At 39.5% G+C, this 72,089-nt stretch overlaps 2 long non-coding RNA genes and 2 pseudogenes across 2 annotated transcripts; 2 read left to right on the top strand and 2 right to left on the bottom strand.

Moving 5' to 3' along the window:
- The first annotated feature begins 25,405 nt into the window (after positions 1 to 25,405).
- Positions 25,406 to 26,565, top strand: LOC148156648 (uncharacterized; annotated as a pseudogene).
- A 1,064-nt stretch (positions 26,566 to 27,629) lies between these two features.
- Positions 27,630 to 29,356, bottom strand: LOC148156647 (uncharacterized; annotated as a pseudogene).
- A 9,700-nt stretch (positions 29,357 to 39,056) lies between these two features.
- On the bottom strand, positions 39,057 to 43,047 carry LOC148156646 (uncharacterized). Its single transcript, XR_015764409.1, has 3 exons — positions 41,620 to 43,047; positions 41,298 to 41,388; positions 39,057 to 40,966 (listed from the first exon to the last, which is right to left on the bottom strand). It is a non-coding gene; the product is annotated as an uncharacterized LOC148156646 (long non-coding RNA).
- A 4,854-nt stretch (positions 43,048 to 47,901) lies between these two features.
- On the top strand, positions 47,902 to 48,989 carry LOC106906407 (uncharacterized). Its single transcript, XR_001415353.2, has 2 exons — positions 47,902 to 48,084; positions 48,286 to 48,989. It is a non-coding gene; the product is annotated as an uncharacterized LOC106906407 (long non-coding RNA).
- The last annotated feature ends 23,100 nt before the right edge of the window (positions 48,990 to 72,089 follow it).

Here is a 72,089-nt window from a genome sequence, read left to right as displayed (position 1 = left end):
AACTTCTGAACGTTCCAGTCCTGAAACCCAGATGTCAACCATGAACCAGAACCAGACAGGTGATTCAGAGAAGCGTCCTGACAAAATGACTAAGAGAGTTGCCAAAGAGCCAAGGGACACTTACAGAGAGCTTCAGAGATACCTGGAAATAACAGGCAAGGCATTTGTATGGCACAAAACTCCACAGATGAAGAAAAAACTGCTGAAACTTGTCTGAGGTTTGCTGAGAAGATTTTGAAAAAAAAAAAAATCAGTCTGGTCATTGCACATGTCATATTTAGAGGTAAAATGGTTCTGTATGTCACCCCAAATGGCCATGCCAAAAGGGAAGCCTGCAGGCGGAACATTAAAGAGAGCCACCGGCAGATTTGATAAATACTTAAGAAAAGAATGAATAAAGAAATTTAACACTACATTCTTGACTAGAATCTGAAGGTGAAAGTAGATGAGGATTACTTGCGTTTTTGCCAACATCTTGTGTAAACTTCATTAAACTTTTTAAATGTATTTCCAGAAAAAAATGCTAAATTGAATCAATTCTTAACTTGGCTGCAGCGTGTTGCATTGTCCTCATTGTTTCCATGTCCACAAAGTTTATTTTCCCAGATATTTTCCTTGTTTCATCTCACACTGAATTGTTAATTTAAGCATTCACTAATGGTCCTTCAGTCTCAACTTATCCTATGAACTCTCCTGCCTTTCTACCCCATGGTGACACTCATCTTCAGGATACCTTCACTAACCTGCCTATCCACCTTCCTGACAAGCTGCCTTCTCCCACTTCAGTTCAAATTCCTCTCAAATAAGCCAAAAGCTGTCAGTCATGAAAACGATGTTAGTCAATCAGGTTGAAGTTTCTTACGATTACACTGTCAGGAAATATAAAACCTTGAACCCTTCTGTACACATTATGTCTCTTTAATACTTCTGGATAAATTCTCAGTGCCCACCTGCTGCCTTCATGTCTACTGTCAGTTTTTATGGCTTCCCTTTTACTCTTTCCATTTCCAACATGCTGTCTACCAGAGCTCTTATCAGCATTTCATACTCTCTCTAAATTCAACTTTTCCACTTCACTCCATCATTCCATCCCCTCATCCTCCCAGCTGCTGGGATGTGGTAACCATGACAACACAGGGCCACTCTGCTGGAGTGGTACTCAGGCTAAATGGAATGAATTGAAAGTATGTGCATGACCATTTTGGTGTGTGTGTGTGTGTGTGTGTGTGTGTGTGCGTGTGTATGTAAGGACATCAAAAAGTGCATAAATGCTTGTCTTACTGCAGGCGGTCTGGTGCTGTATAACAGAGTGTGCATTATGCAGCACTGGACTGTTTGCCAGGTTACGCAATGAAATGAATGACCTGGAAAGCTGCCTATTTCTTTAGATCCACACTCTGCACACTTCTTTACTTCCTTAACCCTCCTCCAGTCCTCCATTCTTTTGTCTGTGGTAAGCTAACATTTGCTGATGCTCTGTATAGAGTGAATGTGCCCTGCTCTCTGCTGAGGGACCTATAGAAATGGATTTTTTTCTCTACCTAAGTGACACGATGATGATGATGATGATGATGATGATGATGGTGATGATGATGATGGTAATGATGAGGCATTTTAGATTTTATAGAAATTTACTGTATTCCACCTCTACTTTCATTAATGTGATTTTTCTCTCCTACTGCCCTTATTTCAGCTTGAACTCAAATTGAACTTGAAGTACAACCAGCACAACATTTTTAGGCACTTGTAGGTGTATATAAAAAAAATACATTTTCTTAAATTCAGCAAATACTATGTAAGGAAATGGAGTGGAATGTCTGTCTGTCTGTCACTCTGTTTTCCAGCAGCATTACTTGGCATTTGGGTTGTTTAGATGCATCAGGAAAATGAATGATCTTGCTCAGGTGTTTAATCTGTATTGTTCCAGACTGAATATTGAGCCAGTTAGCAGCTCTGTGACCCGTGGAGCCCTGCAGACCAGAGTTTCAACAGCTGACACGGAGTGAGCAGAGACGGTGCAGGAGAATGTGAGTATTGACTTACCAGCATTACATTTACTGCAGACTGAACAGATATATCAATCACTTTTCTAAGTCTGTTTTTCTCATCAGCAATTAAAATAATAAAAATAAGACTTAGGAGTGGAACTAAAATCTATTTTAAAAATAGACAAAAAATAAATCAAGTGAGAATGCAGACATACCATGCCTTGTAAAAGTATTTTTCTACTGTCATATTATAGCTATAATATTTAATGTATTTTGGAAATAAGATTCAATGCAACTGATTGCTTTTAGAAGTGGCTAAATTAGGGTTAGAGTGTGGGTTTTGATGTCTTCAATGTTTTTACTGTTTTTATCTATTTATTAATTTCTTTTTATTTCTCTTTCTCACTATCTACGTTTTAATGATGTAAAGCCCCCCGGAAAATGTCCCAGTTAAAGGGCGTTTAACTAAAACCTAGAGGTTGGAGTCCTTGTCAAACTGTGTTTTTGACTAAAGTCCCAGAGGGTTAGAGCCCCAGTTAAACAACCGTTAAACGATATTTAACTGAAGACCTAAAAGGGGTGTGGGTTTTAATGTTTTTATCTTTTTTTTTCAAAATGTCTTTCTCTTTCTCACTGTTTTTTTTTCAATGTCACATGCTGTTTTTATTTTAATAATGTGAAGCACTTTGAAATGCCTTGCTGCTGAAATGTGCTATACAAATAACATTTGATTGATTGATTGATTGATTGATTGAGAAGTCACCTAATTACTAAACAGAAACCATCTGTTTGTCATTTAATCTTTAGTACCAGTCCAGCTATTCTGTTTCTACCCTCATTAGATTGTTATGCCTCATTTCCTCTGACCTGGTACATCACAGGTTGTGTGGTTTGATATGCTATTTTAAGGTCCGGCCTATTCAGTGTTTCTATCACCATTTGCACTCTCACTGGGCAGGTGAAACCCAAATGCCTAATGCCTTACTAGTCTGACAGCAGAGGTGACGTGCTTGTCGTGAGCAGTGACCATTTTCTGTTCCCCAATGGGCTGCAGTGTGTGACACCACAGGGAAAACAGAGCGTCTGCAGTCAGAGGCTTCTTCAGATTTGCTGTAATACAGAAATCATTCCTGTCCACATCCATCACTATCTGTGATAACTCTTTAAATAACTTTGAATTAGTATGAGTTACAACAACATTTAATTTCCTTTTGGGATCAATAAAGTATTTTTCAATTTAATAAAAAAAAAAAAATTGAAAAATTGAATTGTTCAATTTAATTGAAAATTAAATTAATTAATTAAAAATTAAATTCAATTACATTTTATTTGAATAATTACATTTTTATTGAAATTTAATTAAAGGAGTGGTGGGATAGCAATTCCCACCACTCTCTCAGCTTGGATTGCGTTGGTCAGCTTTGGTTATTTTTAGATGTTCTCCATAAATAAGCTTGACTTTGGACAAGAGAACTTGTCTTGTTACAACATGTCTTGGAGAAACATGAGTAGAACTTTCAGATCTTTGGTGCATCAGGATGGTTTGGCTGCCAAGTAATGGTCTAGATCAGGGGTCCCCAAACTTTTTCCTTCGAGGGCCACATAGCTGTTCCTTTCTCTGGTCGGGGGCCGGTCTTAGTTTTTGGAGAAAGAAACCTTAGAAAACTTGCGCTTTTAGATAGATTTTTACCCAGAATGCAAATGGAAAAAACCGTGAGTGAAACGGTGACTGGGACTGACTAGTATATATTCCATTGAGAGAAAGTAAGTTTCACATCTGCTCAAGAACCCCCCTGGTGGTTGAAGAAAATCCACATATAAACCAGAAAATACAATATATGAAAAAAAACACTGAATGCTCTCTGGCATGAGGAGGCGGGCCAGATCCGGCATTGTTCAGGGGGCCGGACCAAACGACGTGGCGGGCCATAGCTTGGGGACCCCTGGTCTAGAGTCTAAACCAGGAAGGTGTAGGTGACTCATAGGTAAAACACAAATTGTTTTTGACATATTTCGGTGCTGTGAGGAAATGGAGCAGCCTGAGGCGTACCTGTGTGCCCTGGCTGCAACTTCTGCCCAGACAGAGTGGCTCTGTTTTTGAAGAGGAGTAGGTCTTTGAAATCTCCCAAATGTCCTCCCTAGGGTTACATGTGTTCTCATTTACCTCTGAGCAGGTTGCACTCATTCACCCATCATACTGAAGGTATGCACTGTTTGGTTGTCTGACATTCAACTTGAGAAAATTCCAATCCCACCATACAGTACAAAAATATCTCACAGCATATAAATGAAGAGTAAAAAGCAGATCTTTGCATTAAGCTTAAACACTGTCATAAAAAAATATTTAGTTGGCAAAAGAAAGCAAACCAACATTGGTGCCATGTCATAGAGTAACAGGAAGGTTTGTTGGCAGACTTTTCATACTGTACTGTTTGATGTAATTTAGATCAGAAAAGTTTGTGTGCCTAACATTAAATTTGTTGTTTTTAAAGAGGATGAGCAGTTTTACCCCTAGTTTGAACAAAACACCAAAATAACAAATAAAAAGGAAACACACAGAGGCCAAAACATATTACTTAAATGTTGTACTATATCCTTTCTAAATTAAGTTTAAACTACTACACACACATATCGGTAACACTTTATTTGAAAGGGGGGGGTAAATAAGACTGTCATGACACTGTCATAAACATGACATAACACCTGTCATGAACATCAATAAGCCTTCATGAATATTTATGACTGTTGTCATAAAGTGTCATTCGGTAAATTATGACACTTTTAATACAAAGTTGACATTATTCAAAATGTCTTTGTTATGACAACTTGACATTAACCAAGAAATCATTACTGATATAAATTTGTTATAAAAGTATTACTGATTTCACTTTAAAAATTAGGTAACTTTATGTTATTAAAGGTAAAGTTTAAACAGTAATGATTTCTTGGTTAATGTCAATAACCAATATATATATATATATATATATATATATATATATATATATATATATATATATATATATATATATATATATATATTACACACAGGTTGCTATTTCCATTCTACACAAAAAATATATCTGACTTTAGGTTAGGATACATATGAGTGACATATGCATCTCTGATTTTTCTCAGATGTGCAAGTTGCATCAAGACTAGAAGACATTTGGGAGGACTAGTCTAAAACTGGTCAAAAAGACACTTGGATGTGTAACAGCATCCTCAGTTAAAAATAAAGTTTAATTCTCACTACAGATGGATTTTCCCCCAAATGTGTTCCAGGGAAATTTAAAAGAAGTAGATATTTTTTTCAATAACTATAATGATTCCAGCCCCCTACATGGTTCTGTTGCACACACTTTTTTTCCACATCATGCCAGTTTGATGTGAAACATGTGCTCATTTGCAGGCACTGTCCATGTTTGGACGATGTGCTCCACCTGAGCTCTCACAGCATCTCACAGTTCATCAGAGTTGAGTTTGTCTTTCCAAAGTGTTGAATCCAGAGCTTTTCTGTAACTACAAATTCCCCAAAGTGCTGCGTAGATTCCCCTTCCCAAGAATGAGCCAGTTGCTCCAGTGCCTTAAGAAGATGGCAACACCCCCTTTTATGGATGATTATGAAAACTAGTGTTGTGGCTGAAATATGAATATATCTCATACAAGTGTTTACATCAGTCACCGCTATAATATTTTGTGAAATATCACGTGAACAAGCTTGTGATTTTAATGCAATTTCTTATGTAATGGAAACACCACAATTGCTAATATCCAACATTAGCAGAATATTGAAAAAGTTTTGGGCACATTTGTAATGGAAATGCAGCTGATGGATCTGCTGGTTTGGGTCCTTCCAGGTAAATCTGCAGTTTTAAGCAGTGCTACTCTAGTCAAAACATAACTCTTGGATTTTAATCAGTGATGATAATCTTTACTTTTTACTTTAACCTTCCCCCAAGACAGCATGTCAACAACAATTACCTATTCTTCAACTTTGTTTTTCTAAAACCAAGCCATGCATGCAAACACACACTCTCTAACACCCACACACACATGCATCTGTGCTTCTGTTTTGTCTTTGGCCAGCAGGTGGGAGTAGTATTCTGCAGCAGAGCCCGGCTCCAGCTTCATTCAAGCGAACACAGAGCTCCGTTTTCAGGCTGAGTGACCCTCCAACCATCCAGCAGCTGAGCTGTTCACAGACACCGACTCACGGCTAATTTTCTTTCCTTATACTCCGGCATTTTCCTCTTCAAATCTGACTCACCAAACTGTGACGGACAACAGCAATGGGAATATTCTGCCCTTATTTCCTGTTTATTATCATTTTCAGAGGCAATATCCATTGTGTGCTGTAGCGCCTTGTCTTTTCGAGGCATAGGTCTCCATGGTAATAATCACAGTGTGTGCTTGTTGTGGTTGACGGTAAACATAACTCTCCACGGGAAGCTGACTGTTTCAGCCTAATGAACAGAACGTACCGGCTGTCAGACTCAATCCAATCCTCATCAACTAACAGTAACATTTAGAGAAAGGGTAGCTGACCACTGGGGAGCTGAAACTAATGTACATGATACGTATAATATCACACAAACTCCCACAGGAAACTAGGAAAAACACAGGTCTTTCAGTGCATTTCATATTTGAAAATAAACAGTTCATTTCATTCTCTAACAAAGAAACAAAAAACAAAAAGAACAAATAGTCCTTTTCTTCCTTCCTTTGTGAGTCCCTAAAAGTCTTCCTGCCACACACACACACACACACACACACACACACACACACACACACACACACACCACTTGTGTTTTTGTCCCACATAATCCCAAATCCTTTGAGGGACTGTCCGATTCCCAATTAAACCTCTGGAATGCCTCAACTGTCATCGAAAACCCCCTGCCATCCATCTGAGAGACAGATGAGGGGAAGTGGTATGAGAGGGGCGAACATGAAAGAGAAAGCAGAGGTACACATTTGCCTTTGATTCCCACCTATAAGTAGCTGATGTAATAAGATAGAAAACCCTGCTGCTAATAAGGCTGGGAGACAAATGTGACAGACAGACACACAGACTGACAGAAAGAAATGTGGCAAATGAGTTCAAGGTCTCGGTTCTTTCAGGATTAGTGCCGTTTCTGAATCTTCATCCTGCTGTGAAAATGATTAGGCTGTCTTCGTTTAAACAGTTTTACCTTCCACCCACAGCTGCTGCATCCACCCATATTCTATACATTTTAACCATTTTTCTTCAACACTGGTTTCTTCCCAGCATTAATATCTATAAATATGTTTTCAAATAAAAACATGGCAACTACAGAATGAAGGGCTGCTCAACAGCCTCATGACAGCTGCAGGCAGAGGATTCAAATATGGACACGACTGAAATTAATTTCAATGTCCTGTGCAGTGAATATTAAGCTCTCAAACATTTTCTGGTTTTCTCACACTTAAATTATTCACATTAGGGACATTTAAAAATAAGACAATAATAACCTGAATAAATACCAAAAGCACTTCTTAAATTATGATTTTATTTACTGAGGTAAAAAAGTCATCTTAATTTGATTTTGCATGAAAAAGTTATTTCATATCCAATCAGTCAGAACATGAGTCCTACTGAATCTCATTTGAAAATAAAATCTCTTTAGCAGGTGTGAGATACATTTCATGTTTTTATTGGCCTCATGTGATATTTCAATTTTAAATGTCATGGTTTCATTAACTGTGAGTGGAAAATAATCATGATTAACAAAAATAAAGGCTTTCAAACATCTGTGTGTAATTAATACACATAATATGTCACTGAGTAATAAAGTGTATAAAGTAAATAACGTTCTAATGTATTGAAGGAATCTGTAATTGCCCCCTAATTGTTTGTGCCTCTCTTGGTGGCAGCGATAAGAGTTACTCAGAGACTGACTTGCAGGCGTGTTTGCATTGTGCACTTGAGTTAAGGTCACAAAATGATGGCTGAAAATTTTCCTGCATAACTTTTTATTAGAGAGCAGAAAGCATGGTTTGTCAATAACAGCCAGAGTTCCAGGACTTTTGTCTTTAAATGCTTTGCTTTTTTATTTGTCTGTTAGATGTAAAGGAGGTTTTTTTCAGGCTTCTTTTTGATCAGCAGTGGTTTTTTTCTATTCTTTTTCATTTTGCCTTCTGATAGCTGAACCATGTACACTCACCGTAACTGAGGCAGGAGATGGCTGCAGTGCTTTACAAGTTTTCTATGTGACCCTCTGTAGGAGTCCTTGATACATTCTTGAACTAATGTTGGTTGGCCTGCCATGTCTGGGAACATTCATCATTATTCTGTGTTTTATCCATTTTTACTCATTTGTGCCATTAAGTGTTCTCCATGATTTGATGTAGTTCCAAAGCCTTAACAATGGCTTTGGAAACCTTTCCAGGCTAATAGATGATGTGTTTTTTCTCCTTTGATGTTGAATTTCCTTCGATCAGGTTGTGAAGTGTTGCCTTTTAGAGACTGTTGAACCTATTTGTTTGACAAACGTTAATTAAGGAATTTCTTGTTTCTACAAGTCTAACAGTAATTAAACCTGAGTGTGACTACTGAAATAGAACTCAGCTTTCTAAAAACTATGGTTGATCTTAGTTAATTAATTGTTTATCAAGAGAAGCAGCTATTTTTCACATAGTGACAAATTGATAACAAGGAAATACAGAATTATAGAACAAAACATTGAGGATTTTACTAGATCTTCCATGTTCTTCACAGACCAAATAAAATTATAAAAGAAAAAAAAAATCAGTTGCCTTCTAGTCAATCAAATACTAATAATAACAGGGCTTTATTGGCAAAGATCTGCATTGCTTAGTTATATTCTGTTTGATGTGATATTTTATTGTAGAGCCCAGTTGTTTTCTAAGTTACACCAGGCTGCTAAATCTAATGCATGTTTTCACATTGTAAAGTGGCCACCAACAAGTAAGGTGATTTCAGTCATATGAAATCCAAATGCATTCCTTCCTCTGAACCCACATTTCATGGCTGCTGAACAGAAACCTACAACATGAGCCCATAGCAGTGAAGAGTAAAACCTTCACTGACAGACTGATCAAGAACTTTCCAGAGACTGTGTGGATCGGGTTCTTTGGGTTATTTGAAGCAGAACATCCCAGTCATGTTTAATTTATCCCATTTACTTGGTGCTATTTGATATTTTACACAGAACATTCCTTGTTGTTTTTGTGCAGCCAACAAAAGTTACAATGAGGAAACTTTGAAGACATGGAACATTTTTCTCAACCCTGTGACAAAGATGGAAAACATTGACAACCCAACAGCCACTCTAACACTCCCAAACTGAGCGATCTTTTCTCTTCATGGCCCCAGCCGTATTTATAGTCAGCATGAACCGCATTCAATTAGTGCCTCTGCAAGCATCCCTCCTCTTGTGAATTAAATGACACAAATCCATATTCAATGTTTTGTAATGATTTAATGATGAGGGCTTTGCGTGCTGCATGCCGTCTTGCGTTGCTATTGACCCACTCAATTAGCCTCCCATTCAGTCCTCTGAATCCACACATCAAAACCTGAAGGGTTGCTGGCTGTGGGAAAACAAGCATCCATTCTCAGATGTCTTTCTTTTGTAAGTCGTCTGTGCAAAATGCAAACTTAGATTAACTGATTTGTAATTAAGAGTAGAACTGGTGTAAAGTCTTATGACAACTGTCCCTGACTTATATCCCTATTTTCTCTTGTGGACTTTGTCCATTTGCTATTTTTTTACATTTTTCTTCATTTGAATGTAGTTCTGATTTTCCTTCCTCTCACCTCTATCATCTGCCAGCCTTACAAATGATGGGCGGCCTCCCACTGTGGTGGAGAAGAGCAAATAATCCATAATTTACAATAACACTTGTTAATAATTAAGGGAATTGGAGCATTTGGAGAACTCCAGTGCAATTACCCTGAAGCAGACGTTGAGGCTGTGAGGTTGCACATAGCAGTTTATCAGCTTTGGTTGAAAACAGCAGCATCAGGTGGTGGAGAGGCAGAGAGAGACAGGGAGGCCAGCCTGTAATTGACCTGCAGGATGTGTGGCAGAATGAATGACGGACTTAAATGAGCAGTGGCACCGGCGCCTGATGTAGGTCTGTGGTTTAGTGTGGTTGATCATAGCACAACCGCAGCTATCTGTTTGCATTTCAGACTGAAGAGGAGATGAGAAGAAACAATAAGTGGGTTGTGGCTTCATGTGACAAGCCGATTGTTGGCATCCCAGATTTGACAAAGCGTTTAACCCAAGGCACCGGGAGTGACAATCAAAATAAAATGTTGACAGGAACAGTTATAAGATGGAATCTGACAACCAGAGAGGGAAGGGAGGCCTTTTCACTTGAACTTGACATTGTAACACGGAGGGCATGGGGAAAATCTTACGTTTCAACAACCTTGTTCTGCTTTCAGTCAGAATACTGAGACTGGAACTCTATCCTGCGCTGCAATGAGTGCATCCATATTGAATTAAGTCTGTTAAGCTTCAGTAACAAGGATCCTGTGGCAGAACTTTCTTAATCAGAATTGTTCCCTTTTTATTCTCCTCCACCCAGTCTACATTTGCGAGAAAGATACTTGAGTGTTCCTCTGGCTAGCATAGGTTAGGGGTCAAGCATGCCACGTCCTTATCCTCCCCCCATTCTTCAACTAATCAAACCCTGCTGACCTCTTCCTGTTCAGTGACTCGAAACAGAACTGAGGCCAATTTGGCAAATTAGTAGAAGGTTTCACTGACATTTCAATTCAAAGTTCCTTCCTCTCACCCTCATTTCTGTTGAGATGACTGTTTAATAGGGATGTGCTGAAATCACCTGGTAATTAGAAATAAAAGAATTACAGCCTAATCAGTTTTGCTGGAAAACTGAGTAGGCTGTTTTCCAACATATGTAGGCATATGTGATTATGTCATATATGCTAGACAATGACACAATCACATGCTGACACAACACAGTCTGCAGTTCATTCGGGTTCCTAGAGAAAAGAGAACCATGCTCTCAACAGACAACAGGAACTATGAACGGAGCAGAGCAACGTTTCTCTGGGTCATCCTTTGGAGCTTTCTGCTGGTCAGGGAACATCTTGGTTTGGCAAATGTCATAAATATCAGTAAAGGTAAGGATCTCGGTCGGGACTGGTGAACCTGTTCGAGAGCCGCATGTTCTCCAGTCTTGACCTAGATCCTTGGCGGCTCTTTAATATTGAAGTTTCCTGCAGTCCCTGAAGGCAGCACTGGCAAAAACAAACCGGTCCTGACCACATTAACAGAGTCGAGGCTGTACAGACAGCAGTGACACGCAGGGAAGCAGGTTCACGGATATGAGATACAGAGCGATTTTTCAATCGAAGGACAAACAAAAAAAGTGAAAAAAAAAATCCTAAAGAAACAGAGACTTCTCTAAGAGTTGAAATTAATAATATTTATTACGGTGTCTCAGACCAGCCGTGTTTAACTTTTGAGTTTTAATTTAATGTGTCATATTGAAAATATTTAAAGGCATTATTGCTTGAATATTAAAGTCTAAACCAGTGTTTCTCAACCCTGGTCCTCACAGCCCCTCCTCCCTGTCCTGCATGTTTTAGGTATTTCCCTTCTGCCACACCTGAATTGTATCTCTGGGTGATTAACAGGCTTCTGCAGTACCTGATGGTCATGCAATCATTTGAATCAGCTGTTCTGGAATAGAGGCTCATCTACAACATGCAGAGCAGGGGGGCAGTGAGGACCAGGGTGGAGAAACACTGGTCTAAATGCTTCCTTAACACTGGTGAGCAGGGGTGAATCCAGGAAGTTTTTGAAGAGGGCTAAAAGGGGGCCAGTGATAATCTCAGTGTGTTCCACCAAAGTAATGTTTAAAGTACAGTGTAAACTATGCAAATGTTACAATACACTCAGAAATAACTTTCTGAGTAAATTGTCCTATACGTTTCAAAAATGTCCTACGTGAGACATTTCCACATCCATCAGTTTAGCCAAAGAGCTGAAAAGTTTTCTGTCTGTGAATGACTTTATGACTCTTAAACAGACACACACAGAAACTTAAGTCTTTACACTTGTGCTAACGGTGCTAAACAAAGGAGCCTAAGGACTGTTTTAAATATCCTTCCAGTAATTATTTTCTCTTTATTGTAAAATAGTAAAGCCCTGTTTTACTGCAAATGCTGTTACACAAGGGATCTGATTCTTCTTCTATTCCTAAATAATTAATGATTGCTCATGACAGGAAAGCTTTGAAAACACCAACTTGTGTTTTCAATGCTATTTTCATTTTTTCTTGCATTATGGTTCTTAAAGAGAAACAGAAGCTTTACAAAAAAACAATTAGCCACACAACTAGGGTTGGTAGTTCTTTCTCCATACTAAGTTATTTATCAGTTTAAACCTCCTTTGGATATTTGAACTCATAGTTACATAGAACTATGTAGTTCTAACTCAAACATTTCTTGATTTCCCAATGAGAATGGTATATCATGAATCGTACTTTGAGGACAACATTCAGCTTAGATTTGATATAAAAGCAAAAAAGAAACAAACGCCACACTCCAGGTTTATTTCTATTTTTTCTAAGACAAAGTAACCCTAAATCTAGACAGACAAACTATATGCAGAGAGGTTGACTCTCTGCATATAGTCTCCTTAAGTAAAGCGGTGCCCCGCTTTACTTAAGGAGACTCAAGTCTCCTTAAGTAAAGCGGGGGAGATTTTTTTTCTCCTGGTTGCTCCATTGTATCAAAAACATTTAAATCTTTTCTATTCAAATTTACTTTAAATGTGGCCTTCTTTTGCTGTATATATATATATATATATATATATATATATATATATATATATATATATATATATATAAATCCCTTCTCACCCTCCGCGGGTGGTCTCTCTCTCTCTCTCTCTCTCTCTCTCTCTTTCATCCTCTGAGCTCTGGTCCTCTACCAGAGGCCTGGGAGCTTGAGGGTTCTCCTCCAGTATCTTGGCTGTGCCTAGAACTGCACATTTCTGTACTGAGATGTCTGATGTTGTTCCTGGGATCTGTTTTAGCCACTGCTCCAGTTTGGGGGTGACTGCCCCGAGGGCCCCGATGACCACAGGCACCACTGTGGTCTTCACCTTCCAGGCCTTCTCCAGTTCCTCTCTGAGGCCCTGGTATTTCTCCAGTTTCTCCTTTTTCCTGATGTTGTGGTCACTTGGTATTGCTACATCCACCACAACGGCTTTCCTCTGTTCTTTATCCACCACCACAATGTCCAGTTGGTTCTCCATTACCATCTTGTCTGTCTGGATCTGGAAGTCCCACAGGATCTTAGCTCGGTCATTCTCCACCACCTTTGGGGGTGTTCCCCACTTTGACCTTGGGGCTTCCAGTCCATATTCTGAACAGATGTTCCTGTACACCAGAGGTTCCCAAACTGTGGGGCGCGCCCCCTAGGGGGGGCGCCGTGTCATTGCAGGGGGGGCGCGGGAAGCCGTCTGGATGAAAAAAAAAAAAAAAACATGAACACTGTATGCGCTGGGTTTTTACCTTAGAATGGCCAACTCTCTGTTATTCCTGTCAATTTGATACAGTAGAGGCTTCCACACTTCCCATATTTGTGTCCTCTGTCACTTTTATCAGCAGTTAAAACTGTTTAATCCGTTGTTAACATGTTGTAACCTGTTTTTCCGAGCCGCCTTTAAACGCAACATGAGCGCTATGACACTCACGCTGGGTTTACACCTGTGAAGGAGACCTGCTGCTGCTCAGGTGTGTTAGAATCACGGCAGCAAACCAGCAAAATGCAAAGAACTTTTACTCAACTCAGTTGAGTAAAGCTGTTGGATGCAGGTAATGTTAGCTAAAAGATGACTAGCTAATATCAATACAGAACCTTAAGCTTAACAAGTAAGTAGCTTGTAGGCTACCGATGTTGGTGTCTATTTTCAGCTACGTACATTCATTTTGCCCTCAAAAAAGTCGATGCCCCCCCTAACCCTACCCTAGCCTATCAGTGAATCTATTCTAGTCTAAAATAGCATCTCTATGCTAAACATCTTGCTAACAGTAATGTCAGTGTCCTGTCCACATTTCTAAATAAGTTTCATGAATAATGAGGAGTTCCTGAAGCCTTGAAAAGATGAATGGATAGAATAATACTTGAACCTGAACAACAGATTATAAATAATTCATATCTTTGGTGTTGAGCTCATACGTCTATTTGTTTAATAATTTAATAATTTGGCAAAAAGGGTTTTTGAGTAGAAATTAATTTAGTTGAATCCCGGTTGTTGAATGTAATTATTTTTGATTAATTACAGACCTTGCAATTAACTCAAAAAATTGAATCAAATTTAATCACTTATCTAAACATGAAATTTGGAACAACGAAGCCATTGGATGACTGAGCCTATATTGAGGGGAAATGCATTCTAAATAATCAATTCTATTGACTGGTACATAATGTAAGTAAGACAGGGAACCATGAAGATGCATCATTCCCTACAGGCCTGTGTTTGGCAAAATTTAGGTAACATTTAAGTAAATCTTTTACAGATGACAATATTTAATGCATATTACTCAAAAGTGCATTGCTTAGAAAGCTTTGTACTGCATTTGTGTGTGTGTGTGGGGGTGTGTATGTGTGTGTGCGTGTGTGCGTGCGTGCGTGTGTGTGTGTGTGAACTGCATCCCATTCTCAGCCATATCAGCATTGCAGAATAAATTGCTTACATAAGGCTGGAGGGTTTTGCTCATACTTAAAAAGGACAAGTTCAAAACGAACAATGTTTCCGTGCCTGGGTCGCATCCGGATGGCTCAGGATGCAGTATTATTTGAATGAAACCCTGGAGAGAGAAAGAAGGGAAAAGAGGTGGGGGAGGGAGCTGTGTGAGAGCATGTGTCTGTGAGTGTGTGTACAGGAAGCATTAGAGGAAAGAAAAAAGCAGTGAAGAGGGAAGGAAGGGAAACAAATGTGAAAGCTGTCGTGCATGAAATTAAAAGATACCTCGGAAATACTCCTGTCTGTGATGCTTTATGGCGAGCGCTCCTGGAAGTCTCTCCATCTCACTTTCTTTTTGTCTGCAGGGAAGGCAGATGTGAGATGGTGTAACCTTTAAGGAACGTCCAAATCGATAAAGCTCTCCAGTTCCCCAGATCTCAACACTGTTGTTGCCTGAAGGTAAAGGCTTGTGTTGGAGAACCTGGGATATGGGATGTTTGCTCTGCCACTTGTTTTCCTTTGAACTCCCTGGTATTGTTGGTGAAAACCTTTGGAGAGACAACTCTTTCCAAATCCCTTTGTCCTTGCTTTTGGTATTTACTCCCAAACCACACTGACTGTAGTCAGAGAAAAAACACAAAAAACAAACAAAACAAGTTAAATAAAAGGCTCTAATGTAACTACTGGGAACATAGAAATGCTCCTGGAGAGAAAAATTAGCCTCTCAGAGCCTGAAACTGATATTGATTTGTACGTGTTTAAAACCTCGTGAAATTTGACAGATTTTGACACTTCCTTTTTCTAAAGCTTTTAGTAGAGTCACGGTATATCTAAAAATGGTGAAGCTATGCATTTTAGTTTTATCTGAGTTGAGGCAGAGCATGGGGTGAGAACGGGAGGCAGTGATGTGAAAAGGAAATTTTTTACGCCTTTCATGAGAGTCTTGAATCTCTAAGCCAACTGCAAACACAGTTTGTTAAATTTGATCTGCGCTGGATTAAATAAACTTAAAGATCACCTAATTTTCTATTAAGACTGTACACTGACTACCACATATGTTTATTATTATATTATTGTTTAAACTTTCTTCAATATTTTACTATTTTAAAACAAGAAAATGCTAAATAAATTCTAAATGCTGTCGTACATATTTATGTGTTCATGTTTCTCATGACTCAATCATTTAAATTGATCATCTTAATTGATCACAGAATCAATTTCTTCCCCTCCATCCTCTCCATCATTGGCAGAGCAAAGAGCTGTCAGGGATACTATATTAGATCTACAAAAGACTGGAATAACAAGAACTTGAGGGTTGAAGAGTAGTGGAGCTATTATTGGGGAACAGAAGAAATCTGAAAAGATGATCAGCTGCATTCAGTCTGCATCCTGCAGGTTGGAGTCCCCCCATTGTTGAAAAGAGGTGCAAGTTGAAGTCCCCCCACCCCCGTTGTTTTAAAAGGGGTGTGGGTTGGAGTCCCCCCCGTTGTTGCAAAGGGGTGCAGGTTGGAGTCCCCCGGCCCCTGTTGTTTTAAAAGGGGTGCAGGTTGGAGTCCCCCCGTTGTTTTAAAAGGGGTGTGGGTCCCGTTGTTGCAAAGGGGTGCAGGTTGGAGTCCCCCGGCCCCTGTTGTTTCAAAAGGGGTGCAGGTTGGAGTCCCCCATTGTTTTAAAAGGGGTGTGGGTTGGAGTCCCCCCCGTTGTTGCAAAGGGGTGCAGGTTGGAGTCCCCCGGCCCCTGTTGTTTCAAAAGGGGTGCAGGTTGGAGTCCCCCCATTGTTTTAAAAGGGGTGTGGGTTGGAGTCCCCCCATTGTTTTAAAAGGGGTGTGGGTTGGAGTCCCCCCCCCATTGTTGAAAAGGGGTGCAGGTTGGAGTCTCCCTCATTGTTGAAAAGAGGTGCAAGTTGAAGTCCCCCCACCCCCGTTGTTTCAAAAGGGGTGCAGGTTGGAGTCCCCCCATTGTTTTAAAAGGGGTGTGGGTTGGAGTCCCCCCCGTTGTTGCAAAGGGGTGCAGGTTGGAGTCCCCAGGCCCCTGTTGTTTCAAAAGGGGTGCAGGTTGGAGTCCCCCCATTGTTTTAAAAGGGGTGTGGGTTGGAGTCCCCCCATTGTTTTAAAAGGGGTGTGGGTTGGAGTCCCCCCCCCATTGTTGAAAAGGGGTGCAGGTTGGAGTCCCCCCCCATTGTTGAAAAGGGGTGCAGGTTGGAGTCTCCCTCATTGTTGAAAAGAGGTGCAAGTTGAAGTCCCCCCACCCCCGTTGTTTTAAAAGGGGTGCAAGTTGGACTCCCCCCATTGTTTTAAAAGGGGTGTGGGTTGGAGTCCCCCCCGTTGTTGCAAAGGGGTGCAGGTTGGAGTCCCCTGGCTCCTGTTGTTTTAAAAGGGGTGCAGGTTGGAGTCCCCCCATTGTTTTAAAAGGGGTGTGTGTTGGAGTCCCCCCCCATTATTGAAAAGGGGTGCAGGTTGGAGTCCCCCCATTGTTTTAAAAGGGGTGCGGGTTGGAGCCCCTTCCCTTTTTTCTGCCGATTTGAAGGGCAGAACTTTGACTCAGCAGGAAAGTTTATGTTGCATGAATCTGTGTTTTTGTGTTTAATGATGTAAAGCACTTTGAAATGCCTTGCTGCTGAAATGTGCTATACAAATAAAATTTGATTTGATGTTAGTTTTATTTGATCTTTATGGAAGGTCTCATCTGGCTGTGAGTGACAATGGAAGAATGATCCAGAGGAGGCTGGATGGTCATCCGCATGGGAGGAACTTTTCAACAAACTATAGGCATACAGGACCACTGCAACCAAGACCACCACTGGTGACATCCTGTTGTTAGTTTGAACTATTGAAAGGAAATCAAAAGAGATTAGTTTTCCCAGTAAACATCAAAATATTTCACCATTCTGATGAACAACATGAAGCATTTTTGCATCAGCTCAAGGTGCTACTAGTACTGAGTACAACCTGAAGAACACTGTCAGAAACATGCTGCATGGTTCTTTTTATCAAGGCGTACAGGGCAACTTCACTGCTTTTACAGGTCAATGAAAGAGGTCATTTACTGTAAAATGCAAGATGTGAATACATAAAAAGGTCCTGCATAAGTTTTCCAGCATGTCAATAACTTACAATGTTCACAAACAATAGACCAAAGAAGCAGCATTGGGGTCATGTGTCAGTCTCCAAACAACTTTCCTTCAGAAAATACAGAAAACTGAAGTTGATTTAGCTTTGCTTGTCAATAAAGGTTTTCCCACAAAGTCATAATCTCAGAGATCAAACTTCTTTTTTTTTTACTTTTATGCAAGATGCAATCAGTCTTTGATATTCTTTCTGTCCACAATTATATCAAATCGTCATACAATTTAGAGACAGAGGTTTTCTTGAGATAATTTTGAAAATCAGCAATCCCTAACACTTATCCCCAATGTAGTGATTTCCATAGGCATATGCACTGACTGACGGAGGGAGGCATATTAAATGCTCTGAAACTCAAACAACTCAAACATGCCCATGACCTCCATCCTCCAAATAAAAGGTAACTCTGAGATTTCTAAATACATGTTGAATAGCTTCTAAAACATTTTAGATCAGATTGCTTTAGAAATAAAAAGCTTCTCACTTATAAATTGAAAGGTGTATTTAACATCCTAATACTGATAAAGTTATCTGTTTCATCATTAGCATTTACAAGTGTGCTTTTCCTATTTAATGAAGGATGCCCTATCCATTGTCTTCAAAGCAGGCCAAAAGTATGAATATTTTACTCTCCATTCATGACTGCTCCGGTGCTGAACTTCCTTCTATTGAACTTCTTTTTAATATTCATCAGGAATATTTAGACGTTTATTTTCAAACACCTGTGCACGATTATTTCTGCTTAATTATACTGTAGGTGTTTAAACAGAGAGGTCTTTATTTGCATGTTAAGCAATCCCATCAAAAGTGCTTTCTGATCATTTTGTCTTTTTTGCCTCTCCTGTCCTTTCAGATCTCAACTGTCCACCTACCTCCCCTTTCTCAGCAAACTGAGAAAATTACTGCTTGCAATGCTCATGCTTACAAGCCTAAAGTTAGCAAAGTATTTTGGATTTTCACTTGCACCATGTTTGTTTTGTTTTACACTATAATTAAGATTATTTGGCTAATAAAAAAACTGATGGTGGCGTCAACGGTAGGAGTTCATCCTGCAACTGGTGGGTCACTGGTTCGAGCTCCCACTCTGCCCATGTCTGTTGGTGTGTCCTTGGACAAGATACTTCACCAACCTTGGCTGCTGGTGGGGGTCAGAGGGTTGATAGTGTGGCAGCCTCAGCAAATCACTTCCATCCTACTTTGCAGTTTGGGAGACCTGGTTGACAGAAATATTATTTTATATATTTTGCGAGCAGCACTCATTTTTAAATATACACAGTACTTTGTGGGATTATTTGTTTCTCTAAAATTCCACTAAAGCAAGCTCAAAGTAATGCTGCTGCCTTCCTCTATTTATGGCCCTGAACACACAAAACAGCTACAAACCAGGCATAATGTCCCAGACTCTGAAGGGGAGGTCGGCTTTGTCAACACAGACCTGTGAATATTGTCAGGGGAGGCACTGCTGAGTGAAACATTGTGAATAGAAGGGACAGTCAAACTGAAGGTGCACATGGCTAACAAACGCTCCACAGTACCACCTCTTACAAAGTCCTAGTGTTTCCTATCTTTAACCACTAAGGACAGAAAAATCACTGTTTTATAGAAAACTGAATCAGTTCTTTGGGGTTCATTTTTGCTGAGCTCCCAGTCCTTAAAAATCTAATGCATTTCAGCTCTGATATGATATGACCCTTAGTTGAAGTTTTGGTTGTAAGAAATAAATGAATGTTCTGTTGAAGTTGGTATCAGACCTCACCACAAAAGCCAAAGCGTGAGTGACAACAGAAAGTGTTGCGCTGGTTTGCACTATGCAGATAGATCAGATTGCAGAAAGTTACATGGGTCTTACACGCCCTCACATCCACACAGGCATTCTCTGAGCAATATACGTTTGCAAAGGACTAGAGTGTGAATGCATCGTTTGTTGAGTTCCAGTGAGCTTATGCATTGCTGTTTTAACATTGAAATTATGGGAGCTATATTTAATTTCATGCCACTGTCAGGTTAATTACTTCTCATGAATCAATTTTCTCTCACTTCAAAGCAGACTCTTTATTTCAATCTTTTGTTTTTTTATACTTTGCAGTATTTTATTTATCCCCTCAAGTCATATTTGGTAACAAAATAGCATCTCTATTTGTGTAGTATGTTTTAGTAGTGTGTAAGAAAGTTATGATTGCAATACTAACAATAAAGGGCTGGTCCAAGACCAGATTTCAGCCCCAATCTGATTGTCTGACTATAAAACCCCCAAAACCACAGTGCTAATCCCAAATCAGCTCCCCTACAGTCACTGACTGTTTTATGAAAGATCTCTGCAGAGGGAGAAAACCCCCAACACTACCTGCAAAATGCTACATTCCTCATTTATTTACAGAATTTACAGAATAGATATAGTGGCTACTTTATCTAGGGTAACTTTATATAATGTCCTGGCAACAAACAGTTGTGTCTCTGAAGATTCCACACAGTGCAACATGGGAGAGTCACATTTTATTGACTTTCTAATGTCATAGAGATTGGGCTGACCACCTGTGAATTACAAGACAATGTGCATCTGCAGCAGCAAAACAACATTCTCTAATACTCCAATAATTAGCGACTCTCTACCAATGATAGGTCTTCTCTTCCACCAACTCGAGCCTGAAAATGAAGCAACAGCTCTGTCTGCTGCTGCAACAACAGCAGATTGCTGGACTTTCATGCAGTCTATTGTAACTTATTTCCTTGGTTCAGTTTTTGTTTTTTGTTGTTGTTTTGTAAGGTTTTGTAACAATATTAAAGAGGGAGTATTATGTGAAACCAACTTTGTTGATCATTACAGCATGCTTAAAATGTTATTTCTGTCATCAAAACGTGTTATTTTGATTCTTTCATGCATCTTTGAGAGATCCTTTAATCGCCCATGGCAACCATTCAAATGTGCAAAACTTAAACCCTTCAGACTAGCAGCAGCAATTATCAAACACCTGGTCTAACTTTGCATCAACTGAGCTAATTATATGAACTATTTCTCAGTCCAGTGCTTAACATGCTTAATAGAGGAATGTTGATGTCATGACTTCCTAAAGGTGGCGTGTTGGAAAGAGCAAGAATTTCTCAAAGAGACAAAGGCCTTCATGAGCCCACTTGAAAACCAGTGGACAGATGTTGGCACTGTGAGGTAAGCAAACCCTCACATCTTTCGGGGCTGTGTGGGGGCCCATTTTGGATTCACATGTCAAGCTCCACTAGGGCCTGGAAACGCCGACTAACGGCTTGAGATGAAAAACATTAATGCCATGACTAGTTCCATCTGCTGCACCAGCTCTTTCACTCTGAAAAATGTATATTCTCATCGCTAGTCTGCATGTATACCAAGTTATATTAAAATGTGACAGTTCCTTTGCAGGGAACAACGGTAATAGCAATGATCATTTATATGGTCACAGATCACTGTTCTCCCATTTCCAATTCACTCTGCCATTTTGTTCACATGAATTGCCATTTCCTCCCCTGTCACTGTTGTTTCAAACACACAAACAAAGCAACAGATCACTGTAGTGTTGGTTGCATGTGGTGAGCTTTAAACCATCATATTAAGTCCACTATATGGTGAACTTTGAAGCCTGTTTTCTGAAAGTCTGACTGAACAAGCTGTGAATCAGTCTTTTTTTGTGAGAAAGTTCACATAAGTTTAACAAAAATTCAAACTGGCTCCTCCGAGAACTGGATCTAAATCTATATTGAACTAAAACATAGAACCACAATGAAAAGAAAAGTACTCAATTGTATTTTTTTCATACCTAGACTTTGAAAAGTTTAATATTATTTTTCAGTTATCAGTGCTCTGACCCTGGACAGGACATGGGTAGCATGGATAAAAAAAATCAAAAAGGGAAAGAAAAGTTCAAGTTGTCAAAAATCAATGTGATTGAACAAGATTACAAAGACTACAGATTTATTTATATCCATCTTTGATGAAAATGAAGAGACTACATGTCCACTGCCTTTAATCAGCCAATGTTGATGTATAGCTTTAAAACACTGTTTCTATCTAAAACAGGTGGGTAGAAACTTTTTAAACTACACTAAACAATGAATTGAGCATATTTGATAACTAGGATCCATTAAAATGTATGTGTGACTGAATTGAAATGATTGTAAAGCCTTGTCTTGAGATGATTTTTTTGTGTGTGAATTTGGCACTATATAAAAAAACTTAGCTGAATTAAATGTTTGATCTCTTAGAGACAAATGTAGCAATATCATCTTGTACTGCATTAAAAACTATTTAGTTTTCTTTCACAGCTACAATTTTGTCATGACATTGCATCAAAACAGAAAGACACAACTAAGCATTTCGTTTTATCTTTGTAAGATCCAAAGTGAACAACGGAGGCTGGTGATTAAGGGCGGAAGAGAAAGCCTGAAAGTGGCCTGCAGGCTGCTCTCTCTCCAAGCCCATGTGTCATGGTGACAAGCCCCTGACTTCCATCATCAGATGAAGTGGCTCCCAGTGGAGGTTTGGGGCAGCAGGGATCTGAACGATCGATGGCTGGGGAGCGACATGAAGCATGGGCTCACCTATGATGATAAATCTATCAAGGTGGGTGAGATGAAGCATGCACCTGATGTATATGACTGTGCAGGCTTCATGCCCAGGCTAAGAGACTGATTAAATGGCTGTTTGGCTCTGTGTGTGTTCTTTGTGTCATGTGCACTAAAACTGACACACACACACACACACACGCACACGCGCACACACACACACACACACACACACACACACACACACACACACACACACAGCCTCTTGTCATTTTGACTGAAAACTTCTAGCTGTTTGTCTGAAATCACATCTCTCAAAAGCCGAAAACATTCCATCGTTAACTCAGGGGACGCTCTTCCTCCTCCTCTCTCTTTATTGTAGGAGAGCAGTCGTTTCTCCAAGTGTCATGATGCCCACTGGGAGCTTTTGTCTGGACAGGGATTTCATTTTCTTGCAGCACACACTATAAGCCTCCTGTTGACGCTATCCCCAGAAACACAAACTTATGCATCCCCACTTTTCAAGGCTTTACTTATAAATCCTCCTTGCAGTGCTCAGCTCTCTGGAAAGTGGAATAGAGGCTGCCATCATATTTGTCTGCTATGATAAGAAGCTTTGAAGATGGTACTGATTAAATTCATTAATGGTTTTTCCCACCTAAGGGGTGAACAATGATTCCTATTGTGGCAGTATGCCCTGTAGCCTTTGAACGCACCACACAAGTGCCTGAGTCTAATTGGTTGTGGCGCTGGCTGCCTGTATATAAAGGGCCCTCCCTCACCTGGTTGACATCACGCTGTTTTCCTTCTGGTTCAGACCTCGGCGTTTGCTGGCGCTGCACGCTAGGTAAGGCAGGCTTCATCTGTCTCCATCAAGCTTAATACTTGTGATTTCCATTTTCTGTATAACAGCCGCAAATTAATGCGTGCTCAAATAGTGCGCTTAACGACGCTCCGATCACCGATCCATTGTCCTTGTGGTAAAAATCTTCCCACACTTGACGTTTGTTAGCTTAGCTTTAGCTCAGCTTCTGTTGTATATCCAGGCCGCCTGTACAAGCTCCCCGTTTTCTCCTTCCTGTCAGAGGCACTACTTAAAGAGCTCAGTGGTAAGTGACGTGCTAGTCTTTTGCACGCTTTCAGATTCCATTTCTAACATTTATTTTTGATAGCCGCTGCTGTTTGTCCTTGGCCTACGGAAGAGGATTGGGGCCACTGGAAAAAAAAAAAAAAAAAACTCAATTTTTTTTTTCAGGTAGCTCAGAAAAAAAATCTCCCAATTCAGAGGGAAAAAAAAAATCAGTGGCCCAAAATTTTTTTATTTTTTTATTTTTTTCAGAATTCAGAGGAAAAAAAATAAAAAAATGTGACCCAGACAAGCAACCAGCTTCAGATGCGAGTTGTGGCGGACAGCTAACGTTTTGGAGAAAGATGTCTGATTTAAGTGACTTTTTACGTGCCAGAGGAGTTCCCGAAGCGTCCATTGCACTAATGGAAGAACAAAAGGTGAGTAAATCAAATGAGATGGTTTGGTCTCTAAACGGTTATGGCTAGTTGTTAGCATGTTTGTTAGCTTAGGCGGTTATAGGAATAAGCGTGATTTACAATGTTAAATCACACAGCTGAATAAAGGATGTAAAAGCTGTTGATTGCTGAATTGTCCCGTAAGTATTTGATGTGTTTATTTTATTGTTCTTCTGTTTGAATGTTTTACAATGAAACTAAGGTTAGCTGTATGTCAGCCACCTTCTAAATAAGATGGCTGCTGTGTTAAACTGTAACTTTTAGTTGAGTGGAGGACAGAAACGTTTATATATGCATATATTTAAAAGGAAAATGTATGACGTGCACCACATCGGTGCAAGTCATACCGCCACCGATCTGCGGCTGGCTGTAGATCTGATCGTAGGATCCCTTCACCATATTTGCCAACACCAACTAAGGTGCATATCTTATGCTATTTTGTCATATGTTTGTGTTACGGCGTTTAAAAAAGTTACATTATGAGAATCACAAAATCATTTTCCTGCACTGTGTGATGGATGTGTCGGCTCAGGACAGAAATTACATCTCACTCCCTGAGCTACACTATCGGTACATTTATTGCACAGATGTGGAAATGGTAGGCTTGATTTAACTAAATCAAACTTGATGTGATGTTTAATTTTTTTAATAAAAATAACTGTTAACATTTCCTTGTGTGTTTTTATGCATGATGCCTTTTACCTTAAATTGACTGTGTATTTCCAAATCTGTGTTTTTATACTTGCATGCTAACCGATATAGTCCTTCCTCTTTTTCAGTAAAATAGAGGACTGAACATTTACTGCTGCTATTGTTGTAATTCTCCCCAAACAGTAAATCGCTTTAAGCAGGGACCTAAGGATACAATCTTGAAGGTAACTTTAACGTTGATTTGCAGTGTAAATAATTGTCCTTTCTCAACTGTTTGTGTGCAGATTGACTGTGATGTCGCAGCAAAGCTGGAAAATGATGGAGACGGAATTGCTGTTTTCATCTACTGCTAAAGCAAAAAACTGTCCAAAAAAGGCCTTCTGCTAAAGACTGTTCCCTTCTTAAAGTGAAAGAAGCTAGAAAATGTCAGATTTGGATGATATCATTAAGCTTTAGTTCAGACTGTCTTTAAGTAACAAAGAAATCCTTCATATTTTAGCACACAGTCATCATACTATATTAAGTAATCAAACTCTTAAAAAAAATTTTCAGAAGACTTGAGCTGTTTAGAAGAAAGAATCAGTCCGACCTCCAAGAAGTGCTGGCCTTTGTCCAACAACAAATAATGACTAATGGACAAATGCAAGGTTTGTCCATTAGTCATGGACAAACCTTGCTAAGTTTGTCCATGACAAACCTAGCAAGATGTAGCCATTTAGATGGCTACATCTTTGTGCGGTTCAACGTGGATTTGTGGTGTCACAAGACACTGAGACATTTAATCAAATTGTTTGACCCAGAAGGTGTGGAACTGAGACGAGCACGACGGTTGAGAAGACGTCAGTACAATTGCGGAGGACCTAATGCACTCTGGCACATGGATGGCTATGATAAACTAGAACCTTATGGTATTGCTATCAGTGGTTGTATAGATGGTTTTAGCCGACATGTTTTATGGATGGAGGCTTATACCACAAACAATGACCCCAAATTGATTTCAAGTTATTTGAAAACAGTTTCATGCGTCAATGGATGTTCAGAGGATACGTGCTGACGGAGGCACAGAAAATGTTTGTGTTGAACAAATGCAGATATTTCTGCGGCGAAACCACACAGACAGTTTTGCAGGGGACAAAAGTTTCCAGCGTATAGAAGGCTGGAGGTCGACCCTCCGCAAACAGAGTGCACAGTTTTGGATGAACTTATTTCAAACCTTTCTGGATGATGGTCACTTTACAGGAGACTTTTTGGATAAAAGCCTTATCCAATTCTGCTTTCTTAATCTTATTCAGGTAAAAGTGTTTACTGGTTCACTATAATGTCTCTGTTTTAAAAAGTATTAAAAGCAAATCTGGTATGTTTACCAGAAATAATAAAAGCTTTTATATATTTTACCAGTTTACATAACAGCACCTTCTCAGCACATAAGCATTAAGCACATCAGTTTTTTTATGCAAAATGGTTGAAATTACTTGGGAATCTGTTCCCCTACACTTCCTTGGGTATAGTTTCAGAAATAAGTTTTATCCATTAATTAATAATTTTACAATAGATTGGGGAATAATTTCACACACAGAATAAAATGTTTTAGAATTGCCATTTTGTTCTTGTTGCTTGGTTTTAATTAGAGGTCACTTTCTATATCTGCTGATTAATATAAGCCTCATCTTTAGCAAAAGCTACTATTACATATTTAGTTTCATACATTTATACTGTGATTTTATGCAGGATGATGTTGTGAACACATGGAACTCACACAAAATCTGGGCAAGTGGAGGTGCAGTATCTGGTCGACCAGTGGTGATGTACTCATTTCCAGAGCTGCACAGGGCTGAGAATAGACTCAAACCGGTTTCTGTGGAGGAGGTCGCTGTGTGTATGGAAGAGTGTACCCCAAAAGGCCAATATCCCTGTGATGAAACAGTCTTTGAACTTTGTCTGCTTATGGTAGAAAACAACTGGGAGCCCCCAAGAGATCCGCTTATTGCCGCTGATTTGTATATAAGGTTAAGAGAAGAAATACTTCAAAGTACTTAGCAACTTTCAGTGTGCATAAAGATAATTAAAAAAGTGTTGCTGTTTATCTCAGTCATGCCATTGGATAGTTTTTGCAATGTCTGATAGGTGCCCTCTGCACAGGTCTTCCTGTACTGCATTTAAAGACATTTTGTGAGCAAGAAAACATATTTTTGATGTCATTCTGCCAGAACATGAAAGTTTATTGCTGTTATGATTTAATTGTAGAGTTCTGATATGACCTGACATTAGTTTTCAAGGTGTTACTGTGCTGATAAAAGAAAAACATACAGTTTGGATGGCATGTTTTTATTTCCCAGTCCGTAGTTTGGTTTGCTTTCACACTGTCATTTGAAGGAACAATGCTGATGTAAAGTTAATTATTGTTCTATGATAATCTGTTATGTACCAAATGGAAAATGAGCTTAATTAACATATTGAAAACCATAACAGATAAGTATTGGGTAAAGTAACATTTTAGTAAACTTTTTTTTTTGCTAATCCCAATAATATGGCCATTACAATGACCCAACTTTTAAAACAAACTTTCATATTAAATATAACCTTGTTATACATCATTAACTAAGTATAAAGATAATGAAGAGTGTTGCTCTTGTGGTATCAAAAATAACATGTCATCTCAGATGCAGAGATAGACTAAGTTGATAAAATACCCAAAAAATCCATAACTTGTCTGTAACAAGGACATTTGTGCAGGTATTGGATCCAATACCTCTTTTTAGAACATGACAGTTTTGCTTGAAGCTGATCAAATAACCTCAGCTCTTGCATTTTATAGTTTATATTTATAACATTAGGAAGAAGTAGATTTATTCAAAAACAGACTGAAATTGCATAGCTTGATGGCAGATGAACAGCACATATGCTTAGAATCAATGACATTTATAAAATAAAGGAAAATGTTGAAAAATGATTTTTATAACTTTCAATTGTACTTTTGTATTCAACAGCAAATAATAAAGACTAACACCTCAACCTTCCTTAACAGATGTGTGGTGTGAAGAAGAATAAATATTTTCAGTTTTCAGACATGAAAAATTCTTAATGAACTGATCCATCTTTGCCATTTGCAAGTGTTGAAACTTTTTAATATAAATTTGTTTCTTGTTTTATTCCACATCTATTCCAGACCCAATTACTAAATAAATGAATTTATAAGCCTTACTCCTTACACAAATACAACTTCAGATGTGTCATTGTCATCTGGATATTTCAGTTTTGTTGCAATGTAGAAGCGTAACATTGACGGTCTCGCTGCTTCATACATTTTGCCAATGGTGAGGCCGGAGTCTTCAGTAAGGTGGCTCTGTTTAAAGTCCACAACCTCAAACTCAAAATCTGTTTCAGGTCCCTTAGGAGATGTGCCATCATGAAAAAAAAGGGCATTTCCTTCTTGAAGAATGTCTTTTAATCCAGCATCAGTGGCCATTTGAATTTTTCTAGTGCCCTGCTTCGCTCTCACCTGTTCGGTGGTTTTTCCATCATTATGTATCCATCTAATCTAACATTTCGTGTTCCTTTTGGCTTCTTTGTCTGTCATGTGTCGTGGTCTCCTGTGTACTTTCCTTTCTGTTCTTCATTTTCTCATGAATCTTCTGAAAAAGTCCTTGTTTTCTTTTGGACAAAAGCTATTTGTTTTTGCAGTAGATGAAAACAGCAATTCCGTCTCCATCATTTTCCAGCTTTGCTGCGACATCACAGTCAATCTGCACACAAACAGTTGGGAAAGGACAATTATTTACACTGCAAATCAACATTAAAGTTACCTTCAAGATTGTATCCTTAGCATGCAAGTATAAAAACACAGATTTGGAAATACACAGTCAATTTAAGGTAAAAGGCATCATGCATAAAAACACACAAGGAAATGTTAACAGTTATTTTTAATACAAAAATTAAACATCACACCAAGTTTGATTTAGTTAAATCAAGCCTACCATTTCCACATCTGTGCAATAAATGTACCGATAGTGTAGCTCAGGGAGTGAGATGTAATTTCTGTCCTGAGCTGACACATCCACAGCCATAACCGTTCGGCTTTAGAGACCAAACCATCTCATTTGATTTACTCACCTTTTGTTCTTCCATTAGTGCAATGGACGCTTCGGGAACTCCTCTGGCACCTAAAAAGTCACTTAAATCAGACATCTTTCTCCAAAACGTTAGCTGTCCGCCACAACTCGCATCTGAAGCTGGTTGCTTGTCTGGGTCACATTTTTTATTTTTTATTATTTTTCCTCTGAATTCTGAGATTTTTTTTTCTGAGCTACCTGAAAAAAATAAATAAAACATTCTTACTTTTTTTTTTTCTTTTTCAGTGGCCCTAATCCTCTTCCGTACTTGGCCGGCTGTTTATCTGCTGTTCTGGTTGTCCCCCTCATAGACATAATATAAGGATAGACGCCTCATGCACCGCTCTCGCCTATTGTCACTGACGAGATTTAGGGCGGCCATCTTGGAGCAGTATACCACTCCACTCAGCCTTATGTGTTTAGCAGCACAATGACGTATCAGCGGATTTAATCGATCATAACACACTTTTTTGTTACTGTAAACCATATTCAAACATCTATCAAAGCTACATTAATAAACAATTGTATTTTTTAAGTATGTTTCAAATACATAGTTCATCATATTTAAATATGCTTAGTGGCTATAACAATAGAATAGGAATGGAATATTCTGATATCGATGTATGAAGAGCATATTACAAAGCACACAGCCGTTCATAATTTATTTAATAAATTATTTAGTAATATCAATACATATTTATATAACTATACAAACACAAATAAATAATGATTAATACTGGATAATATATATTGGATACATGTTATATATATATATATATATATATATATATATATATATATATATATATATATATATATATATATATATATATATATATTTTTTTTTTTTTTTTTGGACTGACGAGTCCAAAATCCGATGTGAGATTCATCCGTGCTGCAGTGAATCCGTCTCTCTTTATAGATTTCTCCCTCTTCTTCCTCACATCGTGTCTTTAGGAAACTTTCAAAACAAAATCAGAAGATTTAGGATGTATCTTACTTTTGACAGAGTGAAAGAATATAAATAATAGTCTTTACCACCTGTGTAAACTTTGCCGGTGAATGTTATAACACATAATATAAGTTTTATAATATGTGTTATATTGTTTCATTTCTAATATAGGCCCTTGTGTCAGATAATCTAAGTCAATGTTAGAGAATAATTAATTTTTTTAGAATTACAGAATCTCAGTTAGCCTTCATAGCGGGGCTGAACCCGTATTACACCAAGCTCTGTAGCTAATATTAGCTGGTATCTCGCCGGTGGACATAAATACAGTAAAGTAATATTCTAATCACAATATATACACAATAATATGTCCATCTTACTTGTGAAATGTTGTCTGTGGAGCCCTCACATCAATAATCCATCGATCCGAACAACAATATCCCTCAGTGCTGAGGCATCTTCTGCTGTTTTGGTTGAGCAAAGTAGGAGGGTATACCGCTCCAAGATGGCCGCCGTATTTCCTGCGCCGCAGCAGCCAATGCGGGGTCTACTCTTATATTATGTCTATGGTTCCCGACTGGCGGTCCGCCTGTTATCTGTCGGCTGCCTACCTGTCGTCCTGTTTGCTAGCTTCATGCCCGCCGTCCTGGTTGGCGTAAACCACACTCGTCCAGTGTGGCTGATTTGGACTGATAGGTGACCAGCTCTGATTAATCCTTCTAGTGCCGCTCTGAGTTGCGTCTGCTACAGCGTCCCTGCCAGCATGCCCAGGTAGGCCCCATATGGGGAAAAGGAGGGCAGACCAGATGGGTCCCATATTGGTTTGTCCGCGGGTTCCACGGTGGCCCTACATGGGTTTGCCCATTTAGGGCTCATGTAGGCCCCACATAGGCTGTGGCCCTACATGGGCAAACCCATGTGGGGCCACTGTGGAACCCGCGGACAAACCCATATGGGACCCATATGTCTGCCCACCTTCCCCCATATGGGGCCCACCTAGGCATGCTGGCCGGGGTGGTGGTTCCTCCCAGGATGGACCCTTAATTTGGACTATTGCTGCTTGATTGGTCGTGGACTGAACAGTATAATTGTATTAATGTTTGTAATTCGAATGTTTTTCCTTTATTTTGACAGGAACGGCCAGCTGGTGGTTCCCAGGTGGTGGTTTGGTGCATGACTTTCTTTTGTTTTTGCTGTTTTCTTTTAGGACACTACTCCGAATTGCACTTCTATCTCCGAGTTGAGCTATAACTGTGTCTTAATGCGAGTGGTTTTAAATTGGTGTGTGTGTGTGTGTGTTGTGTGTATATATATATATATATATATATATATATATATATATATATATATATATATATATATAGTGCAGTAAATAAACTTATTGACTTGTGTGAGATTGTCTCAAGCCTCATCTGTAGCGGGTCTGTGTGCCTTAATGGTAACGTCAAGTGGAGTCATTGCAACCAATTTCATCTAAATTGAAAATGGTGCTTTTCAATTTAAGTTGCCTATTCTTACCACACTGGTCCCGCCACACTGTTAGATTTTATGGCATGGAATTGGAGGCAAGACATTTGCAATAAATGGAGGACCTTTGGCTTGTTCTACATTGTTCTTCTTGATTTGATTGGACTCTAGACGCCAACACTGGTGAAACGGGTTAAATTGGGGCCAGTTTTTCAGCCCCGTCTTGGCTACAGCAGCAGGAGCCCACTACCCTGACAAAGAAGTAAAGCTGATGGAACAGAGAACTATAAAAAGGAGTACGAAGTCAGCCAAACCCTTATTCATGAAACATCATTATGAATATGACAAACTCTGGCATGGAGATGATTACTCTGCCTCTTTACATTATGGATATTTGCAAATGAGCATCCCCTTACAACCTGGACCCCCACCCTGTCACAGGGATCCCACTGTCATTAGTTGCACTGTAAATGTGTTCCTGTTGCTTCCACAAGGTTTGTTCATGATTGATCCCAATTTAAATTCATTCACAGAATATCATTAACTCTGAGTATCAGATGTTCTGTATGCTGAGGCAATGCTTGTTGAAATACTGAAGAGAAACTGAAGGTCAAAGCCAAGTCTGATTGAAACAATAACAGCAGAACGGCACAAACACCTCGTCCTAAATGTGAAACACAACTGACATCTGGTGATGATTTGGACTGGTTCTGCAGGTACATGATGAGAAGACATTTCAATTCAGCTATAAACTCCTGAATGTTTTGACACTGTTCAGAGTGACACCAGTTTTAACAAAAAGTGCACGATATTCTTGGTAAGAAATCACTCATTTTCTGCTTTCCCTCTTAATTTAAGAGACATTTGAGATGACTGTGTATTTTTGCAACCAAAAATACCAATGCAGTGAAAAAGTATTCTACATATTACAGATTTTATCTACACTCTAAAAAGAAAATAGTTGAACCAACTTAATTGAATTGCTTCTGTAGGTAACAAGCAATTGAATTAAGTTTATCCAACTTAATTTATTAAGTTTAACCAATTCAATATATTATAATCATCCAACTCAATTTGTTAAGTCAGTCTTACTCAAATCATTTAGTTTACTTCAAAAATGGTAAATAAACTTAAATAACACTTTTGACCACTGAAAGCACATATTCACACATGTATTTAATGCTTAGATGGTAGGCAACTTGGGATTAAGTACCCAGGGGACACATTAACATACAGCAGGAGGAAGCTGGAATCAAACTGACAACCTTCCGATTACAAGGCGACTACTCTATCCACAGAGCCACAGCCGCTTATTGGGAATGTGTCCCTGTAAGCTTGAGTCATGGTGTCAGACGTGGGACACAAACATGGTATTGAACTTAATTATTTCAAGTAAAGTCAAAGTAAAAAGGTCATTTAAGAAAAATATTTGTGTATTTAGATGACACTGTAAAAATAGTATTAAAATTTAGTTTGGAACTACTTAAAAGTTTGAGTTGACTTTCTGTAGAATTAAATCAAAGAGATTTTAAATGTTTATTAGAACAAAATAAATGATTTGAGTAAGAGTGACTTAAATTTGTCATGTTAAACCCCCTTATGAATTAAGTTATAAAAACTGAGCAAATTGAGTTGGAAGAACTTAGTAAATTGAGTTGGATGATCATAATAAATTGAGTTGGTCAGACGTAGGATGTGAAACTGGCATTGAACTCAATTGTTTTAAGTAAAGTCAAATGAAAAGTTCCTTTAGGTTAAAGATTTGTAAGTTTTGAGTTAAATGAACACAAAAAAGTAAGTTGTCATAACAAAAGCAAAAGAATTAAGTGAAACTAATGTAAATAAGTCCATAAGATGAACTACAGCCCAAAAACACTTTTTAGAGTGTATTTGATCAAATCTAGATATTTCAGATTCTCAAACAAATGTTGATATCCAATTAGGATAACCTAAATAAACACAAAACGCAATTTTCAAATGATGTGAAAATGAAAAGCTATTGGACGTGATTTAACCCTTTGTGGTTCTAAGTTCAAGCACTTGTGGTGTCTGGTGGTGATGGAGAACCCAACATTAATAACAGGCGTAGGTGGCAACTGAAAGATATTAAAATGTGTCTGCACATCTGAAACACATAATCTTAAAAAAAGAATAAAATCTGTAAGAGGACAAGCACTTTTTGCAGTAGCTTTATCAATCTACAGTAAGCTGTGAAGCTTTCAGTGTAGTGCTTAGGTTGAACTACTTCAGAAACATTATGAACACGCATTTGAATGTATGGCAGGCAGTTTGTGGACGCAGGAAGCTCCAGAGCTGTGGGTTAACATGTTATCCTTTTATCACTTCCAAAGATCATTTAAAAAAATCCACAAACCCCGAGCTTCTCTGCGTTCTCCAAACAGTTTAAATGACAAAACTGAAGGCAAATTGTTTGTCACCAACACTTTTAACTTGCAATAAAACTAATTAAATTATGCAAAGGTGGTTTTATTTAAAACTGTGACAGAAAGAACTTCTTTAGAACAAACTATGCATTATTAACAACATATAAATCAAAATAGAAGTACAATTAATGTAGAAATAAACTGCATAGCAAATATGTCTCAAGCAAAATTAAGGAACTTTTATGATTCTTCTCATGGTATTTCTCTAGTGATATAATGCTAAGATCAAAGCTTTGGAACTGTTTTAGAAAACCAGCAAGGCCAAGTTTCTTCATCAGTCAAAGAAAAATGCTTTATGTTCAGAGGGAGAGTCAGCAGAGAAGTCACACCAGAGAGCTTATTAAATGGTTTCATTGTGCCAGGCTTATACAAAAAGGGATGTTCAGGTGGCTAAAGTTTGCACTTAGAATTTGAATGTGATGTTAAGGGACCAAGGAGAGAAAACATAAAATGTGTGTAAATGGTGTGTGTGCTGCCTTTAGTTATACCAACTCAATGCACTTTTATTCTAAAGAGCGAGTGACAGGTAATGTTTTTTAGGATGTTTTACAGACTTTAGAGCCTGTTCCTACTTGAGTGAGTACTGATGTGATGGTGACAAGGGAAACATTTGATTTACCCAGAAGCCCTGAACTGAAACTAATTCATGTGAGCAAAAGCTACCTTATGAAGAAAATAATGAAAATTATTTCGTTATTTCCTACCTATATAATATCAACCAACACAGATTCTATACTTGAAATTCAAACCAGAACCAACAAAGAACGTCATTCACCCATTTAACCATCTCTTTTATTTTTCAGATGTTGGATCAGGAGTGAAACCCAGATCCGTTCTAATAGAGGCGTCTTGCCTTGCCCTGATTTTCTTACCAGTGGATTGTCTGGTGAAGCTCCTGATCAGACGCCTTTACCTCCTCTGCTGATTCTTTTTGATATAGAAGAGCATCACTAACACCAGTTTATTTCAATGTTACTATTTAAAATCATAGCTTGGAAGGAAAAGCATAACAGAGTTTATTCTAACAAAACATTTTAAATAGTTTTTAATCAGCTCGTGCATTCTTGCCAACTTTTGTCAAACCTTTAATTGGCATATTTACTGCTTGAAGTGCATATAATATGTGATTTGAAGTGATATGCATGACAAAAACTGGCAATTTTAAAAGTAAACACGAAAAAGGAAAAGTTCACTCCTAGAAAATTGGGAAGTAAAACTAATTAATCTGCTTAAGATGGACAAAATGTATCATGCATTACTATCCGTGTCATTTGACAGGATGTAGATACATTATAAATTATTATGTTTCGATATCAGTTATTCCTCCTTTTGGTTTATATTTGCCTTTAAATCCTGAAATTTTTCTTTCAGATCAATCACCACAGGAACCAACAATGCTCTGGACTGCCTTGAACTGGAAACTGTAACAATACTGTCACAGTCTGGTGGAGTGATCAGAACTGAACTGAGAGACATTTCCAACAACAAATAACATCAGCCTGCATAGTGGAGTCAACCTGAGGCTTTTCAAACTAAGGACTCTGTAAAACATGGTGAAGTTCATTAAATGGAGCTGAATATCATGAATGACTACCATCATTTTTTCTTCTTTTGCCTTGGATCAAGATGTATTTGAATGAAACTTGGACACAATTGAATGTTTCCGTTGTTGACAATGATCCCAAAATTGTATTAAAACTGATTTTAGTACAATACAGCAAGTTAACATTAAATTCCTGCTATTATTACCTTAAAGACCAAGACCTCAACAACAATGAAAACTTGTGAATATGCAGCAAAAGAATGTTAGAAGCTTGTTGGTGGTGAAGGTCCATCTTCCTAAATGGAGAAATATGAATAAATAAAATATTATGAGTTTGTAAGAGAAAAGGTAACGTACAATAAATCATCAAAAGTCTGAAACTGAAGTGGCAGTCATGAGGTTTATAATTATGTTTATTCTAACAACTTTTCAAGGTCAAATCACTTCAGTTCTTACAGGAGAAGATAGAAAACACTCAAGTCTTAGAAATAAATTCTGCATGTACATGATGTACAGGGTGTGTAACAGCCCTCTGCTCAGACACAGTTATATTATTTCCTGTGTGACACACCCACACCGAGCTGCTAGAGGGATTTCTGGAACATGAGTTTGAGATGCAGAAATGCTTCTTACATAGTGTGACGCTTTCAGTGACAGGCTGAATATTTTTGCTAACTTATAATAGTGGCAGTAATTACATAAAAAAGGGAACATGCTGGTGTCAACCTGGCTGATGCCACAACACTTCTAATTATTAGCTGTGGGGGAAAATCTCCTCCCTCCCCTTCAGTAATTAGCCTGTGTAATGTCAGCCTGAGGAGCACCATTAGGGCATAGCAGGGAATGATGGTACTTTTCCAGCCAAGTGTCTCCCAACATCATGTAGAAGCAGAAAAATAAGAAAACACCCGATCTCCTTGTTTGTCCAAAGCATGTGAAACTAACAGCTCCAGCATTTATAAGAAAATTTAGTTTGCTTTGCGAGGATGACAATAAATAAACCAAACAATCTGATCTTAGAGAGGTCCTTATGGTTCCTTAATTTTACCCTCATAGTGAATGATTTTATAGTTTTCCACTGTGCTGCTTAAAACCCCACATCGTGAGAAAGATTTGCAGTAATCTACAGCTTTCTCAACAGCTTGTCGCATCTCTGTCAGAAATCCACTGGGAGTGTGAGTGAGAGGGTGCTGTGCTTTGACTCCAGGCTACAATGAAAGCAGACATCGCAGTACATCAATAACTGTAGTGACAGAGCCGAATATTTCAGGGAAATCACTTGGATGTCTTCATATTCAGAGGAAACTGAAGAAAGAAAGTTGGCTTTCACTGCTTTTTAATGTTCTACCTCTTTGCTGTTATGATATTTCAGATTTTTCTGCAAATGTCTCTCATCAAAAGTTTGTGACTTCTTTTCTTTTTTCAATTGAAACAAATTAATTTTAGGAATCAAAGATAGACACATGAATAAAACAGCTGGTTACTGTAATCAGCCAGTTTCCAGCTTGATCTTTTTCTGATCAGTGAACGCAGCGCGCTAAATGCAACTAGACCATGCTGGCAACAAAATACATTTAAATGATGTGACTGAGATGAGATTCAAAGTTCAATATTTTCAGTACCAGCAAGTGCTTAAACTCAGGTCAGAGGAAGGAAAATGAAACTGCACATTCCAAGACGTGTGTGAGGTTCATTCAGGCTGCAAGCAGATAACAGGAACCTTGAACATATTAGAGCAAAGCTGCTCTGTTTTATCCTCTTGAGCTTTCATCTTGTGTCTGTCATGGAACTTGCTGGTAAAGCTGGCAGCCTTTGGAAATCTCAAAGTTATGGTAGGTGTAGAAAAAGCTCCAAAATCTTTGATTTACAGTGTTCAGTTAATATCTGTTATATTTTAATTGTTGTTAATCTGTGTTTATGTGAGTGTTGATTTGTGGGATTGATTGGCTCCTATGTGAGAAACATCACAGGGATGTTCTGATGCAGAGCAGCAGGGGATCTCATTCCATCCCATTCATGTGTGCATAAATAGAAACCATACTCATACAAGCTAAACTCTGGATTGTTTTAAGAGGTGCTGTTCAGGCACTGTAGTATGACTTTATGGGCACCACCACAACATCAGTGTTTCCGGTAAAGAACTGAGTTTATGGATCAACTTTCAGAGTGTGAGGCTCGTGCTGCATGTGTGGGAAGGTGGCCATTTTTATTGCATGTTTTGGTTTTAGGTTTGTGATGCATGCATTGTATTTTTGGTTTTTATGCACATTATAGAAGGAGCTGTGTCTCCCACCCCAGGCTTTCCCATTGGTTGTGATGAATAAAAGAGCAATTGGAGAGTGCAATCAGGAGAGGAGAGAGACGGAAGTGAAAAGGGCTTCCATCCTGATCTCACGGGAGACTGCAACAACGAGGCTGTGGTGGGACCACAGAGGGACGCACCCGAGCTGGAACCAGTCGTTGGCCGGATGGAGGGCAGGACCTGCCCAGGCTGGGAACAAGGACAGAATGTGAGGAGATTCGGGAGACGCTGGGACCCACCAGTAGACGTGCTGGGTCTATGATTTGGGGGTCAACCGTGGAAGGACATCAGGCTGGGGCAGCGAGCTCTCACCACCATCTTACCACTGCTGGAAATGCTTGAGTTTTAGTGCACGGTGGCGTTTTGAATAAAGGTTTTACACGTCTTTTATTGTACAGTTTTAGGATTCCCATTATTGTTATAATAAATTTCATCAATTTCAATCTGTTTGGTTTTAATGCTGCTCAGCCCGGTGATACTGAACCTTTTTTATTCATACTCTAACTAGGTGGTGTTGCTGGTTCATTTCACCAGCAACACCACCACCTTTGGGCAAACACCACCTTTGCCCACTTAAATTAATGATAGCACCACTCAGCTGCTGTACATTCCCTAGGCAACATATTTGGCTCCCTGTCCGATATGCAGATTATCATGTGGATCAGCAGAGCTACATGAATCAAAGATACAGACAGGACATTGAGGGTCTTCGTCAGAAGGCCAGCGTCAGCATGAACCCTACTATCAGTGTTTATGAAGCTGTCACATTTGACCACATCCAGAGACAGAATGCTATTCCTCAAGATGTGGACTGATGCTATGGTGCAGAGACCCTACAGCTTATGCAGGAGAACCAGTCAACTACCTTGTTGTCACTATAGTGACAACAAGGTAGTCACTGTGAAGACGTCGTAAGACACTTTTCTGGTTAATGTGTGGTTCGATTCCACCTCCACCCAAGGTACTGAGTTTCTCCATTATACACTCTGTTCCTCACTATGTTCAACTCTCCATTGATGTTTGCAGCCAGACTCAGCAAAGGGAAACATTGAGGTTTTCTGATGGACTCAAATAAACCCAGATCCTCCAAAGATTCTGCAATCCTCAGAAACCAACCTAATCAGTTTGTTCAAGTTTGTGTAGTGGGGTGCTCAATGTCAAGGGTTCTGTAGTTTGCCTCGTTGGCGCACTCAGACCACAGCAGCAGGCACCTGAGATCCACATGTCATGCATTCAGATGGCATAGATCCACATATACACTGAAAGAAAAAAGCTGTTCAGTTTACTTAATTTTATTGTGTACATCCGTCCCACACAATGCAAATAAGTAGAACAGACATATTTTCCCTCTTTCCCTCAAATACTTAAAGCTTGTCAAATCAACATATTTTATTTACATTAGATTACTTGAAAATATTAAGTTGAAACTACAAACATTTTATCTCTTACCATAATGTAAATATATTATGTATTATCAATAACTTTTTTTATGTCTTAGCAACACTATTATAATGAATAACACCAGCTTATTTTTCATTGCCAGTATTACTCAATGAAATTGTGTTGGGCGAACACAATTCTATCATGTTAATGGAACACATGTTACAGCTTTAAATCCTACTTAATTTTTTCAAGTTATCTATATACCTTTCTAATGTAAAAAATTAAATAAAAAAGAAAGATCTTTGACAAGAAAGACAAAGAGTGCAAGTGCTGCTGAACAATTGAACTTTATTTAAATGAACATTTCTAAATCACACCATTTTGTATTTAACATTTTTTACATTTAAGACACAGAACATTTTTAAATTGAGTCTTACCTGAAATACAATTTTTATGAACAAACATGTTATTTAAGATATGAAATGATATCAAGTTTTGATATATTAATATTTAAGATATAAAATGGATAAGAAAATATAATAGTTAAGCTTTATAAAACATATTAAACATGGTATAGAAAAGTATTTCAGATTTTAACTATGTTTTTGAACATGTAACATGACATTAAAGCTGCAGTATGCAAGTAAGCAAATTGTTTTTTTTTTTACATGTTTGTCAACATTATAACAATGTCATGTCAGTGGAAGACAGCGCTGGATTTCTTCCACAGATTGTCTTGCTTTCCCTCGTAAAAGACGAGTGAAATTTTATACAACTGTTTTTAAAGAACTTAATTTTTATAAGTTACACACTGCAGGTTTAAAGGTTAATCTGGAACATATTTGTACAAGAGATATACAAGATTATGTAGAAAAGTAAGTCGGATTTCAATAACACTATTTGACAGGGTGCCCATATGGCTGACATGAGATAATATGTAAAATAATTTTTTTTAATAAAAGTTACATTTGGCAGCATACATGCTCAAAAAAGTTGAACATGTATGATGCTGATAATTTTCTAAATCATTTTATCTTTTATAGAGACATGTTAAAGGTCAACCTTTAAGCTGCTGTATGTTCCACTGAGAAAAAAGTTTTTTTTTGTTTAAACTATCACTATATTATTACATTACAAACAATAAAACATCAGACAGAAAATTGGTGAAAAAAACTGAGCCTTGTCTTATACAGACACAACATACTGATAGTCCTAACTAATATGTAAAAAGAAAGTTATAAAAGTTACGTACTGCAGCATTAATTTCATATTAATACATGTTCAAACACAGTTTGTAGAAATCTGGCTAAGACTTTATTTGACGGGGGTGCACAAGACTGACATGACACTGTCATGAACATAAAAGAGTCTTTATAAATGTCTATGAATGTTGTTATGAAGTGTCATTTGGTAAACAATGACACTTTTAATGCAAAGTTGCTCCAAAAGTTGCATTAAAAGTGCCAACTTTGCATTAAAGTGTCATTATTTACCAAATGACACTTCATAGCAGTCATAGACATTAGTAAAGACTCCTTCCTGTTCATGACAGATGCTATGCTAGGTTTATGATAGGTTTCTATCAACTTTATGGAACATGTACATGCTGCAAAATGTAACTTTTGTGACAATTCTTTTGTACGTATTTGTTAAAATTATGTCAAGTCTGTATAACACAGCTTATTTTTTATATCATCAGTCTCATGTTTTACTGTTTACTATGCAATATCATAGTGACAGTTTAAACAAATATGTGAAAAACCTATTGCTTATAAATATCACATACTGCAACTTAATAGTTGACCTTGAACATATTTCTGCAGTTAGTTATTAAAAAATAATAAATTTGTGTCCTGCAATGAGGAATAAAACAACAGAAAACACGAAAAGTGAACATTAGTTCACTTTTCGTGAACTAATGGACTAAAATGTCCATTTACTCACTCATAGAGGCAGTTTTTAAGGAATAATGTCTTGTTGGACAGTTAACCTCCATCCAGTTCCATTGTTATCTTCTGTAACACCTCAAAAGTGTAGCGAAGGCCAGCAGGGTAGGCGCGGTTCAGCCCATATATCAGTCCAACAAGTATTACAACAGCTGTTGGCACACTATTCAAATTGGACACCACCCTGATGCCTTCATGGACGATCCTGATGTCTTCATGTGATGAAGTCTTTCAGATGAAAAACGCCGGTGGTGGTGGTTCCAATAGCCTCTTCAATGGTAGCTTCATCCACACCCTATGTGAAGTGATGACAAGTTAATCTCTCTTTCTCTAGACCTAGATGCATCTATACATATAGATAGATAGACAGACATTTCTCTATAAGAGCTATCTCTAAAAGGTTGGACAGATCAATGTAAATTTCGATGAATATAGATATCTCAAGTATATCTAAACGTAGAGATAGACATAGATGGATGTATCTATCCAAGTAGAAAGAGATATACATATCTAGAGAAATCTAAATCTAGATAGAAATAATTATGTATGTACAGATATAAATCTTTCTTTATATTTAGAGATATATATCTATCTCTAGTTGCGTAAATACACATATACATACATACCACATACTCCTGGATGAGCTTGGCTGGATCTTCTCCCATATACATGCAGACTTCCTTAATGACACTCCCATGCAGCATCAACATCTTCACACTGAAGGAAATTAATGGAATTAGAATCTTTTTTCAAGCCTTATGCTTGAAGTTTAACAATTTACTTTACACAACTATTTTTAAAGTGAAGACATACAGTAGAGGTTGAAGTGAAAACAAGCAGGTGTAAAAGTTAAAGGTGAGAACATTTAACACAAGGAAAATGTAATTTTCTGCATTAAAAAAGTTTATCCAAAAAGATTGATAGTTGTGTTGTGGCTACATCACTTACCTCCTCCATTTGTGCAACAACTTGTCCTAGCATTTGTCCAAGCTGTCCTCCTCTTCTTTTGAACATCTTCATCAGGTTGTCAAAATGGAGATCCAGCTGAGACAAGAACTTTGACTGAAGTGGTATGGTGGTAATTCTCTTAAACTCAAGAGTTTATCTGAAAAAAAGAGCACAAAGTAATGAGCTTCAAATGTTCAACACTTGTAAGAGCCCAACAATCACTGCTGCAGAAGTGAACAGTCAGGTAAATGTGCCTAGACATCTTAGATTAACATTACATAAAATAAAAAAAAAACTTGTATAACATTGTTTAAACAAACATACATCACCATCAACACTTCTTAGTAGATATTTACAGAGGGCACTTTACACAAGACTTGAGCATCTGGAAGACATTTGGATTCAAATAAGATTCTGAATTTATACTCCATACTGTGCTCCAGCCCAGCGCGCTGGAGCATTGAGCCCTGCCCTCCACATGGCGCCGCTGCCACGGTAGAACCATTACATCAGCAAAACGAAACATGGAGATGGAGAGAATTATTAACGTAGCGCAGTGCACCACGGATAAGGAAAAATAAGGCAGAAAACAGTCGAAGTACTCAAAATCCCTCTTATTCGTATTTTTGTCGCTCAGTAAGCGACGCTAAATGCAGACCCGTTACCATAACGACAGACAATGGTTCTGTTAGTGTGCTTGGGAGAAAGTAACGAGGCAGTTTTGATAGCTCGATAAGCTAGTGAAAAGCCACTAGCTTGCAAAGTGTTCGTGTTGCTTTTTTCCTCATTGCTACTGAGTCAGTTACTTACAAATTTGATCAGTAACAACTGTTTTTTGTGAACTACTTTGATAAACGATGATGTACTGATCTGTACTAGAGCTAAGCCCCGGTGCTAATAACGGTAGCTAGCAAAGTGAAAACCAAAGAACATGCAGACGGTTTACAAATGACTTCTCATACAGAATGATATTTTTTGTGGAAACATTCCCAACTACAAAAAATAATATTTAGATCACTTACCTAATCGGTCCACCTCCAAAGACTTGTCTTGTGGTCTTGTGGCTGAATAGTCAGAAGAAACTGCGCGGCAATCGCGATATCTTTAAAATTATCTTGTTTGACTTCTTATTGGTTAAGATTCAAAAGCCCGCTCTTATTATTGTCCAATCATATTTAATCCTTGTCTTTGTTATATTGCATCATTTCCGGTAATGATGAAACATGATTACAATGGTTTTAGTAATCTAATTTAATCACGTTAAATCAACATATGAAAAATGTGTAGTTTCATTATTGTTGGTTATTAAGTAAATTGTTCTTTATTCAATTGTGTAAATACAAGAAAGATGACTGAATTGTGTAGTATTAACTTATTTTGTTTGTGCAAATTCAAAAACCCCTCAATTCTCATTTTTTCAGTGTAGGTCCACATGGCATTGGTCCACATATCATAGCCAGCGGCACCTCCAGGAATCTTGGGCCCCTGACAAAAAATTTGTTTGGGCCCCCTGTGTAACCCACATAAAATGTGGATGCCTCTTTAAAAAACGGAGGTTAGGGAAGCTAGGTGGTCTACCTAGCCAATAGGAAGTTTAGTTTCCAGTGAGTTTAAACCAATCAGAATTCGGACTGCCGCTGCAGGACCCGCCCTTCCGCAGCATTGAGTGTGTAAGCGAGAGAGATCCGGAAACGATTAAGCTGGGCAGCGTGAGAGTCTCTGTTTTAAAACAGTTATACAACTCTAAACAAACGCTTTCCCAGATCATCCGACTTCTAAGCTGGACACGTGAAGTGAAAAAAAAAAGAAAAGGAAAGACAAGTTCACTTTTTCTGCTACTAGTTTAGCCCTAACGGCTACTAGGCTAACGGTTTAAGTTCATCTTGTTCTCCGTTCAGTTGAAGGTAAAACCTAATTTATATTATATTCTCACTTTGTTCACAATGATAGCTCATATTATCAAGGCTAAAGCATGGAAAATATGCCTTATTACACTATCTAGTGCCTCACGGGTCCGGACTGAGAGCCACCATATTGTTGTCCCCAACGTGTCGCATTGAGATCGGTGAGCATATTCTGTGCCTTTCATTTGGGTTTTTGTTCCGTTTATCACATTTTTGTTGAATAATATTGTTTATCTGAACTATTTGATTATTAAAATGTAAACTTTTACTGATTTTGGATAAAATGTAATGTTTAATATTGTTTGAAGAAATGCTTTTGTAATTTACAGTAATTGATGTCAAATATACAGAAACATGATTAAAGCTAGAACAGCTTAATAAAATCCTATGATTCTGCTGGTCCTGTCTGTTGACAGGTCAGGTTTTTTTGTTTATGCTGGATTGTTCCTGAGGTGGATTCCTCCTGTGACTTTGATGGCGAGCCTTCCCACCTGGACTTAGAAAGAACTGGATTCCTGGATTCCTTCTTTTCCATTTGGAGTCCTGCTGCACCCCGCGGTGTGGTAGGCTGGTACCACTCACATCTTCACACACAGTTGGTTATGAGTGAGACCACTGACTGACATTTTTCTTTTTATTGTTTAATCCTGGAATTTCTGATCTCACCTTTTGGACTGGTTTTTATTTGGTACTTTGTAACAAACTGCTGTGTAGGAAATTCTCCTCATGTGAATGGTGTTGAGCTGAACCTAATTGGAACTGGAATTGATTGATCTGTTGCCTATTACAATTTAGAATTCAGATTACCAGGGTGCACCCAAAAGATTCAAAACTGAGAACTAGCACTTGGCCAAGTATTTGTATTATTATTTTTTTTTTTGTATTTTATTGTGTGTAATTTTATTTTCATAATTGTGTGTCTTGTATAACTGTTTGTTAATTTCATGGTTTATGTCACTAAAGCCAGTTGTTTTTTTTTAAATTCATTTAACTGCCTTTGTGTGTCATTTAAACACCCCACTATGCTCCGATAGTCGAACCTATTGGCCCATTCATCTAATATATAAAATACCCTTCTCATCTGTGTTACACCTGCACAGCTGCTGTTAGAATTTTTTGAGTCCATTTGACCCATAAAAAGAGTCACAATTTTAAAGGCTTGCATCGGCCTTGCTTTCTTTGGCTCAATACTGATAATTAGCACAATATTTACTGCTCATGAATTTATCATCCAACAGTCCACATCCATTATGCAAGTAGGTTGCTTAAATTTTTTCTATTAGTGAAATGTCTCTCTCCATGAGCAACAGTCAAAAGCAATATGCAAAATACACATACAGCAATCCAGACTTCTCAAAACTTCTATGTAGTTGCATTTTATTCAAGCTGCAGTACATACCTTTAATAAAAAATATGTTTTCTCCATATTTGTTAAAGTTGTCACCATGTCGTAGCAGTTTGTTATGAGACAGATAATCTGTGAAAACAATCAATCTCCTCCATCTCCTTCCTGAATTACTATTACTGGTTAAAGTAATGCACCGTTCTGACCAAAACAACCAATCAGAACTAGCAGGACGCTTTTAGTGCTGTCAATTAGCCTTATTCACCCATCGCTAAATGTGCTAATGGTGGAGAAACAACTTATTACAATAAACCGTTTATCTGCTGTCATTGGTAGCTATGCTAACTAAACTGAGCATTCAGAGTTTTGTGCTATGCTAGCAGCAGCACAGCACAAATCGAGGGGGAGGAAGGATGAGCAGCACCACATGAGATTGTGATTGACAGCAATAAAACTCTCCTGCCACTGATTGGTTGTTTCTGGCACTGGGAGAAGGCAGATTACCTCTCATACCATACTGTCACAACATGACAGTTTAAAAAAAAATATGTGAAAAAAATATTTATGTAAAAGTTACATTCTGCAGCTTCAATTTCACTCAGGAGGGACGTGTTTTAGAGCTGCTGCTGCTGACTGACTCGCCTGTTGTTAAGTGGTAAAGCTACAAGGGACAAGTTAAATATATGAATATGTTGGTAATTTTTTTCCTTAGTTCATTAAATGCTAGTGAACTGGAGGCAAACAGTAGTCTGTAGCTAAGCTAATTATGCTAAGTGTTTGATAATCTCACCCAGTCTACCCACCTCTCTTGGAGAAAAGCTGGGTTATAAATTAACACTCTTGACTTTTTCTCTCTCCCTCTCTCTATTTTGTTTTTGAAAACCTGATTTTATAACTTTTCTTAGCAGCATAGTAACTGCTTCAGTTATTCGTAGCAGCTGTATTCAGCTGCAGTTTCTACTAACTGCAGCTGAACAGTATCACAGTCTAGCTCCAAGCAGGAACGAACCATTTTATGCAGATAGAGTGGAGTTCAGGGCAAAAACGGATGAGTGTTTTTTGGTCTGGGAGGGGTAACATTACATTTTTACTGTTAAAACAATCTTTGAAAATACAATATGATTAATGTTGTATTTGACAGGACCCCAATTTTTTTATTTTATTTATATGAACAAAAAATAAATAATTAAATTGTGGAGGGCCCCCTGCTGGCCAGGGCCCCTAGAATTGTCATCACTTTTCCACCCTATACCACGCCCCTGATTATAGCATATCTGATCAACATGAGGTGCAGCTGTCTGTTGTAATGGCCTGCTCCAGAGTGGATCCCAAATGGTTCCCACTCAGAAAGGAACTGAATATGTTGTCAGAAAAATTGCTGAAGCTTTGTGCATCAGCCCAATATTCATATGCCACATGTGTAAGTGTCTTACCATTAATGATATAAAAGTAAAAAAAGAAAAGAAAATGACTTGTTCCCACTCTTGGCTGGCCTGCTGTGATGAGACTGAAGCAGAAGGTCATTCCTTTCTGTGTTGACATTCTTCAGATATAAACCCTGTGAGCTGGACAAGCTGCAGCCCTGGAGAACTGACTGACTGAAAGCAGTGATGATAACAGCAGCACATATAATACTGATCTGTTTGGGGAAAAAGCAACTCACTGGCATTTACAAATCATCTACGGCCTCAATTGAGAAAAAGTGTTTGAAGATGTTTCAACATGGATATCAACATTTTTATCTGTGGAAAGATAACACTGTTTTCTGATACTCTTTGTTTGTAGTCTAGACTGCAAATGTCATATTAGCAGATGAATATAGTGTTTGAAAGGGAACAGCGTGCAAAACTCAATACAGCATATTAGACATAACAGATACTGAAGTTTTTCTCTGGAATCCTTTCAACAACAAAAGCATCACCTCAGTCTAACAGTTTGTGAAGAAATGCTACAAGTGTTTGTATAAAATATGAATTTGATGCTTATAAGTTATAGCAAAGGCAGCTTTAAAGGAATATTTCTGTTCACAGATGGCATGCAGGGGTGTGTAAGTCACAGGTGCAACCAGAGCACAACATAGACCTGGTGGTAGTATATGATAAAATGAGCTTATGCAGTTCTAATTTAATAAGTTTATTTTGAATCAGCTGTGATTTTTTTTTTATTTCCACAAAATAAGAGTTAAAAAGTAATATTTTTATAATATGATTTTCATAGATTGCTTTATCTCATTTGTTAGTGTATTCTCTCCAAGTGTCATCTGCAGCTTAGTCTCTAACTGAAGAGCATCACAACAAATTACATTAACAAATAAAATGTGACAGATCAAAAATGCCACATCTTGACCTCTGTTAATTAATAAACTCATACTTGCTATGAGTATTTATGTACATTTATTCTGTACCACTCAGAGTTAAACTGTTATTTATACCAGTACACAGTTTGTTTTTTTTAAACAGTATGCAAACTTCATTTAATAGGCTAGATCTGGGTGACTGTGTGCATTTTAAAGTTTTCACATAATTAATATCCACACCTGTCACAGAAATGCACTGGAGCAAAAGATTAAAGTTCCTCTTTGGTGAATAATAAACAGGCTAATGAATATGTAGCTTCTAGAACAGAAAACTGTGCTAAGAAAAGACAATTTAACCAACTGGATGATGTTAGTAAATATATTGTTAGTAATTCTGCTGACTGGATTCCTCAAGGTACCACAGCTTGCCACAGAATGAACAAGCTGCAATTATTTGCTAGAAAGACTGGGAGATAAACCGTTTGTATCTGCGTTAGTGGCAGGGCAGTGAAATGTCAAATCTGTCAAAACACAACAAAACATCAGAATTGAAGACTAAGCTGAATTTAACATATTATGGTCAAGGTTATTAAACATTTCACTGATAGAGGATAATTGTGTCGCTTATTTACTTGGTCACAGTATCTACACCAGTGTTTCTCCACCCTGGTCCTCACTGCCCCCCTGCTCTGCATGTTTTAGATGAGCCTCTATTCCAGAACAGCTGATTCATCAGGTACTGCAGAAGCCTGTTAATCACCCAGAGATACAATTCAGGTGTGTGGCAGAAGGGAAATATCTAAAACATGCAGGACAGGGGGGGTGAGGACCAGGGTTGAGAAACACTGGTTTACACCAAGCAAAAATCTGATAGACCCTATAGGCTGTTTATGGTCTGCAGGATCGCTCAAGAACTACAGGTGTGTCCAGGTGAAGAAAGTGTTACTGATGCATTATGCTGACAGATCCATTTGGGCTTTTACCATGTGAGCTTTCCAATGAGAGCATATTTGTGTTTGTGTGAATGCGTGTAAGCTGGAACAAAGCCAAGATAAATAGAAGCAGTGATGAATCTTTGTTGTAATGCATGCTTACCTTGGGTTGTCTTTTTTCCCCTCCAGATAGGAGAACTCTGCAGAGTTCCTTATCACACACCTGAAGATAACAGGACAGCAGTACAAAGCTATGATCCTGACAAGAAAAGAAGTTTCAATCCCATCGGAAGAATCCCACATTGTACAGGGACAAAGACTCAAAGATGGAGGCATTACAGAAAGCACAGAGAGCACATTTACATGGGAATCTCGACTCAGTGCATAATTTCTCCAAGAGTTATGGACTTGGAAAAAAGCAAATACTGATGTTTAATTAAGAAAATGGGCACAAAAACTCAAACCATGGTGCCAACAATATATCCTTGAAATACCTTGAGCTATAGCAATAATTTAAAGATGCTTTATTTCAGGCGCTGTGAATCCAGGTAGTTTGTTTGATTTTTTTTTTTTTAAAGATTGTTGAACATGCTTTAAAAGTTTTATGTCCAAGCACAGAAAATTGTACATACTGTTGAGATTCATTACAAACACTATTCTGTAGACATCTTCATATTCTTTGGTTAGTCAGAGGAAATGACATCAATTATTTGATATATTTAGTCTTACTGAAATTTGTGAGAGCTTTGTCTTTTAACAATGAAGATTGACTAGGGTCATTCAGATTTTACCATCTTTTTCACAAGTTTTTAATGAATTTTCTCGCTCAAATGTGTTTTGTTTGAACTTTGCTTAAAAATGCAGCATCCAAACAAATAAAGTAGTAAAATCAATCAAGAGCTGTTGACTGTTCTGTTTGCTTTAGCCATATGATGACATGCATGATTTGACTGGGACATGCACCATATGTGCCAGGTGGTTTGCAGAATCTACCCGGTGTTGTGTTGTGTGCTTCTGGTGCAGACTCACCTAAGTAATAAATATTTATCATTATTGAACTAATTGGGAAGGTGAGTGGAGCAATACTGACATTACATTTGACTGTCCTTAGACATGAGAGAAATTGTGTTGTGTGCAATATTGTTTCACAAATTATTGCATTTTCACTTTTGTTTTGTGTTTTGAAATTTAAGGCTCAAGTTTTTTCCAGTGGTGTGAATATTCATATGTGCTGTATTTCTACGATGCCCTTTAGATATCTGATGTTGCAGCATCAGATATCTAAAGGACAAGCTCAGAAACTCCAAAAACATGAGTGGAGCAATAGTAAAAAGTCAAACATACAATTGCTTGCAGTGACCCAGCAATAAATCTTACAAATCTTATGAAGATAGTGTATAATTTGGCTCTAAAGCTTTGTTGGGTTCAGTGTGAAGGAGCTACTGGAAGGCTCAGTCTAGGGATCCCAGCAAGAAATGTTTGGTTCAAGTGGAAAGCCTGGGCCTGGATGCGTGTCTGGTTTAGGAACCTTAGAAACTCATCTTTGATTTTTGTGAAAATGTGACTGAGGGTCATGTCAGGCCTCGACCTTCAGTGCGTACTGGGGGGTTTGAAGTGTCCCGAATCAGAGTCAGTTCCTCTATGTCTGAGTTCAGGGTTCTCAAGCAGAAAACAAGGTGGTGGCTTCCTTTGAGTCAGAGGGCAGATTTGCCTCCAGTGAAGGAGTTCAAGTTTCTTGGTGTCCTTTTCACTCCTATACATGAAAAGGCTCAGACACGTCATCAGGATACCTCTTAAAAACTACTTTGTTGCTGCTACAGGTACATTTTCTCACTCAGGGAAAATATGGGTTAAAAACAATGATCCACTTATGAGATTATTTCATACCATACAGGTAAAGCAGGTACTCTATCTGCATAGAAAAGGAATTACATTATTACCCCAAATGTCAACTACAAAGAATCTTTCAACAGAACCTGGCTCAGAGTGAGCTGCCATCTGCCATGGCTGACTGGGGTTAGGGAATACTTTCTATGTTTAGGATACAGTTGAGAGTTAGTAACTCCTTTGGTGACTTCATGCGGGAGAGGAAAGCAGCTAAGCAGATCAGCTCTGAGGCACTTTTCAGACCCAAACTTCTTCATTGCTGCTTCTCTCCTCTGAATCTGATGAGCCATCATGTCACATTTTTTTCCTCTGGCCATAAAACATATGCACTAAAATTCCCTTTGTACATAATTAAATTAAAAAAAAAATTGTAGGGATCTTAAATAATATTTGAATATTGCATGTCTATAAATTAAAGTATGTAACATGGAAGGAAGTCAAACACTTTGTGCTTAGTATCCCTATTTAAGCACATATCCTTCATAATAAGGCACTAAATGCCTTATTATTTAGGTTGGTTAAACGCAATTCATGGAATTTCTTTCATATAGATTAAATCAGTCTTGAAGGACTTATATGTGCATGAAAAATAACTCATAAAGTAGTCTTTATCCATGAAGTCTGACATTTTAGTGTGCTGAGTTTTATAGAAGTATATTTGTTGTTTTAATCCTAACATAAGATCACATAACCTTAGTAAATGTGTCCCGCCCCTTTAAATGTAGCCAGTCATGTAAAGAGCAGGTGGTTGTACACAGCCTGGGAAATGACTGCATCTCCCAGGAGGCAGAAATACCATTTCTAGAAACAGAAACATACATGGTAAGTTGTTTCTTGTTTATGTTTGCACTAGTTTCTAATTATGTATACAATACGAAAATACTTTTTTTTTTCAAACTATAAAACATATGCACCTGTACAGTTCTTGTAGATTTTCCTATTAGTGTAAGTGTGGCAACCTCTGACTTTCTTTGTGTATTAATTTACCACCATGAAGGTTTATGTCAAACAGACCTAGATGCTATAAAGCTGATGTGCCTGTGTGTGTTTTAGACTCTCACCTCATAAGACTAATTTTTCTTAAAAAATACTGTATTGCAAGGACCCCATGCTCCTTATGGAGCCCAATGCTTGGTGCCACATGAAGAAAGGTTGATTTTGGGTGAAGGGTTAGGTTTTAGAATAATGTGTGATTTGGGTTTAGGTTAGACTATAGAAATGAATAAGAAATGAATGGAAATCAAAGGAAAGTCCTTGTAAAGACAGTAAAACATAATGTGTGAGTGTATAAATGAGACGGAGGGTGAGACAGCTGTGAAATAATAGTTTGACCTGTACACTACCATACAGCATAAAGTCAGATATGCCAGATATAGTTATATGGAAAAGCTTACTAATCAAATTTAATGTCCTTACAGCTGCACTTGTTTTCATGTATGTTCCACAGCTCAGCCATCCTGCGCCTTTACCACTTCAAAAGATCCTTCGCTTTAGCAGCACTTCGCAGACAAATGAATTATTGAGATGATTTGAAGACGTTCTATCACTGAACGTTTTGTTCCGCTGTGGAGCGCTCTGCCTTCCAGGAAGTGAAGGATATGTTCTTCCCTGTAGACCAAGGTTGCTACCTTCTCAGTTTCCTCTGCACACACATAAAACATGCTGTACATCCTTTCCCTCCTGCTTTGAAGCTGCTTTATCATTTATTTGAAAACTTATTTCTGTGCCTTTTTGACACACTACCCCCTTCACCCTCCTTGTCCTTGATTTTAAATTCTTTGGCAGGATTTTGTTTTAAATGTAAGAGTATTAGACCATTAGAAAAAGCAGAACTCCTCTGCACTCTAACGTGAGGGCATGGTGGGTTAGGGATTTTAATAAATGTGTGGGTGGAGAGGAGCACGAAGGTAGTGACTTCTAAAGGGAGCATTCCAATGTGTTCTGACTCCTTTATCAGTCTATTAGCTTAAGCTTAGCTGGTGGATTTTATTGCAGACACTGTTCTAAAGCTAGCATATGTCGTCTATTACTTCACCAATATGGATGTCTTTTTAAACTGAATTAGTGTCTCATGCTTTGTTTCCTAGTCGTTCTCTGTTTGGGTACTGCTTCCAAGACGTCAACCCAATCATTTATTAGCTGTGCTCTATGCATTTTACTTTTAATATAGATCAAAATTAAGAAGTCACGGCACCACCAGATTATCAGGAAAATAATAGCCGAATGGTTTAGTCTCAGTTATTATTTATAAATACCTGCCTGAGGTAGTTCTAAGGCTTTGTTCTCAAAACAACAATAGTTTGAACCAATGATATATAGTTATATACTCAACAAACTCACTGAGCAAGTGTAACACGGGGGAAAGAATCCGTATTGTGACTGAGGACGTGGCCCTAAAGCCAACTGGTAGACTACTGAAATAATATCAAGTGGCCTAGAGTCTCCCAATTAACAATTCCCAGGTAGGTCTGGCTTAGAATGATGAAACAGAAATAGTATACAAAATATATTTTATTTATACATTATTTTACCATATTAAAAATTGACTTTATTATTCTAATTTAAACCCCAATAAAAACCCAGGAACCCAGGACAAGACTAGAAACAATCTGAGACTTAACCAAAAACAACTGCAAACCAAATTAGTAGAAACACAAATTAATGACAAAATGTTAAAAACAAAACAAATCCCACATTGCCTCAACCCAGTCCTATAAAGATGTGCCCCATAAGCCAATTCATAAAAAAAAAGAGAGATAAACTGTTGTTCTGGTTCTGCAGTGCTTGTGCTACAACTCCAGCTCTAGAAGATGACCTATTAATTGATTAGCTGACAGCATCTAAACTACCAAACAAATGCACTTGGTGAGAGCATAATAAGCAACATCAGCAATCTGTAATACCAAAAGATGACAAAGTGTCTGCTGACAATAATAAAGTCATGTAAGGTAAAAATAAAAAGGTACCTTAATCAGCCACAAAACGGGTACATTCAGACGCTGCAGTGAGAAACTACTGACATGCATCCTAAGAAGCAATGAGAAATCACATAAAACTAGTAGCAACAATATAAAAAGCGACCAGACGTTACACAGAACTAGTTACAAGTGACATCAAAAATCCATGTATCCTACCAGCAGCACAAATAGCCACGATCCAGATCTTCTTCCAGCAACCTGATGAGCACGGAGCTCATCTGACCAAGATCCAACTGACAGACCCCCGGTGCCTATATACACTAATGAGCCCGACAAGGCTGTGAAACGGAAGTGAAGGTGAGGAAACGGGTCCTGGAGGTATTCAAGGGCCCTAAAACGGGTGGGAATTTACAGTCACTTTACAAACAATGTTTTCCACGGAAAACCACCCGGTTACACAAGGAACACTCTTCTAAACCACTAAGTAAAAGATGAAGGAAGGAGGAAATGAATAAGCTACTAAATGGTAAAACAGTAAAAATACAGAAGTAAAAATAGAACCAATAAAATGCAATACAATGGTTTATTTAATGCACAATTTGAAAATAAAATAAAGTCATATTAGTTTTAAACCTATTTAGATTTCTTTGTAACAAAGTATCATGTAGATTCCTTCTAATGTATAACCAGAAATATGCAACGATCGGAGCATAAAATAATCCATGGAATGTTCTATAGCAGTGGTCCCCAACCCCCGGTCCGTGGACCAATTGGTACCGGGCCGTGCAAGAAGCCAGCCAGCATGCCTAGGTGGGCCCCATGTGGGGGAAAGGAGGGCTGATATATGGGTCCCATATGGGTTTGCCCATGTAGAGCCACAGCCCACATGGGCCCTAAATGGACAAACCCATGTGGGCCACCACCATACAGGGCCCATGTAGGGCCCATGTGGGTTGTGGCCCTACATGGGCAAACCCATGTGGGGCCATCGTGGAACCCGCGGATAAACCCATATGTGCCCCATATGGCCTACCCTCCTTTTCCCCACATGGGGCCCACCTAGGCATGCTGGCAGGGAAATAATTAAATATTTCCGTTTTATGTATTATTTGAGTCTGGAGGATCTTTTATTTTGAAAATCCTTTGACCGGATTCTCTCAATTACTTGCGCGCCAACACTGAGCCCACAAGCAGCAAAATGAGTAAGAAACAGATCAGATGTCTTTGGAAAGTTTCTTTGCAAAGGGGAAAAGCCCCAGAGAAGAGACAGGAGGATGGATTTATCCTGGACCAGTAGGTGAGTCAAACATTGCAAGCCGCTCTGTGTAACATGCGGCGACCGGCTGCTAATGAGGCAATGAAGCTTCAAACTGCTTCACCTCGTAGAGACCCAGCAGGCTGTGGATATAAGCAACACTTTGGGTGTTATTGTCTCCATCACTCCCAGATGGGACCGTCTGGTTGCAGAGAAACAAGCTCAGGGCTCCAGTTAGTCCCCTGCCAGCATGCTTAGGTGGGCCCCATGTGGGGAAAAGGAGGGGAGGCCATATGGGTCCCATATGGGTTTGTCCCCGGGTTCCACGATGGCCCCACATGGGTTTGTCCATGTAGGGCCACAGCCTGCATGGGCCCTACATGGGCCCTATATGGTGGTGGCCCACATGGGTTTGTCCATTTAGGGCCCATGTAAGGCCCATGTAGGCTGTGGCCCTACATGGGCAAACCCATGTGGGGCTATCGTGGAACCCGCGGACAAACCCATATGGGACCCATATATCAGCCCTCCTTTCCCCCACAAATGGGCACACCTAGGCATGCTGGCTGGGTCGTTATCATGAGTTAAAATTTTCACGAAAGTAAAATGTTAGATTTTGTGGTGCATCTGTATCTTATTTTGAAGGGATATGTAAACGTTACCATAGCGACCAGAGTCAGAGAGCGTTTGGGCAGTGGTCAAGAGGAGATGAGTAGAGCTTGTGAGTCTTAAGTCTGGTTTAGACGGCAAGATTTAAGGATTGTCGGCCGATTCTCCAAACCTCTGTGACCACAGAGCTGATAAAAGAACAACAGGTTGGATCGGTTTGTGTTCAGCCACAAGGTAGGAGCAACAAACCACACGAACCGATTCCAGTCACGAACATCCCGATTCCAGAGGATAATCAGGTAAAACCCCCAACACAGCATACGGGAATTTAGAATGACCAAACACGGATGACGATGTAGAAGCAATAGTGACAGTTTGTGGACTAAATTTAAGAGATAAAAGAAACAAAAAGAAAAGGCGGTGATAAAAGACGACGGGAGCAGCCGCTCTATTTGCTGCACTATGATTTGGAGGTGAATATGTTTTTTCATAGTTAACATTTTTAACTGAATAAACATAAACATATATAATAATGACCTTTACATATAATAATAAACATTTCCAGATATCATCTCCGATATCCACCGGACTCTCAGTTGCGCGATATGTCAGCTGTTTGGGATTCCCCTCTGTTCTTATGTCACCGCGCTTTCTGATTGGCTACCTGTCACATTCAACAGGTTGTATTCTCGTTCCCAGTCAGGAAAAAACCCACAGGCTGTGATAAAAGGGCCAAGACAACCCAAATTGGGTATATTAAGGATTTAGCGGGAACACCAACATGCAGAAGCCTTATCTGACACCCAAAAAAACCCTCCTCTGCCCCACTTTCCTCCATTTGTCCTCCCCCACATCAAACCCACCAACTCACACTACCTCCTGTCTATTGGACTTCACCAGTAAGATGAACAGCCTTGTCAAGATCAGCAGCCTGCCAAAACCATCAAATCTGTCACCAAGCACAAGGCACTAAAATAATAAAATCTCTTGGAAGCTGGCCCTCATTTCATCCTCCAATTTTTGGTCTGTCTTAATGATATATAATTTAATCCTACTACAGTCTCCATCCATGAACCGCTTGTGCACTGTACAGAAAAATGCCTCAAGATCCTGGTGCAAATTGATAATGAGAACTTCAACAAATAACTTGCAAGAGTTAACCTTAAATCTTAAAAACTATTCATTATAAAGAGCAACTTCCCACAGAAAAAATACCAGTCACTAAGTCACTTAATCTGACTTTATTAAACATCAGATTGTTGTCAGAAAAATCACTTTTAATTTATGACTTCAGTAGTGGAGGATGGCTGGTGCTGGTGCATTAATTTATGGTTCACTAAACCGTAACATTGTATTCTTGGCTAATTTTCTCTATTTAGAGTACCTAGGTTTGATTGACTTATGATTAGACTTGATTTGGGGGAGATTTTAACATCCACATTGGCAACATCCAAAAAAAGTAAATAATGCACTTTAAAACTTTGGTTTGACTCAACATGTCAAACAGCAAACCCACATATGGGGACACACTCTGGACTTGAGCATCAGTAATGGTCTAAATATTTCCAAGGTCTCTGTAATTGATTTATGTATTTGACCCTATCTGACCATTTTTTTGTAAACATCATTTCCGTTGATGCACTTGACTAAACAGATATTCTTACAAAGTGCTTTTTTTAAGGACAGCTCAGCTGAAACCTTTGATCAAGTTTACTCTCCGATCTTTATTTCTATTATGTAAATGAGTTGCTAAGATACTTGCTTACAAAGAGAAAAAAAGTGGAAGTTAATTTGCATATGAACATCATATCCGATAAGATATGACGTTCTAATTCAACCATAAAACTTCACAATTAAAACAAAGGTATCTCTTTGAGGGTTCTGTTTGAAAATGGAATGCCCAAAATGAATTTCATATGAGAGAACATTTCAACGAGCCCTCAACCTGCCAGACCAGCAATCCACAGTGGCAAAGACCCAAAGAGACCAAAGAGGAGAGGGGTGTGTGTAGTGTGGAAAATACACACTATAGATCTGAATCTGCATCTTTAAACGTGCTTAAATTTCACATCTAAGGAATCAAGATAAATCAGTTTGCATCTTTTAGACAGAGAAAAAAAAAATTCTTCAAAATTGACCAGACCTGTTGTGAAATATTTATATTGGAAAATAAGGATGATACTTGAAGGTTACTAGCAATTAACTAACAATCAGAATATCAAAAACATAAAATTTCTCATCACTTCCAATATCTTGTCTCATTTCCAGTATCCACTAACTTATAAAGAAAAACAGATACATTTCTGAAATCCTTGAACTTTAACTGCTGTGAAATCAAGCTGCTCCGTATTGAGGTTATTGTGAAAAAGTAATAGGCATGATATTTGGCTGTATAAGGCAGACATATACAGCCAAATAATACACTTTAACCCTGACGTCATTCCTAAAGCTGCTGCTCTCTCCTGTATGTCAGGGCAAAATTACCTGCAGCAGTGGACCAGTCCTTGAAGTCAGTCCTATTTTCATCACATTGCATAAAATACATTAAGAATAAGTACATTAGCCTAGCATACTGATGCACCACTAGAATTAATTGTCCAGTAATGCCCTTGTGTTTCCCTTCTTTTCTCTTTTTTTATGAGAACTTTGATAGTCTATCACAGGCACTGCATTCTCAAATGTTGAGAAACATTAACACAGTCAAGCACCAGCACACACTCCTGAAGATGAAAATCGTTTTAAACACTGACAATGAGTTATGACAACTTCAGTCACTCAACAGATGTGACAGTGCTGCCTGGTTATGAATGCTTAGGGACAATTTACTATCTTTCCTCCCTTTCCATCAAGCAGTCACCAACTAGCCCACCGTGGAAAATATCACTGATGTCTTTTAATAATAAATCTAAGATCCAATGCACAGTTTGTGTGTGTCTTGAGTGTGTGCAATAGTATGTTTGACAAAAACTTATGCAATGCACTTCAGAGATGGCAGGCTTGTAACTGTGAATGTAGAGAAGGTGAAAGTATTCTCATGTTTTAGCTCATCATCTTTCTATCTATCCATCCATCCATCCAATTATAGATAAAACCACCACCCAGCCTATCCCCACAATTAAAGCCTGACCAACCCAAATGCCAATGACTTTACATCTGAAAAGAGATGCAACTGGCCCACAACATGCAGTACAACAGCCTTGCAGCACACCATATGCTAAACGCAATAAAATTTTATTTGCTCAGAACGTTTCAGCATCAAAGCATTTCAAAGTGCTTTATATCATAAAAACACAAAAACACAGTCATGCAACATAGAATTTACCATCAAAACATTACATTAAGTCAAGTGGTATTGTTAAATTCTTCATCAATTATGTTTCAAAAGCAACTCCAACCAGGTGGTTTTTAGTCTAGATTTAAAGGCACTCAGTGTTTCAGTAGTTTTGCAGTTTTCTGGAAGTTTGTTTCAGATAATGTATTGTGGTGCTAAGCAATTCAGTGATTTATAAACCAACAGCAGTATTTTTAAGTCTATTCTCGGAGCTACAGGGAGCCAGTGTAAGGATTTAGAGCTGGAGTGATGTGCTCTGTCTTCCTAGTTTTAGTCAGAACGCTGAAGTCCACTCCCAACTATCAGACTCAATGGCTGACAGAGCAACACAGCCCGAAGCCCACTCTACTACCTGGCCAACACCAGGAACTCTGGCCTGTGTCTCCATGAAAAAAATCACAACCGCCAGGTACTGACACCTGAGCCAAAACACTTGCCAAGACCAAGCACAATTTGCCAGGACCAGCACAAGACGCACTTCACTGCCTTACCCTGCACAAATTTAGCTTAGTGCCAGGCCAAGGGCCGGAACTGCAGGAAGATTCTCGGAGGAAGGCCGGCACCAACGATCAAGCATCTCCAGACCATGACCCTTAGAAGTGCCCAAGTGCCCTCCCTCCGCCCTGTCATCAGAGCCCACCCATGCCCCCGTCACCGGAGCCCATCCCCCCCCACTGCAAACACCACAGCAAGCTGACTGACCAGGCCTTCTAACCACCACCACACACAGCCACCAGCCAACATCCCCACCATCTCTCACTGAAAGGGGTTGAAATAGAAATATAACGATGCTGGGACAACCAAAATGAAAGTCCTGACCCCAATCAACTCCCAAGATCTGACGCTCAGACACCAACCTACTGGCTTTCTGCTTTTCTTAGTACTCTCTCATCCTCAGTTGGGCATCACTTCTTCTTTTTTTATTACCATCATTTTTTTCTGCCAAGATTTTGACCTTTTTCTTAATTTCTGTTAACTCACATGCCCTACACATCTTTATTTTATCATCCATCTTGATAGTCCTAAGTCAGCTAGGATAATTTACCTGAAACCGTAACCCCCGCACTATGACCAACCCACAGATGACTGATCATTACATCCAGTCCAATTCAACTTCACCCTCTGGACCAGGGGTGGGCAATCCTGGTACAGGAGGGCCGGTGTCCTGCAACTCTTAGACATATCCCTGGTCCAACACACTTGAATCCAACAGCTGAATCACCTCCTAATGGTGCAGTCAGGTTTTCCTGAGTCCTGCTAATGACCTCATTATTTGACTCAGGTGTGTTGAAGTAGAGACACATCTAAAAGTTGCAGGAGACTGGCCCTCCAGGCCTGGAGTTGCCCAACCCTACTCCGGACCTTTTCTTTTTGTCTTGCATCCTGCTACAGAACATATGCTTTGTACAAGAGGTTGGCTAAAGAGTCTTGACCAACCATAATCTCCATATAAAAAACTCACTAACAAATATGTTTGTCATGGACCTACATGGAGAAGAAACATGTTTACTCTGTTTGTTCATTTACATTTACATATGTTTGATATACGAACAGACTCCTTTTCACCTCTTTTCTCTAAAGACTCATATACAGATACTGTGTTTATGCCACTTTTAAATCAAACATTCCTTGTCCTTATTTTACCTGCAAGAGCAGTTAAACAATTTGGTTATCTCAGCCCACAAGTCCTGACCATATTTAACCTAAATAAACTCTGGCAGCTTTTCTATCATAATAAGTCACCAATACATGACTTTGTGTTAATATCTTCTCAACTATCAGATTTAATTGACATTTTCCTTTTGCTTACACAAGAATGTGATGCATTATATTCCCTTTAATAGCTGCAATACATTATAAAGAAATCTTGAACTTATAAATCTGCCAAGACTATTTTGTTGTTAGATAAGTGTTAAATCTCAAGCTAGCCAAGTTCTTGTAGATTTTTACTTTTCTAGTCCTGCTGACCAGTCAAACCACAAGTCATATCAATCAGTAATATGCAGATTAGTACATATGTTTTTAGGCCAAAGACCATTTGACACATGTCAGTAAAGCAGCCTTCTTTACTCTGTTTCCACAGCTGACTTAGACTTTAAACCTCCAAGGCAAAACCTGATGTGAGCTTAAACACATTTAGAAATCTTGTTAATTGCTATCAGATAACACCAGCTGAACACCAGATGACATACTGAAACACACCTTCTGCCTTCTTGAAAGGAAATGGTAAGGCATATGTCCAACACCTGTCAGACCACCCTCTTGTCAACCAGAAACATGCTGAAATACAGGACATCAGAGTCCCTGTTTGTCCTTCATGTTTAGGTAAATAGGAAACAAATTAACTTCTCTTTTGCTTTACATAGGTAGTTTTAAATACCTTACACAGGTACCAAATAAGAAATCAAGTAAAAAGTAAAATCTACAGCAGTTGCAAAAATTCCACACACATTTTGGATTTGCCCTTTTATCAGTTGCTCTGTTGTTGTTTATAATGGTATTTATGGTGAAGTTTTGCCCTAAATAGACATTGAGCTGCTCTTTGTACTTTTTATATATTGCATATTTTGTCATGTGGTGGAGTTGTTGGTGGTGGTGAGGAGAGACGCAGAGACCCAGGATGTTGAAGAAAGTGAATAATTTAATGAATGGAGCTCTACAGTCCAGAAACACAGGCAGCACGGAAGCAAGTAGCACACAGCTAATACCGGTAGCAACTGAGTATAAGACTGAAAACGAGAGCTGAGTCGACACAGGACTTATCAGTTCAACTGTGAGCGACACACGCATGAGCACACTAGAATACAACTACGACGCATACGACGAGGATCTGACAAGGAACACAGACAACAGGTGGGTTTAAATACACACGGGGTAATTAAGGGAATGAGACACACCTGGGGAGCAATCAACGGGGAGGACAGGACAGAGACTCACAGGGAAACAGGACTGAACACAGAAAACTCAAAAATAAACACACAAAAACACGGATCCTGACAGTACCCCTCCCTCAAGGGCGGATACCAGACGCCCACAAAAAACAGAAAAGTCCAAAAACACAAAACAACCCAACAGGGTGGGCGGAGGGGCGACGGAAGGAGGGCAAGAGTCCAACAAAAAACAACCCAACGGGGTGGGCGGAGGGGCGACGGAAGGGGCCAGAGTTCAGAAACAAAAAACTACCCATCAGAGTGGGCGGAGAACCAGGAGGCTAATCCGGCGGACGTTGCCGGCGCAGGAAGCGAGGAGACGGGTCCGGCGGTCTCTTCCGCCGGCGCAGGAAGCGAGGAGACGGGTCCGGCGGTCTCTTCCGCCGGCGCAGGAAGCGAGGAGACGGGTCCGGCGGTCTCTTCCGCCGGCGCAGGAAGCGAGGAGACGGGTCCGGCGGTCTCTTCCGCCGGCGCAGGAAGCGAGGAGACGGGTCCGGCGGTCTCTTCCGCCGGCGCAGGAAGCGAGGAGACGGGTCCGGCGGTCTCTTCCGCCGGCGCAGGAAGCGAGGAGACGGGTCCGGCGGTCTCTTCCGCCGGCGCAGAAAGCCGAGACGTAGAGGCGGGTCCGGCGGTCGGCGTCTCCGGCGCAGAAAGCCGAGACGTAGAGGCGGGTCCGGCGGGCGGCGTCTCCGGCGCAGAAAGCCGAGACGTAGAGGCGGGTCCGGCGGGCGGCGTCTCCGGCGCAGAAAGCCGAGACGTAGAGGCGGGTCCGGCGGGCGGCGTCTCCGGCGCAGAAAGCCGAGACGTAGAGGCGGGTCCGGCGGGCGGCGTCTCCGGCGCAGAAAGCCGAGACGTAGAGGCGGGTCCGGCGGGCGGCGTCTCCGGCGCAGAAAGCCGAGACGTAGAGGCGGGTCCGGCGGGCGGCGTCTCCGGCGCAGAAAGCCGAGACGTAGAGGCGGGTCCGCCGGGCGGCGTCTCCGGCGCAGAAAGCCGAGACGTAGAGGCGGGTCCGCCGGGCCGGAGGGAAGGCCGGCTGGGGTCTCGGGGGGAGCAGACTCTGGAAACTCGGGGGGAGCAGACTCTGGAAACTCGGGGGGAGCAGACTCTGGAAACTCGGGGGGAGCAGACTCTGGAAACTCGGGGGGAGCAGACTCTGGAAACTCGGGGGGAGCAGACTCTGGAAACTCGGGGGGAGCAGACTCTGGAAACTCGGGGGGAGCAGACTCTGGAAACTCGGGCTCGTCCGCAAACTCGGGGGGCGGAGCCACAGGGAACTCAGGAAGCTCGGGGGACTCTTGGAGCTGGGGAGACTGGGGCCGCCTCGGCGCGGGGACCGGAGGCGGGGAAGACTGACGCCGCCTCGGCGCGGGGACCGGAGGCGGGGAAGACTGACGCCGCCTCGGCGCGGGGACCGGAGGCGGGGAAGACTGACGCCGCCTCGGCGCGGGGACCGGAGGCGGGGAAGACTGACGCCGCCTCGGCGCGGGGACCGGAGGCGGGGAAGACTGACGCCCCCTCGGCGCGGGGACCGGAGGCGGGGAAGACTGACGCCCAGGGGCCGGGACCTCCGGCAGCGCAGGGCGGTGGTAACGTCGGCGCCCAGGGGCCGGGACCTCCGGCGGCGCAGGGCGGTGGTGACGTCGGCGCTCAGGGGCCGGGACCTCCGGCGGCGCAGGGCGGTGGTGCCGTCGACGCCCAGGGGCCGGGATCTCCGGCGGCACAGGGCGGCAATGTCGGCGGGGCCCAACCCCTGGTGGGCACAGCACCAGCCGTGTTCCCCACCAGGGATTTGTCCAGTCGTCCATGTAGGTTCCTCACCGTAGTTTCTGGTCAGATCCTTCTGTCATGTGGTGGAGTTGTTGGTGGTGGTGAGGAGAGACGCAGAGACCCAGGATGTTGAAGAAAGTGAATAATTTAATGAATGGAGCTCTACAGTCCAGAAACACAGGCAGCACGGAAGCAAGTAGCACACAGCTAATACCGGTAGCAACTGAGTATAAGACTGAAAACGAGAGCTGAGTCGACACAGGACTTATCAGTTCAACTGTGAGCGACACACGCATGAGCACACTAGAATACAACTACGACGCATATGACGAGGATCTGACAAGGAACACAGACAACAGGTGGGTTTAAATACACACGGGGTAATTAAGGGAATGAGACACACCTGGGGAGCAATCAACGGGGAGGACAGGACAGAGACTCACAGGGAAACAGGACTGAACACAGAAAACTCAAAAATAAACACACAAAAACACGGATCCTGACATATTTATATCTTTGTGTGAATCTACTTGCTTTGATTCCCTGTAATTTGAAGGACAATGAAGAATATTTCTATTCTGTTTGGTAGAAAAGTATAGTTTGGCAATGCACCTTGAATGTTGACACGTTGAGATGCCATGACACCTAAATTCTGAACATCATGGCATGGAGTGCATCCCAGTTTTCCATGTCTGGCATATAACCATTCATTTTAGCTTTTAAACTGGTTCTATTGATCCTGTGTCCAGACAGAGGGATAATCAGTAGCCCAGCATCATGACCTGTTTGTTCTGAAGATCCTGCAGCTTCCACTTCTCTTCCTAACATGGCTCCTCCTCACCCTGACTCTCACCCTGACAGGAGGAACCACAGAGCTCTGTTAGGCTAAAGCTCATCTTCTGAAGTTGGGATATTTTTCCTCCAACAGGTTCCAGAGGAATCACCTCAAACCAGATGTTGGACTGGATTTTATTTCACTGTCATTTGTGAATGTTAGAGCCTCATTTTCAACAGTGGAGCTATAAAGGATGAAAAAGGTTATTATTAAATCTCATCAACATCAATATTTCCACTAAATAAGAGGCAAACAAATTTTTGATAGAGGAAAAATGTCTCAGACTCTGAGCTCAAAGTGAGATGCCAGAGAGCAATAAAACTATTATTTTTAAATTAGACAATTCAGTGTTGTGGTACTCGAAATTGGTCTTGGTCTCGAGACCGGTCTTAAGACCATTTTTTGATGGTCTCGGTCTCGTCTCGGACTCGACCGCATTTGGTCTCAGTCTTGTCTCGGTCTCGGGCGCTGAGGACTCAGCATTTTATTTCAAGACCAGTCGAGACCGCAACTGTGAACATACCACTAAACGTGCAGCATACTGTCCAGTTTATTTGTTAGCATCTTTGTTTTCAGTGGATGCAAAAAGCACCGATTAAAATCCAAGCAACTAAGTGTTTCGCCCCCTCCCACCTTTCACTTGCACACGGCACTCTGAGACATGCGCAGTGGTTTTCTCTCAGCGGCAGAAAATGTTTGTCTAATCGTCAGTAATGGAATATCGCTGCATAAACAGTAAGAAATCCGATGGCCACAGCTAACTCAGCAGCGCTTCGCTTTCAGAGACGATGGAGACAACGTCTAACTTTTTTCGTCACTTAGAAAAGTAGCTCAAAGAAGGTTAGATCCGTTGACGTGATGTTAGCAAAGCTAGCTGTATAGACACACATAAGCATTGTGATGGAAAAAAGTCACTCACTGCACTGAATTATTGTGCGGAGGTGTTGACTGACTTGTCGCATATATGGGCTGTGTCCAAAAGTCTGCAATATAGTGATGTGACATTCAGGAACAGTACGATTCATCTGCTCGTCTCTTTACTTATTAGATAGGACTGGAGTGTCACTGAGAGCCGTTGTTCTATCAGATAGCCATACGCTGTCAGAATAGCAAACATGCAGTGAGTACCATGCCTGCGCATTAAGAAGTCCGACCGTCAGAGGAGTTGTCAGTTCACCATACGCAGCAAGTTATGACAAAAATAAGTCATTAAATTGTTTTCAATTATAACTATATAGATATACATGTGTTGTCATGGTTTCAAAGTGTATTTAAAGCAGGTCTGGCTGCAGCTGCAGTCAACTACAACACACGCCCGTGTAAAACTCACTTAACCGCTAAGTCAGGATGCCATACAACTGTTAATAAAGTGTATGACGATCTACGTCATGATTCTGTGTTGCTGATTAAATAAAATCATATGGTAATGACAGCGTATGCATGTCTGAGCTAAGTGTACGACTATCTGACAACGTATGCTGATCTGACAGAACACCGTGAGTTTTGCTAAGCGTATGACGATCTGACTTGACAGAACACCCATTCTTTGTTCTTGTAATGCTCTGTGTACACTGCATCATTATTTTATTTATGTACGTTGATATTTAAATTAACAAATAACTAAAACACAAGAACGAAAGAGCACGCAGAGCATGCACATTGCTCTTTGATTTTGTTCAAAGTGGCAGCTGTAATGTCTGCCATGGTGTCAGACTGCCTGGCTTCATGTACTGGGAGAGAGGGTGAAAACAGTCACGATGAGCGCCTTCGGTTTGGTTACTTCTTGCTTGTTGCTCCTTGGTCAGTGTTCATAGTTGAGCGTTATTTACCGTCAGGGCATTGCCTCAATTGCTATGTTTAATGGTGCAGACAGTGGTGGTTTCTTATATGAGCAATATGGGCAAATGTCCAGGGTGTTATGTTTTTAGGGATGACATGAGACCATCACACATTTTAGCACAGAAATGGAATATTTAATATTGGTAAAATGTATTAAGTATTTAATATCTAGGTGTTTTTATGGGAATATGGATCTTTCAGATTATTTTGAGAAGCAATTTTGATCATATTTTACATTTTATTGTGTCATATAGCACGGGCTGCTGGTCTTGGTCTTGACTTGGTCTCGGACCCTAAAAGTCTTGGTCTTGTCTCGGTCTTGATACACTCTGGTCTTGGTCTTGTCTTGGTCTCGGGTTAGGTGGTCTTGAACACAACACTGAGACAATTTAATTTCACATAATTATCGCATTAGAAGCCATTTGTTTGTTAAAATACTTAATGAAACATATTTACCATGCTTGATGTTTGTTGTAAATTATGGAGAGCCATTTCAGCCAAAATTAAATAAATAAATAAATGGGTGAAATAAATAAACATTTATTCATTCCCAGATTAATTTAACTATTTTTTATGTTCCCATTTTCATTTGTCCAATTTTAATTTTTCCCTTTTTTGTATACCCATTTTTCATTTATCCCTTTATCCATTTACCCATTTTTCATTTAACCACTTTTCAATTTCCCTTTTTCATTAACCCATTTTTAAATTTATTTTTCATATTATCAATTTTTCCATTTCCCATTTTCATTTATCTGTTTTTCATTTATCCCTTTATCCATTTACCCATTTTTCATTCTATTTTTCATTTAACCACTTTTCAATTTCCCTTTTCATTAACCCAATTTTCATTAACCCAATTTTCTCTTTTCCAGTTTCATTAATGATACACGAGAAAGGGATTTCTCGTGTATCCCTTTTTTATTTAACCATTTTTCTTTTATCTAGTTTTCATTTAACATTTGTTTGAAAACATTTTAATTTTCCCATTTTCCCTTATTCATTTAGTATTTCCTTATTTTTTTATTTATTACATTCTATTTCCCCCTCAAAATTCGGAAAAAGGGGGAAAAGAATAAATGCAAATGAGGAGAGGGACGTCATCAGACTACAGCTTCCCCAATTGGTTGGTTAGTGTCACACCGTACTTTGCTTCAAGAAAGATGGCGACCTACTAACGGTTTATGAATAAGCTGAAGCTCATTAACTTTATTAGAAAATAGTGTTATTACTCCTGACTTTACTTTTCGTGTGGCCGCTCAGACAGAACGTGTTTCAGCTACTCAGTTACTCTCTCTCTGTCAGTCATTTGAGCACACCCGTTGCCATGGCAACCGCTCGCTCCTCGAGCCGAGCACAGATTACTTAAAAACATAACATTCAGTCAGTTACGATATCAGGTTTTCAGGCTTGATATTTATTTTGCGATCATTATTAAGCCTCCCTGAACACAGCGGTGGTTCATTAGTTAATTTTAAACTCGTGCTTTGCTCGTTATTTTGGTAGTGGAACCAAAATGCACAGAAATGCGCAACACCTTGTTGAAACAATAATCACTGAGATTATTATTTTTGTTGGGTCATTCATTTGAACACGCTTTGTTGACTTTTTGTTGTTGTTGTTCTTTAATAAAGTTACAAACCTTTTGATAAGGAGCCAGAGGAGGACGTGCTGGTCTCAGTGTCATGGCGGCGTTCAGTTTGTCACCTAAAGCCGAGATCAACTCAAAACCTTCCGCGATCGACATATTGCACCGCTGCTCTAGCAAAAGCACGAACAGTTCAGAAACAATATGAAATGGGAAAAAAGCTATTTATTAACTGATTAAGTCGTGTTTTAGATTGCTCTTGAAAATCTAATCAGTCATGGCTGATTAGTGGGTGAACTCACAGCTGCACAGTGAACCCACTGACTTTTTACAGCTGACAGCCACTCCACTCTCTTGCAGGTACTGCGTAGCCCCGCTAAATCTTTTAGGGGTACGCAGTACCCTACTGTACCCCCTTACTTTCACCCCTGATTGTATGATATGGCATGTTATGATATGGTATGTTGTGCTGTGGTATGGTGTGTTGTGGTATGATATGGTGAATGAAAATCATTGGGTCAATAGCATTAACACTGACATTGATCATTGAACCACAATAATGCATCATTTTTAGTCAGAAGAAATATGATGGGCAAATTAAGATGTAGAAATATACATTTCATTTATTTTCTGTTGATCAATGACCATCTAGTTTGCAATAAATTACTGCAGAATATAAATATTTATTTCACAAACTGAAATTTCACAAAATTCTTGTGCTACTTGCTCATGTCAGACATTGGCAGTATAACCTTTCACACAGCTTTAATGATTAGATGTTTTACTTCCATTGACTTCGCAAAATCAATTAAGTATTTGCACTAAATATTTATACAAAGACAAACTAATTATAGGAGGATATTCCAACCCTCTAAACAATGAGGATAAACCGTAAAGAGAGTAGCCTAAAGACAATGACAAATTGTGTCCAACGACAGATGATTTCTGGGCCTTGAGTCTTTCACAATTCTGTCCAGCACTGGCAATGTACTGCTCAAGATAAGTCAAAGTAATAAATACTATTACTATTTTAAAACAAAGTCTAGAACTTGGCATTTGAAGAATGGCGACAGAATATTTTGCAGAATGAGCATTAACTTTAAAAGGTTAAAATTGGATTCACTTTGAAAATGATGTTGGAAAACAAATTAAAGTTCTTTCCAACAGTTTGTAAATGTCAGTAGGTAGTAGTGACAATCTACTGTTAAATGTGACTGTGTGCTAATAAAAAGAAAGGTCCCGTCAAAATTACACCACTAAAACTAACAGATCCTTTCTTTGAACAGAAATAATTTATCTTTTTTTTAATGCTTTGAAGAGATTGTTTTTCTTGCTGATTTTGATTTATTTTCTGTATGTTGACATGCTGTGCAGTTTTAACGGGCTGTAAGTGCAAGGGTTCTTTTATATTAACTATATAATGTCACATTGTGTGACTCAAATGCTGAAAACACTGAGGAGACATGGAATAAAGAGTTAGATTGTTAAATGTAATTGAATACTGTTCTGCTGTTTCTTTACAGGAGTGTGGATCAGCAGCCTTCTCTGAATAAGAAATGGTTAAAGTGGCTGAGGGAAGAATTGGCAGAAGGTCAGTGACTTTTTTGTTGCAGGATTGTGACTCCAGGTGTTGATGATCCTGCAGGAAGTCCTGAACTCAGGTATATACTCAGACAGGTGTCTAGTAAAGGGTGGATATATTGCAAGTAAGTTGGTTGTTTATTCACTTCCAATGCTTTGTGAATTAGCAGCTCTTACAGTTGACCTTCCAATTTAAGCAGATTTTTAAGCTTTGACAGTGGATGTTTAAATAGTGGTCATCAGGTTCATTTGCTTATGTTTGTATCTGTCATGTTGGGTTGTAACTTTCTGACCCACATGCAAGAACACCAGACGGGAACCAAAAATCAGTAAAAGATGTTTATTTTAAAAACACCAGACAATGATCAGAACTGCAGGTTCCAGGGAAAGCGGACAGGTAAGTTATTCAGCTCACCGAGGGTTGGAGCGAGGGAGACAGCCAACGAGGAGTTTCAGGAAGGTTTGATTACTGCGAGGGTGTAAGTGGGGCTCGAGCACCGAAGGGTAACGTCTGATGGAGTCATGAGGAGAGGTATACACAGGGAACAGCCAGGAGCTCAGGGCTACGAGTGAATGGAACCACGGCGTCACGAGAAGTTACCTGGGAAAGAGGTACACAAAGAGTCACTAAGAGCTTCATAAGAAGGGTCACAGATGGCCTGTTGTACCATTACTCACAAACACTCTGGCAACGAGGTGTTGGCTGCTCCCTCCTCTTAAGCTCCTCCAGATAAGATAATGTCCTGCAGGTGTGCAGGTCTCCAGCGTCGCCGGTCATGTCCACCAGGAATCAACCAGTAGGCGGCCTCTGGTGAAGAGAATGAGGAGAAGCAGCAAATCCCGGCCACCCAGGATCCCAACAGTAAAATGGTTTGAAATTTGGCATTGGAGTGAAGCTTAACTGACAACAAAACTATCAATATCACAATATTAACAATTATTATTTTAATCATCATCCCAAATTGTAGTAGTATATCAATACCTGTGATGACTGTTGATTAAAACATGTAATCTGATTAATCACACTCTGGTGCTGTGATTAATCACAATTTTTCACTATGGCTAACTTTGTAAGCTTGAAATATGAATATGCATGCAGTTGTGATTCTTGCAGTAAAGGTGCCATGGACAAGCCCCGCCCTCCACCACACTCCAACCAGTTATCTGATATTTTCTTTGCAGCAGGAAGCAGGTAATGTAGTCTCCCAGTACCCAACAGCAACTAAGGGAAAGCTTACTCCACTACACATACATACAAGTTGTACAAAACTTATTCAGAGGATACCTAATAGATAAGATGTATTTAATTTTATAGTTCTTGGCTGCCCCAGCCCTTTCTGATGCCGCCTAGGCAATGGCCCATGTAGTACATATCAAAAATCACCACTGTATAATTGATTGTCTCAAACCAAACATGTCTGGGGGTTCTCAGTTTTCCAGGTTTTATGTTCAGGAAGGTTTAAAGGAATTCCTTTTGTTTTAAATGTTAATCTAGAAATGTCCCTCTCCTTTCATTTCCTATGGAACTTGTGCGATGCGGCGAGAGTCGCTTATCCTCATCCAGTCAAGCGACTGGCGTAATCAATGTATGTCAACATGAAACAGTAGATGTGCACACACAGGTTAGCAATGCAACACAAGACACTTAAAACATTTTAAACTTTTGTTGCTGTCCATTGTCGTGGAAAACTCAGTATGTGAGTCAAGTCCATAACACACCACTGTGAACTAAATGACCCGCCATGGGAGAGAGGCTATAGGCTTTGTCTAATCTGCTTTATGTAATAGTAACATGTTAAAAGTTTCAGATTAGTTGCATGCGTTAACACTAATCAATACTAAACTAGTAGTTTAGTATTATTTATTTCCAACAACTTAAAGGAAGTTGTTGGAAATAAATAAAGAATAAAATCTGCCAGCACAGTGTTTTATTGAAGCAGCCAGTTAGTGTTTTATGTGGATCAAATGAGCAGGAAGATAAAATTATTTACAAGCTATTAAATTGGCTAACTAGACATTTGATTTCCATATTCTGATATCTGTAATATGACATAATGCAATAAATCACAAAGAAACAGAACAAGGTAATATGATAATAAAAGACTACATTTTCTTATTTTATCTATCTCTGTGTTTTCAGAGTGGAGAAAATTCAGTAAGCAACCTAGCATGAAAACCAAATGCAATATTGACTCCGGTCTACAATTTGGCAATAAGAAATATATAACAGTGTGGAAATATCTAACTCCACCATTTATGAGGGCTTTCATAAAATATATTCTTTGGTAATAGCGTTCTGGAGACAGCCCTATGTATGATTGAACACTTCTCATTTTCATTCAAACAACCTGTAAGTCCTTCATGCGCTCACACTCACTAACACAAACATAAATATACACACACATAGATGTGCAAAGGTCCTCACAATATTTTGCTAGAGAATTAGTCATCCTTTCCTTTTGCAACCAATTTCCTGTGGCTCGTCACGGCATTTATCAAAGCAGACCACTGCAGGTAAATGTGCATTCGTCAAGCAGTTTCACTGTGCCTTATTCATTTCACATTTGCTGTGAGCTTATCCAAACGTTCACTGACACAATAATATGTGTGCTAACATACATACTTTGAGTTGGGGTCAGGTCTTTATAATCATCGCTTCCTAATATTGACTTCTCATCCCTGGGTTTTATTTACTTGTATAATTTTTTTAGCTTCGTCACGTCCTAACAGCCTGTTTGTTTAAACCTATTTCAAATGAATATGTGAACCTTCAGTGTTAGGATGTGTTTACTGTAGCTTCCCTGCAGCTATGTCAGAAAATATGTTGAGTGACCAAAATGAGTTTCCATTGGAGAATTTGTCGGGATACACAGAGCTCTAAAGCATAGTTCTGGTTTTCACTCTGAATTCAGCTGTATCCACAGTAGGCCATACATTTTTATCAATACCACCAGTCTGTAAGCATTCTGCTGGTCCAATCCTGGGCAATCCATGATACCGACACTGACAAAACTGTGTGGACTTGCAACATATGTGCAGTGATAAAACATTTAAAATGACTCAACTTCAAACACTTGTTTCATGGTGAGAGGAGAACCTCTGCTAGCCTCTTCTGTACAGTATGACCAGAGGACCACAACAACATTCCTGCTGTCTCACATTCCTTAGGAATTTGTAAGGAATATTGTTTTTAGATGATGAAAGAGTATAAAAATGTCACATTCCTTAATTCTCCTCCTTGGGCTGCCACCTTATCGTGGTGGAGGGATTTGAGTGTCCCAATGATCCTAGGAGCTATGCTGTCTGGGGCTTTATGCCCCTGGTAGGGTCACCCAAGGCAGACAGGTCCTAGGTGAGGAACCAAACAAAGTGCAGCCTGAAGACCCCTATGATGAGTTACAACCTTGGATCTGGCATTCCCTCGCCCGGACGCGGGTCACCGGGGCCCCCCTC

Source organism: Poecilia mexicana, unplaced genomic scaffold, assembly GCF_051168715.1.
Source record: "Poecilia mexicana isolate PSO_F unplaced genomic scaffold, ASM5116871v1 scaffold_10, whole genome shotgun sequence".
Taxonomy (NCBI): domain Eukaryota; kingdom Metazoa; phylum Chordata; class Actinopteri; order Cyprinodontiformes; family Poeciliidae; genus Poecilia; species Poecilia mexicana.
Note: the sequence above shows the minus strand (reverse complement) of the source record. Positions and strands in the feature narration are given on the sequence as shown.